Below are 64,928 nucleotides of genomic sequence, written 5' to 3'. Positions count from 1 at the left end.
CAAACCACTCTACGCTAAGCACCTCTCGTCCGGATCGGACCTCTGGCGACGTGCACCAATCAGCTGCCCTCGAGCGAGCGAGCGAGCGAGCGAGCGAGCGAGAGAGCACAGATCTTCAGTAATTAGACAATCATTTCCACATGTGGATCAAACCGCCTTTCAGCCCTCCCTCCCACCCCCCCCACCGCTTCCTCCCCTTGTTTTTCTCGATCCTTTTCTTTTCTTTTTCAGCCTCTGCTAAACTCCTTCTGTCTTCACTCGGACTTTCTCTCTCATACACACACACTCTCTCTCTCTCCCCAACTCTTTCTCCCCTTTGCTGAGATCGTTTGGAAATTTGGGGGTTTTATGAAGTCTGTCTTAATCAGAACAACCTGGCACATTTTGGCAGCGTGCTGCACTTATGGTAATTCAATCAGAGTAAGGGAGATGGGGATGGAGAGAGGAAATAATGGGTGCTGTTGGTGGTGGGGCTACGGGAGGGAAATTTTGAAATTACGAAGGAGGCAAAGAAGACCAAGCGTGCGTTCATGCTGGGAAAAAAACCCCATACACACACACGGATAGGTTGTCAGAGAGTGGAAAGTAGGAAGGACATATAGCAAGGAGGAGGCTGCGGTGAGGGAACGAGAGGAGAGCAGAGTAACGGGAACCAGAGGAACAGCGAGTGCTGAGCAGACTGGGAATAAGACAGTAATGGTAGTTGACAGAGGTGGGTTCAGTGGAGGTTCATGGTGACATCATGGCTGATTTGAGGAAAGTTTATATAGGAAAGCCATTCGCCCTTTCATTGAACACACATGTAGCAGAGCACGCACACACACACACACACACACACACACACACACACACATGCAAGTACTCAAATATATGCACATACAAGACGTAAACGGAGCCATGTACTGGCCGTGAACTTTCCTTATTCTGCGCATTTGTGTGTGTGTGAGTGTGGTGCTGTGGCTTCTGCATAAATGTGTAAATTGCTCCATATTGAGCTGCAGGGGAATGAATGAGGCCCTTCATCAGTAAGGATGTGTGTTTAACTTTGTAACCCAAAGGTGACAACCGCTTCTCCTCCATCGCTCTCTCACTCTGTGTGTCTCTGAAGTTTGTCACTAAACTACATTACATTTCTTTTTGCCCTTTGCTAAAGTTCTTTCTTTCTTTCTTTCTTTTGTGTCTTGTGGTTTTGTTACATCACTAGTTTTATGGTTAAATGTCTATACGTTTAGTGTTTTTGGTCAAGTGTGTTTACATATTCTTCACATCCTGTGTGATTGTGTCGCATCAAGTGTGGCACATGCACATGGTTACACACACTCAAACTCACACACACAACACTCTCGCACACACACACACATGCACAGAGCTTCACATGACATCAATCGGAGTGGAGTGGAATAGTGATCTCATTACAGACAGCTTGCTCTTGATTAAAACCTGCCGTGTGCGCCCACCCCACTCTCTTTTCTTTTCAATTCTCCCTCCTTCCCTCTCTCCCTGCCTGCCTGCCTGCCTGCCTGCCTCTCCTTCTCCCCCTCCCTCCCTCTCTCTCAGCCCCAGGCTCACACTATTCTGCGGTTTCTCCTCTGCTCGGTTCCAAATGGGGCCCCATTTTATGTTCTCCAAAAATGCATTCACCCGTTCCCTTGGTTTCAGGTCCGCTCCCGTTCCCTCATTTTCTGTCCCTCTCGTTTAGCCGATGTTTCCCTTCTCGCTCGCTCCTTTAACCCCAGTGTAGATTTGAAAAGATAATTAACCTTCAATTAGCCTTCCTCCTGATGATGCCTGTCCCTCTGGTCTTTTTATTTAGTAGCTACACATCTACCAGACACAAGTGATTTCAGACTCATGCTACACAGCCTTTGTGGCTCATCGTGTTATATGCTTGACAAGTTGACACACAACTTGAATGCTGCAAAATTCCAAAAATGACACACCAAAACACACCTTAAACAAGCTTTCTGCAGCTGGTCAACTTAATGGCACCCTGTGCTTTTACGAAAGATATGAGAAAAATGTGGATTTTATGAACAGTATTAAGGAAATCAGGGCCAAAACGGTGATGGAGGGGTGTTTAAGACAACACTGAGAGCAAGCCTGACAAACTTGTATAAAAAAATGGACTGAAGCTGCAGCAATCATGTGAAATCTGTGAGTAGATAAAAAATGCAGTCGGGTTAGTTTTGAGACTGGTTTGAATGAATATGTCTCCTCCTGGAATAATTCTGAGCCACGTATGCTGTTTGCTACATTGTTGAAGGGGTTGGACTGTCAGTGGACGGGTGAAGGGAGGGACTTTGGTTCATAGAGGAACACATCATTGATGATGATGGAATTTTAGGGTCAATAGGAGTTGAGTTCTGCACGTACAATGAACCAAGACCACTGACATCACTGGTTCCTCTAGAAATCGAGGAGAATGCGTTTACTGTGTTTTTCCATTTTGTTGGCATTTAGGAGCAATAAAGAAAACGGGGCCCTATTTTGGTGATGTAGTGGAAAGCGAAAATAGGGTTGTGCTAATTTTCTCAATTATACAGAAGTTTGTTTTGGGTGTGACATAAAAGAAAAGCACGCCACCTCACCTTTAAAAAATGAATTGCACATCATGCCCAAGAGCACCACTGTAACACCTGAATATTTATTTAACAATGCAAATTACTTTTTGTGCAACATAATGTCTTTGCATTAAAATTGCAACACTCCAACGATACCCAGTCACACCTCATTTTAAAAAACGTATTTTGAAGATAAAGGTTATAGAAAATGAACAACTTGCCTACAGAGCAAAACCAGAGAAGGTGCATTAGATTGAAGTTCCTCTTTAATTGTGTGTATAAACCCAGCAGAAATTTCATTGTGACCCGTGAAGTGGTTAGTGTTAAAAACCATTCTTGCAAATCCTGTGGCCTTAGTAAGGGGCTTTACTGTGATTAGTCGGATAAGAGTGTCGGAATAAATCTAAATGTAAAAAATCTATGGTGGTGCCTGATTGTGAGGGCTGTAAAGAGGGTTGTTGAGGATTATGATGTCACTCAGTTGCACAGATTTAAGCCCTTTATATATCTACTGAATCTTCCTTTGCACACTTCACTGACACTAAAACATAAACACTTCTAACCTCTGACCTTTCTGATGCTACTGACACACACTCCCCAGACCTCTCACACACAGGGAGAAGCACAATAAGTACACACTCTTCGCCTTTATCGTCCGGGCACACAGACACACACTGACTTTCTAATCATCCATGACAAACTGTCAGGGAGGTGGTGCCCCATTTTAACCCCACTCAGCAGTGCAATGTGCAGGTTAACTGTAGTTTAAAGCATAGCTCCCCCAAAACAGCAGTATTTTGTAAAGCATTTTATGGCCCGTGACTTAGGTGAGTGTATCTCTGTTTGCAACAAAAATGCATGTGTGAGGGTGTGTGTATGTTATCTGTCAGTAAATCTGATTTCTTTTGTACAGCATTTCCGTCCCATAAACCGTACCCATGATGCTGATTTGCATATGCAAAATTACTTTAGGCCCGAAAGAATTAATTGGAGGTAAATATTTACAGAAGTCACTTTATTGCTTTAATCTATAGCAGCATTTGTATGTCTGTATGTACTGTCTGGTACAAACTTCTGAACATACTGTAAGTAAAAGTTTTGGGCATTAAAAAATGTTCACGAAAAAAGTTTCATTTCAGGACTTAAGACTTCCAAGTATCAACAGAATGACAGCATCTATAACATTCTCTCTCAAGCATCATGCTGGGAGAACATTATGTACCTTAAAAGGCGTGTCATTAATGTCATTTACGTGTGGGTCTTTAATGCAAATCATTTTTTGTGGTCCTTTATTTAAAGTCCAGAATACTATAGAACAAAGGAAGCATCCATCTTATTCCAGGGAATTGCTCACTGGAAGACATTTGCATTTATCTGTTTATGTTTTTGCTTCAGCACAATCTGAAGCTGTGGGGGGGTTGGATTCCACTTAACTTTTCCCCCGCCCCCCATTTTTCATTTGAAACTGGATCTCGGCGGTGGTAACAGCCCTCTGCCGCTCTGCAGTCGCTCATGCTCATGGCCTGAAGGCAGGCCTAATTAATCAAGAACCACTTTTTCTCCCCTGCATCTGTAACGGGCTGCCCATATCCATCATGCTCTGCTTCTCGGCTGAGGAAACCGCTCAGGAGCAGCGCCAGGCATTTCCGTTTCGGACCCCTGCCAAGCGCGCTTACCTGAGCTGGTGGGTTTGAGGGCAGAGTGTGGGTTTTCGGGGGGTGAAAGCCACCCTTGTGCAGGTTGGGTCTGAGGATACACATTCTCATTACACCACCATTAGCAGAGCTGTGATTTCACCCAGAAAAGTGCTTCTTGTATTAAGATAAATGGAGAAATGGAGGGGGGGGGGGCGTTTTCACTTCCTCAAAGAAAGAGAATTAAACTGCCGAATTCTACCTTTTGCTTAATTTTTACAAATTAGATTTTTGAAATTGGACTTCACAAGTTAAGTATAATACTTTCATTGAATAAGGAAATGTGTTCATGAACACAAACGAAAGTTTTAAATGTTGTTGAATGAAGCGTTTTGTGTTTCTCAGCGTGTGTGCTAGGGTGTGCGACTGTGCGGGGATTCCTGGGCAGGGTTCAGGCACAGGGTTCACCCACTGCAAACATTCAGCAGAGGCCACGGATTGACACCGATATCCCCACAGGTGCCCAGCCTTCTACAGCATGTGTGTTTGTTTATGTCTGCCAGCTAAAGACTGTTTCAGTGCGCCCTCTGTGTGTGTGTGTGTGTGTGTGTGTGTGTGTGTATGTGTGTCTTACAATGTGTGATTTGATATTGCCAAACCACACTAGCAGACATATAAAATGTAGCAAAGGCATGCTCATAAATAGACACACACACACGTTAATTTTTACGCCTTCTTGAGGGCATCGGGTAATAACTCTGGAACATATGTATTATAAATGTGTAGCTACCTCTACATCTCGCTCCTACCCTTAAATTTAACCCCTGGAAAGTCTCTTATATTATCAATTTTAAATGAAAACATGTCATTTTAGGCGTAAGAATATTCCTTTAACGTAAATCGGAACACACACGTACAGGGTGTAAATGGATGTTTGTACAAGGAAGAGGAAAGGATCTAGGGAAGCTTTGTCGAACGTTAGACAAATAAAACATCAGGAAGGTGTGATGAGGAGAGGACAGTTGGGGTGAGAGAGTTGAAGAAACTCTCTGTACGTGAGGAGAGCGGCGGAAAATGCAGGAGAATAAAGAAAATGGGGAGGAAGAAGAGGGGCTCGGAGAACATTACAGAAAGAGTGAAAGAAAGGAACGTAAGCCTTCTGGACCACATTTTCCAGCCCTTCGGGCATTCTGTGGCTTCTAAAAAAAGCGGCGTATATTTGAAGTGTTGGGTCATGTGACTCGGTTGGGGGTTTATGAATCAAAGAGTGTAATGATTTCAGAAAAAGAGTGAGAGAGGGAGCAAACCAAAGAGGGAGAAAAGCGCACAGAGAACGAAAATAAATACAGGGGGAGGCCAAGCTGCTCTGAGTAAGAACAGTGGAACAAGTGAGCGAGGGAGAGAAAAATAAAAAGGAGGAGGGGGGAGCGAAAAGCACGAGCGAGCAACAGAGGGAGAGATAGAGAGAGAGAGAGAGAGAGAGAGAGAGAGAAAGAGGCAGAGGGTGGGAAAGCAATACTAGTTAGTCAGAAAGAGAGAGAGCGTGAGAGAGAGAGAGAGAGAGAGACGGAAAGAGAGGAAGAACAGGGAGAGCAAGTGAGACACAGAGGGAAAGAGAAAGAGAGAGAGACGGCAAAAAAGGCAACAGGCTTCTCTTTATCTCCGCTTCAGCGAGAGGAACTCTCAAGTCAGCTCCCACCACACTCCTCCACTTTTCATTCCGCCCGCTCCCGTCATCCCCCCATCTGTCTGCCAGTCCGGCGCTTAGGCGGTGAGTCTGAGTTCTGTTCATTTTTTTAAATAATAGAAACGTACGGAGAAGGAGAGAAGAAGCTTAGGCTGGACGTGTCACAGCAAGAGTTTGTGTATGGAAGGAGAGGACTGGAGAGAGAAAGACGATGTGTGTGTGTGTGTGTGTGTGTGTGTGTGTACATGGGGGATATGTAAAAATCTGTACACACCGAAATGTATGTTTTTGCATGTGTGTGTGTGTGTGTGTGTATGTATGTTGCTTCCTGTCTCTCTTTATGATTTAACTCAAAGGAGTTTGGCTGCAACTATACAGCGCAGCATGTTGTAGTTCAGCAAGTATGTGAGCATGTGTGTTTGTATGGATGGCTTTCTGAGAACAGACTTTAATTGAAGACAGAGACATAGCGACTACAACAGAATGAGAGACAGACCAACAGACCAAGAGAGAGGGGGGGGGGGGGGGTAATGTTTTTCATAAATAGATATTTCTGTTTCTGGTTATATAAATAAAAGACACAATGGGAAGTTTGTCTGCTTCTATTAGTAGTGTATTTAGAGTGTTCTTCAAAGGAATGCAGTTCTAGTTGTTTTCTTCGAGTCCTTAACGTACAGGGGCTAAAAGAATCCAGACGACTGTGGGTGTTAAATGCAGTGTGTTCTGGTAGCTCAGTGCTGCAGTGCGCGCTGTAGTGCGGGGAGGTGCTGATTAAACTGTATGAGCTCCAGGCCTGGAGCGAGAGCCAGTAACAGTGTCCATATACAATCACAACACCATTATTCAAAACTAGCAGTGTGAGGGTGGAAATCTGCGCACACATGCAAACTCTCTCTCTCTGTCTCATACGTACACACACACATACATACATACAATTAAAGATAGTATTGCTGTTATTGATTATCATGGGGAATTACTCAGGCAGTGAGAGGGGGTGTTTCTAAGACAATAGAGCCTGTTGTTTTGGACCTGAAGCATGTCAGTTGTAAATTATTATGCCTGATGGATGTGCGCATTAAATCATGCAAATTCCTATATCCAGTGGTGTTTGTTTCTATTGCAGCATCTCCACAAAGGTTATGTAAACAGGTTCGACCAGTGCAATTACCCAAAGCTGATGGAAACATTAAAACGACGCCATTTGAATATCGGGAGATGAAGCGAAAGCTCTGCCCTGGTCTGCCGCCACCGTGCATTTGCTTCCTCACATTGTGTAAATGTGTTACTTTACTTGTGGGGACACGATCTTCACACACAAGTCTAGCAAGGTCAGTCTACACCTGATTCGCCAGGACATTTCACAGGTACCTATAAAGACTGGAAGGCAAGGTAGCACTTGTAACAAAAAAGTGCTTTATTTTGCAACCAAGAAAATGTTCCCTTAAAATCATAATAATTCCTTATAGAATCACATTTGTGATTACCTATATGAAGCAGCTTCACGTGGATCCGTATTTTGGTTATGTGTAGCATTCTTATTACATCTAGATAATTATAGAACATGTTTGTTATTAAATAGGGTCCCCATAAAGTATATAAGTCTGTCTTGACAAAAATCCTTAATTGTTAAATCTTTAATGATTAAGATACCCATTCTGTGTAGGGTTTTCCTGGTTCTACCCTCTTTCCAGTATCCCAACATTTGTGTTGTGTACATTAGTTCAGCATGCTGTCCTGCTCCTTTTTGGCATATTTCATTTACATAATGTCTTGAAATCTCTGTCAGCATCCAGTAACTAGCTTTGCATGGAACGTGCACACACACACACACACACACACACACACACACACAGACACATGCAGAGAGATGGATAGTGTTGTTTATGAACTGTTGTAATATAGTAGTAGTGAAGGGGACTCTCCATGTGTGTATATTTAGGTGCACTCGAGTTCAGTAGCCGTAACCTACCATTACGCAGACCAGCGTGACCTAATGTGACTTGAGCTTTCTCATCCATAGCACCCGGTTCCTCGGTGTATGGGCCGTGTGTGCACCGCTGCATGCTTCAGTCTGCGTGATCTATGTGCATGCGCATGTGGTTTACGCTGGAACGTGAATGTACCTTTAACCACGTTGTATGTGTGTTTAGTGGAGCGGGTTTTAAATTTTCATCACGCTGCCATTTTCCAGGTTTGCGCAACGTAAAAAAGTTATACAGCAACCACCATTTCTATATGCATAGTGGATGGAATACACTCATTTTTACACAGATGAATAACTTAGTACTGACATTTCTATATTGCATTATTTATTTATGCTATTTAATTTGATATTAATTAAGAAGTAGTAAAAGGACTTGCATATATATATATATATATATATACATATATATGTGTGTGTGTGTGTGTGTGTGTGTGTGTGTCTGTGTTGGTGTGGGGGAGGGGGAGGGGGACCCAACAGAGCTTAACTACTTTAAGAAAAATGCTCTTCTTCCTCCAGCTTTGTTTTCTCGCTTTTTGAGAATGACAGACAGTCAGACAGAGAATGCTGTCTGTCTCCTCTCTCTCTTTTCTCTCTTTCACTGTCTCCACTTGTCTGTCAACACAAAGCCATTTTCATCACCTCCCTCTCTCTCTCTATCTCTCTCTCTCTGTCTCTCTGTGTGACACACACACCCACACACCCAAGTACTCTCCCTGTGTATGCCTTTGTTGCTTTGCACTAACCATACAATACAGACCTGAGCACTTCCACAACTCATACACACACACAGACCAGCGCAGAGAGATACTAGGTAGGTTGTTCCAGTTATAACGAAATTATCCATATTTAGCCTGATTGCATTCTTACGCTACTGATGATAAGGGATATCTGTGAGCGCAATCTGCAAACGATAAGAGGTTTCTGTTCTCAACCTGACAGTCTGGCTGTAAACATGTGATTGCTTTGTTCACGGTTCTTTTCTAGCACATTTGGAATAGGGTGTGTTGATGTGAAATTTGTGTAACAGTAGAGCACTGAGACAGAGCCTTGCCTTCGTCCGTTTGTTCATTAAGCTGCCAGACCTCTTCAGAATAACTCAAATTCTTTAAATAACAGTTACGTACCAATTTTGTTTTTTTCTGACCACAATGTTATTACCAAGATTTGGGTTTGTCACCCCATCACCCCCTTAACATAAAGAACCTACTGCAGCTACTATGCTTCTGGAAGGGTGTAAAGCTAACTGGATGGTGCTAACCTTGTGCTTTATCGAGGCAGATCCACTTCGAAGCTAAAAATGGCTTAATCTGCTTCACTCATATCAACATGGAATCACCTTGCTCTTAGTCTTGGCCTCCTCTCAGCAACAGACGATGAGAGAAGAGCAGAAGGACAACTTTTGACAATTTCATCCTTGTTCAATCTATCAATCACGCTGAATTTGCTAAATAGCCCAGGAATGTTCCCTAGGAGGTGCATTCTCAATTTGAACCCAGGTGTTTTCTGTCTGGGTGGCTATCAGAGGTTTGGTGTCAGGGATGACAATAGAAAAGGATCAGGTATTTATAGAGGTATCTGTGATATTGTTGTTTCTGCTGTGTGTTCAGGATCTGTGGCACTTCTGCATGTCTCTCACTCCCTCCAGGCCTGTCAACAATCCTACACGCACACACTCACCCACTCTGGCACTGCTAATCTCCTTTGTAGCTTGTAACTTAACCCCTAGCTTCACAATGCTCAGGCCGAGTTGGGGAGGGGGTGAGCGAAACAGAGACAAAGAAGTGAGACAGAAGCATTTACATTTTCATCCTTTTTTATTTACACCCCAACACATACACATCAGTCGGAATGCCATTGTCAAGCCTTTAATGACATATACCTTTCCTTCGCAATTTGTCTTTCTTTGCTGACTTGGCTTTGTGCGGCCATACATCACACTTATCCTCTCCTGTCAGGACTGAAAAACATCTGCCATGTGCTCACGTGCAGCATCAAAATTAGAGAAGACAGACAGAAGAACAAAGAGGAAAGGGTAGCCAGTGCGAAGGCCACGAATTAAAGGAACATGGAGACAGAGAATGAGCGGGAGAGCAAACGCACATTCAGACGAATGAAAGAGATGATGCAGGAAGACGGATGGAAAAGACCAAGAATCTGCCTTCCTGTAAACTAACAGGCTGAGAGGTAATGAAGCACAGAGGGAGAAGGCACTGCAAAAAGTCTCAATTAGGCAGGACCCCTGACCTCTACCCATTGCCCCCAGCGATCATAGTTGACCCCAGTTGTGACCCTCAAGCCTCAACGTCAGCCACAGGGCTTGGCCGTGAATAACAGCACCATTGTGTCTGTCACACATAACATTATTGCCTCTATTATGTTCATTATTCCTATCAATATTAGTACAAGTTTTCACAGCAGCAGGATTTATTGCAATCTCAGTTCTGTGCAGTGAAAGTGGCCTAAACAGTTAAAGTAAAAGAATTCATGATGGCTGTCAGTCATACTTCTGGAGGGACAGGTCAAGGTAATTTATTCTGTAATTTTATGTTTATTATTGTGAAATTATGAGATGCTTGAAAGGTGTCACTAGCGAAGGGTTATTAGCCTAATATTAGCCTAATGTTACTGCTAACCATTTCAGAATGGAAAGTCAGCAGATGGAAAGTGATTGAATCTTCAAAAATGAAATTACTGTGAGTTTAATAAATCTAACCATGTTATAATTAATTTTTTTCCTAATTCGATTGCAGATTAGAATATAATAGTAGAAAATGGCATGATATTTAATTATTGTTAATCACTGTGCTATTTTCTTTTAGGAATACAGGACCAATTTTTTTTTATGAACCAGCAGCTGTAATGCTTGCATGAGAGAGTACTGTAGCAGGAATAATAGCACTGGAATCAATTAGTTGTAGTTTAGTTTCAATTGCATTTTAAACCAAAGCGATTATAAAATCTAAAAAATAATGTTAAAAAAATTGTGATACATCTTCAAAATATTAACAGCAAGTCAAAAGGCTAATAATTTCAGAATTATATGCGACTTGCTGCTCCGGTTATGATTGCTCTGACCTCTTTTGAAAAATCTGACGAGAACGAGCCGTTTGTAGGAATGGAAAGAGGTGGAATTTGTTGAGGAACGCGGTAAGAGCAACGCTGCAGCCAGACTAGTAGTCTTTAGTTAAGAAACACCTGGATGAGGGCCAGCGTATTCATCATGGTTTTCATTGCTTTATAAATCCACAGTGTCTGATGTCCAGTGAACAGAGAAATGGGGTCGCTTATGAACCCCTCAGAGGGCCTTTCATAAACTCACTCAGCATGTTTGTGTTGAGCTCTTTGTGGCAAACGCGGTAAAAAAAAAACCTGAAACGTTCCCCTGGACCAGTTCATCAAAGCTCTTTCTCTCAACCACTGTCGGTCATAAAAGGTCATTGTTATATTTTAGACTCGTTCATAAATTAAAGTTCTCGGGCTGAAATGGTGACCACACTCATAAAAATATTTGGAGGGTGCAGCATGTGTTTTGCTCACAAAAGAGAAGGATTAATTTCTTCCAAATTGACTGTGTACTTGACGCTCATGCTGTTTATTGTGAGCTCAGAAATAGAAATAGTTGGTTTTGTGTGTTTTTCCAATGCAGCCTTTGTGTTCTGGCCGTGAGTGGTGTGTAAGCGAGGACATTTTTTTTTGTGTGTGAACTGTGCACATTTGGCTGGAGAAAACTTTGTGTGTCTGTTTCTGAGGTGCGTGTTTATGTGTTCTGAGGTTGCATGTGTCAAACGTACACCTTTGTGTAGCTCTCTTTGAATCTGTTTCAGAGGGAAAGGGTGTGTGTATTATGTCTGATTGCATTCGCGAAGTGTGTGCGTGTGTGTGCACCACATCCTTTGGTTTGTGGTTTATAGTTTCCCCAGGCACATTGATTTATGGTTCATATTTCAACAGGATAATTATGCCTTTCTGAGGTAATGTTTTCCCAGACGTGTTTGCGTGTGTTAATGTTCACCAGTTCAGACCCAGTCCCCCCAGTCATTCTGGACCAGAAGGTGCCATATATAAGTCAACAGGGAGCTTCAAAAGCCCTTTCCCTTCCCTCCACCTGGTCTAAAGAAAAGCTTGTGTCAAGTGGAACGTCTGACCAGGAGGTGAGGTAGTTCTACACCCAGCTGTGACGCTTTATGTCGCGTGAATGCTGCGCTAATGAAGATCTGTGCAGCAATGGTGCCAGAGCACCACTCTCCAAGCATCTTGGTTTGGTTTGGGTCGGGGTCACACTGTCCATAAAGTTTCTGAAACATGTTTGTTCAACTTCTCTAAATATTTGATGAATTTTAATGGCGTTTAATGGGGAGGGATTTTTTTTTTTTTGCCATTTTCTCATACATGCCAATCTTTTGGAAATGACTGCTGGGTAGGTAATTGTAGCGTTTGTGTTCCCTCCTCAGGAGGGCAAGCCATTGCATATATTCTTTCTCAAAAACCAGAAGACATACTTGATTTGAAGTGCTTATCAAAATGAAAATCAGAAAGAATAATTTAAAAAAATTCAGGAAGACTTCAGCAGTACCGGAAACCAGTGTGGTGCGAAACTCTTTTCATTATGACAGGTGTTGTGCTGCCCTTGGCAACAAACAGGAACCCTGCACAATTTTCTGGTTGCGCACCCCCAGATCAAAAGAAGTAAGAACTCTCCAAATTTTACAACCTCTTTTTTCTTTGCTCTTTTTTAATTGAACGGCCACAGCTAGTAATAAAACTAGAGCCGAAGTGTCAGTGCTTCTGAGTAATTAGGCGCCTGTAAAAACAATCTTGGCCTCAGTCTGGACAACAACCGTCGCATTCTTATAAGAAACAGACGGTTCATTACACAAATAATTACACGTGTCAGACCTCATCCATGGAGCGAGAGAGGTTTTACAGTCGCTGGTTGCTGTCTGTGTAGAGCAGCATGGAAAATGCATTAGGCCTGTGGTTACTTTTTCATATATGCTTTTATATGGATTTCATCTATACACTGTGTCGATTGAACGACGAGCCATATTGTACGTTACAATTTGGGAGACGAGTGTGGGTCGACATTGTCGTCTGCTCCGAAAACCACTGAAACGTCCCCGAACAATAAAACCCTTTTTCTTTTTCTTTTTTTTTTGACCTGATATCAGCCCATAGAAACTCCAGGAAGGAACAAGTATAGCTCATTCCTGTTGCTGCACGCCCATCCTATAGCCCATTTTTATACAAATGGTTACATGTCACACAGCACAGACCGCTAATACTGAAAGAGGATTCAGTTTCAGACTTGCAAGGAATGTCCCTAATTTGAGAAAAGCCGAGATGAAAATATAATATGTATTTAGATCTCTGACTGGTTATCCATGCCATAAATGAGTTTAGGCATGGGCGCAGCAGGAGCAGGCGTTGGGGGCGGGTTGAAAGGTAACGCTGGGTGTAGCTGCTGTGGCTGCGTTAGAGGAAAAGCCGCTTTTGAAGACCTGCCTGGAAAAGTGGTGCAGGAATGGAAAGCCCCGCGATTTTTAATGCAAACCAAAGCAGCAACCAGTTTCCCACACAGGCCGGCGCTTAGTTGCCTCAGTGTGTGTGTCTACATGTGTGTATATGTGCCTTGGGGGGGGTTGTGTGTGCATGTGTGCTTCCCGGCTTCCGAGCCTGTATATTTATACGCGTTTAAGCATTTGCAGGCATGTGCGGCTGGTTTTGTATACATTCATGTGGGTATGTGTCACAGCACATTAATGTGTGTGAGGGGAGACTGTGTGTGTGTGTGTGTGTGTGTATGAAACCCAGCCCTATGTCTCCATCCTCTCTGGTGGTAAATGAGACTTGCCCCAGGCCAGGAGCCCAGCCCCACCGGTGAGATGCGGCTCAGCCCAGGCAACACAGCTCCATAAAGGCTTCATTGAGGCCTGGAGGCCTGGGGAAAGAACACATTGCAACTTTTGTTGGCAGCGCAGATGTGTGTGGGTGTGTGTGTCTGTCTCTTGGTGTGTGTGTGTGTGTGTGTGTGTGTGTGTGTGCACGTTCCCTGCAGAGGGGCAAAGGGTACAGACCCAGCTCTGGAGAGGGAGAGCGGGATTTGGGGTGAGGGGGGTTTGGGGTACTGCTAGGTAGAGGTTGGGTGAAGTAGGCAAAGGTGGGGGTGGAATGTGTGTGTAATTCTGAGTGTGTGCCTAGGCATATGTGTGCCTTGGCAGTGGTAAAATAGAGAATTTTAATGTATGTGACCAACTGTGTGTGTGTGCTTTGGCAAATGCAATAGTTTATAAAAAAAAAAAACCCAAATTAAACTCGTATGTCAGTGTGTGTGTGTGTGTGTGTGTGTGTGTGTGTGCATATGTGTGTGTGCATATATGTGTGTGTGTAGCAGTCTGTAGGGGCCCACTGGTGTGACTCATTAAAAGTTGCCATGCCGTGGTCACTCATTATTTCTGATTTTATGGCTGGGAATAAAACTGGCTCATTTTATAAGTTTTTCTGGTCACCTCCATGCCACCTCTCTGCCCCTGCCCAAATCACACACACACACACACACACACACACACACACACACACACACACACACACACGCGCACACACAACTCTCTTTCAAATTCCACTCCCAATGTGTTACTAATTAATTTTATTCCATTTGAACTGAAAGGTATTCTAGGACATTAAACAAAGGCCATTTTGTAGTGATAAAAAGACAGATGGAAAGAAGGAGCGATGGAAAGAAAGAAAGCGCAGTAAGTTGAAGGCGTTTTAGTGCAGAGTGAGACGTGACATGGGGCTGCTTCAGTCTGGGGGGAAACTGAAGAACAGGCAACAGAAAATGACAAATGAAAAACAGATCACGGCATTGGAATGAAAATGTATTGGAAGAAAGCTCATCAGAGAGCGAAGCCAGTTGGTTGGGGTGTAATTGTGGGCAGAACTCTGTGTGTGTGTGTGTGTGTGTGTTTTGGCGTTTGGGTGTCATGAAGGCTTGTACGGTCACAACAAGTGTGTGTGGTGGAGTGCAAATGGATTTTCGTGTGAATGCATGTGTGACTGTGGTTGAGGATGTGAATTTGTATGTGTAGGTGTCTGATGGCGTGTGTGTTTGTGTGTATGGATGTGTGTAATGGTGGGTAGGATTAGGTGTCTGTGGCTCCTTCCTGTAACGTGGCCACCATGGCCTGGCTGCCCTCACATGTGGAACAGTTTACTGCGGCAGCTACAGGCTGCAATTAACCAGAGGGCGAGCAAGAGAGAGAGAGAGAGAGAGAGAGATGGAGGTTTTTCTTCAGCAGCGCCCTCCGATGTCGGAAATAATTAACTACATCGCTGTGTGTGTGTGTGTATGAGGGTGTGTGAGGAGGCTGTGTTCTGTGCTCCCTCTGGATAGATGAATCTGCCAGACTTATATTATTGGTGATGAAGGGTACTGGGAGTTCTCGCTGTTCTGGCTCGGTTGGTGCATAAACTGCCGCACTGCCCTGAACCCCCAAAATACACACACACTACATTCTTTAGCCACCTTGTTTACTTCATTTAAAAGAATAGGAGAACATGACACCACTCCAGGAGATGAATAAGTAGAAGAGGGGAATTAACTGTGGACAAAGTTTTGGCAAAGCGGCTTTTGAGGACCATGCCAGTAGAAAATTCTTCAGTTACATTGGTTGGAATTAAAACAGAAAGTGACATGCTTTCTGGCAAGAAAAGCAAAAGACTTTGAGAACAAGACATCAGTTGAAACACCTTGGGAAAAAAAACAATTCCATCCTCACTCCGGCTGTCCATCTGCTGTGAAGACTTTTACTTGGATTGCCAGCAGATATCTGTATTAGAATCTAAAACTGTTGCAAAATATCCCTGTATGTTCGTGGTTTGTGGAGTGTGGTGATTGGTGGGTTCCCATGACAATACATTACATTTAGCTGGTGCTGTTACCCTATCTTTCCTGAATCTACAGATGACCAGTGAAAAAAAATAAAAGTTTACTTTATTACCCTATATATTAGCTATAAGCATTGCGCCCGGTTGCGTTTGGTGGCCCGGTGGCAGTATGGGGACTGTGGCTGTAAGGGGTTAAGTGAGCGGAGCCGGCGGTCTGTGCGCAGGCGGGCGGCGGCGGCAGCGGCGGCGGCAGCGTCAGCATCAGGCTGGCAGAGGGAACAGAGGCGTCTTTATTGAGCTGCTCCTCTGATTTAAATCATATGGCAGAGCCTAGGAACACCACACTCCTCTGGAAGGCGTTCAAGTAACCACCCAAACGACAAGAAGTGTTTTCTCTCCCTCTTTCACCCTGTCGCCCTATTTTTCTTTCTGCTGCTCCCACAACTTGAATCTCCGCCCATTTGCTGGATTAAGGCTGGATTAGACCTCCTGTCTTTAGTTCTTTTTTCCATCTTGTTCCTCACTGGATGTCCTGACCGACAGCAATGTAGTCCTTTTTCTCAGCTTATAGAATAAATCTTGCCTTTTCGGCAGGGTGGTAATAGATCTAAAAATGGCAGGGGGCAGCATTATGGCACACACTTGTAGGTGTTGTTGTTTTCTTTGCTTTTGGGTCTCGGGTCTGTCAGGCATTCCTCCACCGGTGTTTTTTTTGTGTGGAACAACATGAAAATAATTTTTCTGTGGATGTTAGGTAATGGTTTGGTGGATGTTAGGTAATGGTTTGCCCTTAGCTGCTATTGTTTTCCTCTGTTTGTGAACATTTTTGCCTCTGGTTGTGGAAAGCAGTCCTCTAAACATCTGATTGCCAACTCAAACTTTTCTGCTTTCAATGTCTCCATCATCCAGGTATCCCCTGATTCCTGAAGCCAGCGTCCCGCGGCTGGGTTCATCGTCTGAGTGTCACTACTCCGAGAGGCTCCCCCTTTCCCTCCAGGCTACAGAAGTCCAGGCTCCAGTGAGTAATGGGATCCAGACAGCAGCACTGACCAAAACATCAGACCTGAGCTAAACCAGACCACAGAGCACACCTGCGACGGCAGAGAATACCAGAAAAAGGAAAAAGAAGAGGAAGAAAAGGAGGAGTTGACGCCATCTTCCACCATATGTGTCCTTCGTAGATCTCCATCCTTTCGGAGTAGCTGCGTAATCCAAAAACCTCAACCGTTACCTACGCCATGGCAACCAACAGGGAACGGCCAGTGGGTCCCATGGCGGGCTTCTACCCTTTTGCTTTCAGCTCTATGCGAAACCACACGCCCTTTGACCTCCTGGCCAACAGCAGCCTTTTTGGACGGTTTGGGGCAGACCTTCCCAAAGAGATGGCAGCATTATGTAAGTAGAACCATGCCAATTGTATGAACGTTTTCCATCTACACCTTTCTGTCTCTTTCTTTCATCTGTCTCTCCTTCTCCTGCCCTTCCCTATTGACTGGCACAACATTACAAGGTTTAAATAAATAGGTGATGCAAGGTGTGTCTAGAATACAAGTGGGTATTTGTACATGAATGTGACTGTGTGTGGGGAAGAGTGTTGTGTTCCAGAAGTTGGTGGTGAAACAGATTGTGGAAGCCTGGCAGCAGCTGAGCGTTTGCTGGCCTTTGGCTCGTTGAGGCACCAGAGCCGACAAGGAGGCCTTTATGAGGCTGGCAAACACACCACTGCATCAGTCACACCATTACACACCACACAGAGAGAGAGAGAGAGAGAGAGATAATAAATTAGAACAGTATATTGAACCAAGGATCAGGTCATAGATGTTCATAGGGGGCGCCATTGCATGTACTTTAATTAACAGAGGGAGGACATTTGAAGAAATTTGTTAAGATCACAGCCATTCAGGATCAGAGGACATGTGTTAGATCTTGTCTCCCACCTGTCCTTTCAGTTTCAGTAAAACATGAACATAACAAAGAAAAAATAAAAATGAAAGAATGAGTACGGGTTAGTCTTGCAGACATACAACAGCCCCCCAACCCACACACACACACACACACAACCGAACACACACATTCATACACTCACTCAGTCATCGTCATTCTTTTAATTCAGTAGCTTGCTGGCACATACACACAGACACACACTCATCAACGCTGTAATATGCAGTAATGTTAGACATGTTGAGGCTTAAAGAGCCTTGTCTGGGCGCACTAGAGAAATATTTCCAAGACAGGGAGGGAGGAAGCCAGAGGGAATGTCTCCATGATCACATGGAGGAGACGTGGTAACACAGCTTTGTTTTTATAAAATTGGATTTTAAATGACAAATTTCAGGGATTGGCATAATAAATGAATGCTGGACAGCATTCTGCAAAACACATTACAATACATATTAGTAATAAAATCAATATAGTTTCAGTCATAGTGTCTCAATTGCTCACAAATTAACAATAAAACAATGCACCATTACCTCTGACCTCTGGTCAATAAATATTGACCACTTATTCCTGACAAAAAAAGGAACTTCTCATAATAATGTTATCTAACATTTCCTCCAGCTAATTTTACTGTCATTTGCAATTTTCTCTAATTATTTTAAGCTTTTGTAACCTCTGGCATTGTTTACAATGCATGCAGTACCAAAACACCTTAAATGAAAGCAATAAAGGAAAGCAATTAAAGGCATTACAACATATCCAGCCAACTCTGTTTGGCACAGCAAGAGCAGATTGAAGAGCTGCTGAATTTGTAAATCAGGTCAGTCTGCCCCAACCTCTTTTATCCCTTTTTCCCCCCACTTTGGTCCAAATAGATTAGAAAACAAAAGCCAGTTTGCCATTTGCGGACCACCTTTGAAGCAGGCTCTGAATTTGGATAGTGGTTTTGTGCTACTTGTGACCTTCCCCAAATTGACAAATACCCATGAACTCTCGTTTGCCTGGCACCATGTACACATGCGTCATTAGACAAATACAATTTGGAATTTATTTCTAATCTAATTAAATTATGTTTAAACTCTTTTAGGAGACTTTCCTCTGTAGGTTTTTGAAGGGACGTAGGACCACACAGCCTAGGCCAGTTGCCACAGAGTAGTTCATTAGGCCACAGTGTTTTGGCCTGGCATGACTGGTAATAGGTTCAAATGAATCAGTGATAAATGGGCTGCTGTAGTGCAATCTGAACTCTTAAATCACTTTAAGTCCTGATAGCCATGACAACCTGACATTAGTCACATCTCGAGTTAGTGTTAGAACTGATTGATTATGTTGTCTTTGGTTATGATTGGTTATACAAGGGGACATCCACAGAAAGGGACCATGGGGCAGTGGAAGCAGGTGGCCTTGTTTGTTAGATCATGTGGACAGCACAGCATTAGTAGCCCCTGAAGGCAGTGGTCTCTTTCACCAGTACGCCTTCTTACATTCTTACACAAGAATTTTTCAGGAACACTTTGATATCAAAGAATTGAAGGATTTGGTCTTGGCCTCCAAATTCCCCAGATCTCAGTCTGATAGAGCATCTGTGAGACATGCTGGAAGAAAGGTTCAATACATTGAGACCCCACCTCAGAAAACAGCACAGGACACCTTCAGAGGTCTCGTAGAGTTCATGTCAGAGGGGGTCAGGGTTGTTTTGACGGCATGCAAGGGACCTACATAATGTAAGACAGGTGGTTATAATGTTCTGGCTGATGTGTGTACACTGGGGTCAGGCCGAGGCCCGTGTGAGACAGAGCCTGTCCTCTTCTTTTATTAGAGCTGTCTACAGCCAGCAAGCTTCGGCCTGCTCAGACCTTCACTTGTCAGTCAGCACACAGTCAGACACCCCTCCCCTGCTAATCCTGGAGACAGGATGGAGAGCGCTCACAGATACACACACATACCTACACACACACACAGTATCCACAGCACATTTGTGCACAGTGGTGGTTTCAGAGACGGGCGACACAATACATTGGTGTTCTTATATACCATTTTATTGATTTATTTGTTTGGTTTTTTTGTATTAAATACACAAATGATTTTGGTCAAATGAAGTGGTCATGAAACAAGGATCCAGTTTTTTATTTTACTTCAATTTTTGGAGATCAGTTCCTAATTGCTTATATATTTGGTATATATTTATCCATTTATGTTTACATTTTTCAAGTATTTTGTTTTTTTTTTTTTCTATTCCAAATGCTTTTCGTTTGCAATTTGCTGTGTGTGTGTGTCTGTGTGTCTGTGTGTGTAAACAGAAGCTCTTTTCTTCCGAACTCCATCATTATGTGGTGCCTTCAGCCCATCAGTCCATTAGCAGCACTTAATAAGAGATAAGATCTAGCCCATCCTTTCTTCTGCCTGCCTGAAGGAGCGCGCAAGAAGCAGCGAGGGAGGGAGAGGGGGGCCAGAAGAATGGGCCGAGATAAAGTGATTCGGGCGGTGGGCTTCAGACACAATCACTCCGGTCACACCTGACCGCTCTGCTGCCTGCACCCCCGTTCTGCACACACACCGGTGTTGGGTATCACTCCACCTGGACCCGTCTGCACAACTCAGTGAACAGGCCGTCTTCGGGGGCTTAATGTGTTTTACATGATCACCCTGGACACAGGAGTTCCGCATCAGGAACCCAGGGAGATTTCAAATGAAGCATTTTTCCATTTTACATGGCATCCTGATTCACATGACACAAATGCTCCTCATCTGCTTCTCTGCCTGAGAATATAAAATCCTTCAAGACAGTGGCATCACCATTCTTCATCTATATATTTACGTCACTAATCTTTGCATTATTGCATGTTGAGCCATTCTGAATCAGCTCATATAATTTGTTTGACATTTACTGTTGTGCTGACCTCTCCACGCAACTTACGATAAGTTGTAGGGCTTTGCTTTTTGCATGTTTTGACACCTAACTTGTCTCAGTGAGGGCTCGTGCACAATTCCCCAAAATCTTTCGGAATGCGTTTATTATTCTATCCTAAAAATCTATTCTGACATTGTAGTCACACAGTTAGATATACACAGATACTCATAGATCTTGTCAAAACCAAAAAAACATTTTAATGACTTTAATGTGGGTCGCACGGGAGCATATGCATCTGTAAGCTATATATCAAAAATTATCATTCTATTATTTGAGGTGTGCAATTATTTTTATAAGTGATCCGAGTGGACGTGACCAAGGTAATAACGCTCAAACAGGGTCAAATCCCTTTAGGAATGCATTAAATGCTAATTTTAGCATTTTAAAAACACTCCCTGCTCACAGACACTTTCACGGAAATGCACAAAAATTTGGAACTTGCTTCCAGAGGACACCCTTGACACATTCAACACATTCGTTTTGAACCCTCCATCTTTTCTTCTTATTTTTTTGTCACCCCACCTTTTTCCATTTAATCCCATTCATTTGCCTCTGATTATTGTCCTTTGTCCTGCTTGCTCACGGTTAAACCAAAACCCCCCAAATTTGACATGGTGGGTCAGAATGAGAATGGGGTAGATTTAAACCCACACTCATTTTTTTTTATATACTTGTCATCCAATCCCTTTTTTCAGCATTTGCTCCATTGAACTTGCACGAACCCTCCGCATAATCATTACCAACACTGTCCTACAACACAATCACAAACCAGCCACTTTGTTACGGTGTCTGCTCCTATGGCCATTTTATTAGGAACACCTGGTCCTAGGACCACTTTACTAGGACTGCCTGGTCCTGTGGCCTCTTTATTAGCAATGCCTGGTCTTTTGGCCACTTGGTCCTGTGGCCACTTTATTAGGAATGCCCGCTCCGGTGGCAAATGCCCGGACAGGCCCATAAAAATTTCCTCTTTTTTTAATTATTATTATTTCAGAGAAGAAAACAATATTCTGAGCAAAGTGTATTTGCATCATTTTATAGCTTTGTGAGAACCTAGAGTAGTAAATATGTAACATATGTGATATAAATGTGTTACTACTGCTATTGTAAACTAAACCCAGCCTAATTGTAAATTGTTAATTGTACGCAAATATTTTTTTGACAAATGTTTTTCTTCATCTTAATTAGACCTTTACAAATATGCATTCAACATATGCAACCAGCAAAATGTATTCCATTTAGAAAAAGGACATTTGATCCACTAATAGATAAATGCAAAACAGGCACACAGTCTCATCAGACTGAGTATCTCTTGGGATTCCATCACATTAAAGGCAAGGATCATGAGTGCGGGAATTGGAGGGGGGGTCTGGGAGCGTTTCAAATGAATGCCACATTTTTTTCCTTGAGAAGAAACAGAAGATGGTCCCATAATCAGAGTTTAGCAGAGGGCTGGGTGCCGTGCACACAAACTCCACATTGTGCCCTAATTATTTATTTATATAAAACTGGAGAGGAATGTCTTTGGCTCCGTGCTCCTGTGTATATGTGTGTGTGTTTGTGTGTGTGAGAGAGATGAAAGGATCTGACTGTGTTGGAATGAATGATGTACTCATATTTATTTCATTTGTTAAAGTGGATCAGTTAATTAAATGTAAGTTTACTTGTCTCTCCATCTGGTACTCTTAATATAAAAGAAGGTCAGAAGAAGAAAAAAAAGGAGTAATGAAATGTAAGGAAGAATTCTATGGCACTGAGCAGGTTTTGAACCGACCAATGGAATGTGAGCATACTGCGATTTTGGACAACCAACGTTCTGCTTTAGTTGCAACAGAGCTGTGCTTCAGCTGGATGTCTTTGGTACACACACACATACAGTATGATGCGTGCTGTGAACAATTTGTACCTGATAAATCAAAGTCTAATGTGAGCTGTGCCATAAATAAACACGGCACGGCGGTGTGAATTGAGCTGCGGCTCGCTGCGGAGTGTTTACTGCGGCGTCTCCTGCCGGGGTTTCTCTGTTTACCTTCACACTGTAAGTATAGAAAACACAGCCGTGCGAAACTCCACTCGATATCAGCTGATCCGGGACTCACGGGCATGTAGCTGTCTGCCTAAATGAATCCCAGCATGTAGGAAAATAAGTGTGTGTGTGTGTGTGTGTGTGTGTGTGTACGTGTGTGTTTAATATGGGGTTATTGAAAATGGTTGCATTCGGACACGTTTTGACATGTAGAGGTAAAAACACACACAGACACACACACACACTCTCTCTCGCCCTGAACAACTGCACCACACATTCCAGCACAGGCGATTACAACAAACATGTTGTGTGTGTGTGTGTGTGTGTGTGTGCTCAGGTTCAGTCCCTATGACAGTCATACCTCAGACACAGTGCAGGGTTTGTTTTTGTCGACGCTCGCTCGCCACTGATGACATCACACAAGTGCGAGTGGTCGAACCTGAAGTTGCAGGAAGAATGTGGAGCAGCTACTGAGAGAGAGAGAGGGGGGGGCGGGTGTCTTTCTTTTTACTGACTGTATTTCTCCTCCACGTCCAACCCACAGTGTGTGTGTGTGTGTGTGTGTGTGTGGTTGTGAAAGGGGTTCATATGGGACATGTGGGGGGACCGGGGTGGGGGTGTAATTGTCTCAAGGTGTGGATAGAACTGAGCTGGCTGAGTGTGAGCAGTGCTGCTTCCTGCTGTGTGTGTGTGTGTGTGTGTGTGTGTGTGTGAGACAGAGAGAGAGACGTGTTGAAAGACAGGTGAAAATGTTGAGACAGAACGAGTCGAGGTAAGGGGTGAAATGGAGGCGAGCGGCCGGTGAGAGAAAACGCCCGTCCTCTCCCCTCGTTTAAGAGACAACGCTTTCCTCTCCTTTACTCCGCCGACACAGAGTCCCTCGTGACGTATTCTGTTACCGCGCCAACTGCAGCGCCTCTGTTTTTTTAATACACACTCACCATGTGTGCATACGGAGCGGGATGGGGGGGGGGCTCATAATACAACGTAATAAAAAATCCAATCACATTACGTGAAGAGGGGGGGAAACGGAAAAATGGAGCCGAGCAGAAAGGGGGAGCCCGAGTCAGGAGCGGGGCGCTGGAGAAGAACGGGGACGGGAGAGGGAGGGCAGGGTTTGGGGGGGTGGGTTGACGTCCCATGGGGGGTGCTTTCTAAAGTTCATTCCTCTTGAACGAGGGAAGGAAAGGGAGGAGGGAGGGAGGAGTCTGGAGCATATAGAGCGTATTAACTGTCCAAAAAGTTTTCTTTTCCCTCTTTTTCTTCTCCGGGAGAAAAGCCGGGCTTTACCGTGTCTGGGGAGGCCTGCAATGTTTGCGCCATTGAATTGATTTGATTCGAATTACAGAGTTATTGAGTTAGGTATGGGGGGGGGACCAGGGAGCGGAGATGGAAGGAAAGGTGAAACTGTTCCAACGTTATGAGATGTGACGCAGGCTTGGGTTGATTGATAGCCCAAACCGGGTTTCTGATCATCAGTCCAGCCTGGGCCTGTCCTTAGTAGAGGCACAAATAAACACAAGTTCAGCTCCTGGAGCAGAAAGACAGAGTGAGAGTTGCGTTTGGAATGGCTGATGCCATCTTTGGCTGGACCCCTCTGCGGTTATTTGGACGTTTTAGCGCTGAGCGGCGGCCGGCTGGGGGAGATCGGCTCGTTTCAGCCGCGTCCATTTGGATGTAAAACCGCAGCGTTGGACGCCGTTCATTGGGGGTCTGCACATTGGAAGAGCTGAGCCAGAGTTGAGCATGAAAGATGAGAAGCACGAACAGGGAGAGGAGGAGAGGACAGTGTGTGCTCGCATGTGCAGCGCTAATGCGATCGCAGAGCTTTTCCAATAAAAGCAGGGCACAGCTGAAGAAAGCATGGGGAAGAAGCAGCTATGGGGGGGTGGGACAAAAGGAATAAAAAGCTTTTAAAAAGAATGATAAAACATTAGGAACTAAACATACTACCTATAAATTCCCTTGTTTTCCATGAAAAGAAAAATATCATGACATTGCGATTGAATTGGAAACATTAAAAATCATTATGAAATTGTCACTGACAAAGATTATGTTTTTGGCAGACCTTGCCTTATGTGTATGTGTGTGTGTGTGTGCTTTGCTGCTCTTGTATGTTCGTTACAGTCTTTGTTGATGAAGGTGAAAGGTCAAATCCTTATTTATAATCGGTTTGGGTCTGTTTGGAGTTCTAGAGTTGTATGTGTGGTAACCAAAGTGTGCGTGTGCGTTTTCTGAACATCAGTTCCCAGTTTCCCCTCCGGGGGGTGCTACGCCTCAGCGTTACCTTCCCCGTAAACGCTCCTACGAAGCCCGGTTCCAACCGAGGGACGTTACATAAGGGAAAGTAATCTGATTGCCATGCAGGCACTGGTGGTCCAGGTCTTGAGATCTCTTTGCGGTCCTGTATTCGTACGGCCTGGTGTGCTGAGTAGGAACAGTTGGAACTGTGCCATCTGACCCAGTGATTCCGGCAGCGGCAAGAAATAAATGATCCGTCATGAAATGCACGCACAATTATTTTTCCGTGGTTTCCGATTACGTAACGTCAAAATATCTTATTGTTGCATAGTTCAGCACAGGGGATGTGATATTCAGTAGCGTTGTCCTTACACTTGATTGTCTTCTTTGTGAAATAGTTTGACCTGCATTGAGATAACAGTGCAGACGCAGGAGGGATGAGAACGAGAAAAAGTAAAGTAAAAAAGGGTAAAGGGAACAAAGGAACCGGGGAGGGAGGGGCCTTGTTTGTTTTCATCTGTTTAAAAAAATGACACATGATGCAAACAAGGGAGGGAAAGGGGGGGGGGGGGGGGGGGGGGGGGGGGACGAGAGAAACTTTTGCTCTCCAGCCAACCAGCAGTGCTCCCGCCTCCATTCCTCCCTCCTCCCCCCACCCGCCACCGCTGTGGGCTGAGCCAGTTGCTCGGCCTCAGTATGCGCCGCGAGTGTGTACAGGCTGGAGCAACAGCTTGAATACACTGGCCACTGAGATTTCAAGTCCCCTGCGAGGCAGAAGACAAACCCAACTCAGGTCCCAGGGGTGAAGGAGGCAGAAAGACGGACGTACGGGCTGACGTTTCCACTCGGGGAAAGAAGAGAGGAGAAGAAAACGAGAGTGCAAGGGGAGCACAGAGGCAAGCGGTGTTACCAAGTGCACCTGAGTCAAGTCTGCAGGCTTTTTCCCGAGTTTTGGGGACATAGAAGAAGACGTCTGGCTGTCGCTTGTGGAGAAGAGGGTGAAGAAAAGGACTTTCCGGCCCTGTTCCGCTGCCGTTGGGGACAGCGGTCATGTTTGACTGCGTGGAGGCCCTGGGGGTGGCCCCGCGGCCCCTGTATGACATGTCGGCCCAGGGCTCCTGCATGCTGAGGCGAGCCGGTCCCTTCTTCCCCAGCCTGGAGCCCTTCTCCTGGAGCAGCAGCTCAGGCATGCAGTGTAAGTCACACTTCTGTCATCCTGTCACCCCCCCCCCCCCCCAACCCCGACACAACCACACCCCCAGCTCGCGCCTCGTCGGCAGGCAGGCAGGCTGCGTGTTTGTGCTGCACTGGGTTTCCGAGTGGGCTTCTGAGCGTCCCTGTCGGCCGCAGGAGCGAGAGCTTCCCGTTACCGGAGTGTTTTGTTATGACAGCGCTCTCTCTACAGGAAGAGCCAGATTCCATTCGGTTCTGTGTGCCATTCTCACCCTCCGCAGAGAGTGTTTGTTTATGTGTGTGTGAGGAACCGAGTAAGAATGTGTGTCCATGAGTGTCCATTGCGTGGCTGTTGTGCTCTGAGACTCTTTGATGGATAGTCTGTACATGACAGCCAGGGCTTGACCCTTGTGCACATTAGTTTCTTAGTGAAGAGTTGGGCCATTCATCCCTGTCACATTCTGAACATAGCCGCAATTCAACGGCAGAAATCACAGCCGTTCAAAAATAGCTGCATTACTTGTGTGTACGGTGCCATTTGGCTCAGAAATTAATTCATTAATTAATGTCGCCATGTGAAGTCGTACCAAACTACTGGCCTGTTCGGCTTCTTTATACTTCTCTGCACTGTAAGTCGTGCAGGCAGGTATTTACCGCATCATGGAGAAATGCATTTTAAAACTGGGTCACGAAGCACTTTCTCGTCTGTAGATGAGAGGCTGTTGTATGTGCTCGTGCTTGTTTATTCCCTGCTGCTTTTTAAATCGACTGAGGTTGGTTCTCCTTGGACTGGGCCAAGAAGCTCATATATCTTCATTAATGGAGAGGACGCAGAGGCCTGACGGCCTCACGGTGTTCCCGCTAATGAAGACAGATTTGCTGTCAACCAAGTCAACAAGGGGACCCTAGACTTGTCCAAACCCGCTACCTGTACGCGGAGCATACAGGCCACAAGAACCCAACTCTTCAATCATTCTGAGGAAAACAAAAGTAACAAATCGAGAGGAACAGAACCGGTTCTAGGTTTCTAGGCCGCTATTCAGCTTGCATTGATCATGTAGGTAGAATGGCACTATAGGGCCGGGAATTAAAGCAATAATGGGATTTGGGTCTTTGTATTTGGAGAATCCAATCTGCACGATTACAAAGGCAAAGACCGAGGAAAGTGAATACATCAGTGTTTCACATCTGAAGAGTGGATGTGGTAAGATTATGAGAGGCATATTATGGCAATATTGAATTATCAGCGCATATGAAGATGCTGAAGGAATCAAGTGAAAGAACACAGAAGGGAGAATTACAAAGATTTGCGGTAAACTGACACTTTTACTGAAGGTCAAGTTGCAGCCAGTGGGCTTTGTCAAGGTTATCAAATAGTTACGTCAGTGTTCCCACCTTTGAACTTTATTCTCACAATTTATATAACCTTAAATCACAATTTGTGATTTGTGGCCATGATTTTATTCAATAAATACACAATTTCTTTTAATTTTGTTGTACTGAAAATGCACCTATTCATTCATCTCTACAGACTATTTCAGTATAAAGGTGTCCGAATGGCAGGGCAGTTTTCGGTTACGGCCGCAAGATCAGAATAACTTGGTAAACATCGCGAGACAATATCAGCAGAACAGGCGGCTCAGCGCACTTGGGTTACGGTGCTGGTTCTGGGGGGGCTGGGGGGGCTGTCAGAATAAAGCTTACACTGGTACATGCTACCGGTGACCAGATTATTTCATATTTTCTAATAATTTTATTCTAGACTTTCCATAATCATTTCACATGGTAATCTTTTCTTACATAAGCGTTTTCTTTCAATTTCCAGAAGGCCTGTGTGCGTGCGTGCGTGTGTGTGTGCGTGCGTGTGTGTGTGTGTGTGTGTGTGGTCAGCTTTCCTGTTCACTGCTGTCGTTGAGCTCAGTGGTCAGGACCTCTGCCTCTCTTTGTCTCAATGTCAGGGGTTATGGAGAGTGCGTTAGCAACCAAAGTCACGTCGCGTGTTTGCGAGTGTGTGTGTGTGTGTGTGTGTGTGTGTGTGTTTCACAGTGAAGGATAGTTTTTCTCGAAATGTCTTCCACTGCCCATCAGAGGCTGCCTACATCGCCTGTTTGCCCTTAATGTGGCTTTTTAATTATTCAATTACAATTACAAAGAGCGCAATTAAGAGATTAGACCGCCTGCAGAGACAAGGCAGCGAGGGGAGGGTGGGATGAAAGGAAGGCGTACAGGGGGTGGGGAGGGGAGAGAAATTGAGCTGATAAAGGGATTAAGACTCTCTGGCCTGAGGGACTCTTTTCACTCCGTCATACGTCTGATACTCTCATCCTTTTATACATTTTGAATTTGAAGCTTGAATAAAATTGTAAAAGTCACACAAACATTTGTTTCCACTCTCCCTCAGTTTTTAACTGTGCATTACCGGGAGTGCTAATAAATATTCTGCCGTGTCAGTGCGTTGGCGAAACCGAGCCTCGGTTGGATTTTCCCATGTTTTGATGTGTGAAGCCAGAAAGAAAAAGAGAGAGGAGACGAGTGAGTGGAGAGACCTGCCCCAAGACAACTAGAGCAGACAGGAAAGGCACGGTCTAGTCCTGTAGTGAGAGAGACAAAATGTGTGTGTGTGTGTGTAGGTTTGCCGTGCGCCTCAGCAGATTTCACAGGGTCCCGACAGAATTTGGCCCAGTGCTGTAATGGCATTTTCTAGCCAGACTCCACTGGCCGAGAGAACACTGTAAATAACCACTGGCGCTCCCTCTCCCCATCCATGAACCCTTTTAGACTGTCCTGGGACAACTTGGCTCAGGCCACCATATGCTTCATTCCCCCTGGGCAACGTGCCTTCTGTTTATTTTAATTTTCCCAGTCACATGTTTGGTGATTCTGGCTGATAAGCGTTTCGAGAGGTGACAGCAAGGAGCCCTTAGGATGTTGCTGGTCAGATAAAGGTGTCACAATGAGATGTCCTTTCACAAGGCACAAAGGCCCGGGGGGACATTCACTCAGAAAGCACCATTCATTACATGGAAACTGAAACCACAATTATGTTACATTCACAGTGCACTAATTCATGCAAGTAGTTCAAGGCTCACAGAGAAATACGTTCATTGGTAAGACTTCACAGAACAAACCATGTTTAATACTTTTTATCGGTAAGTGACAACTACTTGCCAAAATGAGGAAATTCCCAGATTACACGAATGTCTCTCATACAGTGGTCATTTTTCAGACTGAGATGATCACATACTACTTGGTTGTTGACAGCTATGTCTTGTTCGACAGGATAGTGTTGTTCGGTGAAGGGGGTGGGCGGGTGGTGGCTGTGACAGTAGAGCGTGCTGGCCAAATGTTGACACTGCATCATCGAAAGCCAAAATGAAAAGGTTGGTTTATGAGGCGCTGTAAAGAAGAAAGGAGGCTTTGTGTGCATGCGACTGAATAAGAGGGGCAATCCTCATCTAACAGCATGTTCCTGAGAAGTTTTTCCTGTTCGGTCTCTTTGTGGAAGCGCCATATGTCAGTGTGCAGGTAGATGCCGCACTTCCTGCCACACAGTCTGTACATGTGTACATCTTTTTTCTACACATGTTTCTGTTTTTAAATTGAGATTTGTGTTTAATTTGATACACTGTCATCTATATTGTACCATAATCTGTAATTTACAAAAATGCCTAAAAATAAAAAAAAAAGTGTTAAAAAAATATTTGAGTGGGTGAGAGAGAGACAGAGAGAGCAAATAGGTGCATGGTTATTGCATTCGAGTGTAAATTCATGGGGTTGCTTCTTTATTGAACCATCTCCTAGAGGACAGGCTGTTGTATTTGCCAACCTCTGTGTGTGTGTGTGTCTGTGTGTGTGTGTTTTATTGGGTTATATCCTGGACAGTGGTCTGCTTTTATCACAGGCTTCCTTTCAAAGACAGGAAGAGCTCCTCCTCCTGATGAGGCAGGAAGGGGGTGGTGTAAGGGTTATAGGACAGGAGGGGTTTGGCTGGGTGGGTTGAGTGTCTGTAGTGCTGCAGGTAATCAGCTGCCCAGGAGTTGCTTCGTTCTTCTCCATAACCTCCAGCAATGTATCTGTCCCACTTCCTACTCATCAATCATTCAGCAGAAGAAAAAATGTAATTGGACAAAATTTTTGATTTTCATGTGTATGATAAAGGAAGAGGATCTAACAGCAACGTTCCAGCGGATATATTTCTATAAGTCCCAGTGGCTTTGCAGGCCACTAGTTTAAACAAAACAAGAGAGAACGCTACCCCCGGTGCAGGAAGTATAGGGCAGAGAGACAGGAAGTGACCCAAGATTTTCCCATGTGGCCTGTTATGTATGCTATAGTTTCTCAGAGTGACACACCAGTGGCTGACCTACTGACTAGCTTGGGAGCAGCCAGTCTTCTTCGGACCCTCAAAACTTTAATTCAAAAAAGGAGTTCAAATAGCTTTTCCATGGTCGTTCATAGATGTGACTGGTTGTTCCTGACCACAATTGCCATTTTTTAAAGAACATAATTAAATTAAACAAACTGTATAACAACATATTATATGCCTACATCAATACTAGAAAGGCAAATTGTCATAGTGTCAGTATTCTGAGATGTATTTGCTTTTCACTATGGTTAGTGTATTTAATACCACACAAGGAGATGAATTCTAGGAAAAGCCATCCTAATTTTGAGAAGCAAGCACACACACACACACACACACACACACACACACACACACACACACACACACACATACAGTTTTACTTTTCTGAGAATGTGCATCTGCTTTCAAATTTCTGAGCATTTTGTAATGTGAGCAGTTATGTAAAGGCTGCATTAGCAAAGCTAATGGGAGTACCTTGGTCTGGACAGCAGCCAGACCGAAAACCCGGACCATGAAACCAGAGTAGCGTCTCATCAGAATGCGGAGTGACAGCTTTGCCGTGAAAGAATTGCTTGTGCCGAGGCCTGGCTAGATAAACTCATCATGTGAAAATCCTCCACCACACCCACATACTGCATTGTGCTTCAAATAATTAAAAAAATAGATGAATTATTACAGTGTGGGCATGCTTGTTTAAAAAACACTCTTAACACAGTGCTCTGACTGCAATGCCAGCAAGGAAGTTTGGAAAAATAATCATTAAAGTAGAATTTAGAAATTCCAAAGGCAGCGTCGTTCATTCATTCAGCGCATAAGGCACGGGGTTCAGTGATATGGGAGCCGACCCTGGACTAAAAATCCCTGAAAGAATTCAGAACATTCCTAAATATGAACACATCCGCACACCACCGCACAGACACTGACATGCACACATGGCTCTTAACTGCAGCTCCACTGATGTGTCACAGTCTGTTTCCCTATAAATCCACCATGGCAATGAAAGAAGCCATTCATCTTAATGTCACTGTGTGTGCGTGTGTGTGTCTGCCCATGATCAGTGTGTGAAAATGAAAAAGTCCTGAGTTGTCCTCGTCTATTTGATGATGCGTAGATATGTGTGTACTCTGTGTGGATGTACACAGTTGTGTTTGTGCAGTCTGACCGTTTACTGCCGCAGGAGACACAGCGTCTTTTATTCTGGGTGGAACTAGAACTTATACTTGGGTCTATAGAATTGGTGCAATGCCCACAGTCTTTGGATTTTTTTTTGTTTGTCCTTCATATAAAATGATATAAAATGATTTTATTGTGTCACATGAATTCAATGTAAAATGTATTAATTTGGTGCAGCGATAGTAGCAGCGGTTCCAGTCGTACAGTAGGAAAAGCGTCCTGATGGTGGATGAATTGACTGGCCTTTACACCGGAATGAGTGATAGCCCAAAGACAAAGTAAAGGAAAAGCGAAAGGAGGAAATGTGGAAAGAGCGCTGCACGTTAGGGAAGATTAGCAGCCGACACTGATGAGGTGCAGAGTGCTTCTCCCGGCCCGGGCGTGGGGTGGCTCTGGTTACTCTCTGTCCGAGCAGCTGATCCATTATCAGCATGCCCTTCCCCGCTTCAGCATTATTCACCGCGAATGACCCGTCGCAGCTGGTCCTGAGTCAGTGATGTTGGATTCTGCCGTGATTAAGATTAAAGGATTAAGGTGATAGGCGTCGGGCCTTTCACAAGCTTGCGCGGAGGCTGTCGATGGCACCAATTAACCAGGGAGGAATCCGAGCCAACCCCCCAGCCCTGCAACAACAGCCAGACAGGCAGCTCTCGACACGTCGATTGTAGTGCTAATGGGGGTCCCGGGCTCCTGTGCTGATTAGGTTAGTTTGTTTTCTAAACAGGCATGTGGTGAGTGCAGGAGACAAAGCTGCCAGATAAATGGAGACAGAGAGGGTGTGAAAGGGATGGAGCAAGAGAAAGAAACGAATTCAAGCTGATGATGGGACGGATGGATGTGGTAGGAGCCCAGTGGCCAATGGACCAGAAGACCACAAAGTCACAGGTTCAAACACGAATTACCACCATTGTGTCTCTGAACAAGACACTTAACCCTTAGAGGGGCAGTGGTGGCCTAGCGGGTAAGGAAACGGACCCATAATCGGAAATTGGCCAATTCAAAACCCGGACTGTCCCTGTAACTACTGATCGTAAGGACATTGGGATAAGAACGCAATAAATAAATGTAAAATGTCTTTACAGTGGGGGATCCTGACACACTTCTTTCAAATAAATTCCACCCAACACCCAAGCTGTTACTCGCTCTCCCCCTCTCTCCCTGTCAGTCGGTACCTCTCCTTCTGGTGCCCCTTCGGAATCCCCTCTGCACAATGGAGGTTGTTTTTTTAAGCACATTTCTCAGAGGTTTTCATCATTGCTGGTGCATAAAAAAAGAGCCCACCGGGTTTAGTATTACTACTTAAACACCCCTCTCATGTTGCACGCTTGTTCTTTGTTTCCCACTTGCAGGTTTGGCTTGACAGCGTGTGCAAACACCTCACCTGTCTGGGTTTTTTGTTGGACAAGTGTTGGTGGCACAGGAGCTTCAGTGGATTTACGCAAATAGCGATGCTAATGGTGGTTTGGGGCTCAGCAGCTGAACCGATCCAGCATTTTACAGAAGCCTAGTCCTATTTCGGGAGCTCCTATAATGAAGTTATACCCAAATAGTAGTTCGGCAAAATACCCTGCACTATGCATTGATGCCTTGACAATGAATGTGTCAATGAATGTGCCTCACCATGCCAAACGGCCGTGACAGAATGATGTCTTTTGCAAATCCATTATAGCTTTCTTGTTTGTTTCCAAACCTTTATAATAATAATAATAATAATAATAATAGTAATAGTAATAGTAATAGTAAAATTAGACCAGATCACATTGCTTAGTTTTTTTCCATCTTCAGTTCCCATAGAAAATAGAAACAGGCCAGGTGATCTACTGGCAGTCGCTTACTCATCAGTGGTGGCTTAGCGGGTAAGAAAGCGGACCTGTATTCAGCTGGCTGCCATAATCAGAAGGTTGCCGGTTTGAGTCGCCAAAGGTGGCACTGAGCAAAGTACCGTTAGAGGAGCTGTGGTGGCCTACCCGGGAAGGAAATGGACCCATAATCAGAAAATTCAAAGCCGAACCGCCAAGGTGCCACTGAGCAAAGCACCGTCCCCACACACTGCTCCCCAGATGCCTGTCATGGCTGCACACTGCTCACCAAGGCTGATGGGTTAAAAGCAGAGGACACATTTCATTGTGTGCACCGTGTGCACCATTTCACAATGACAATCATTTACATTTACAGCATTTATCAGACGCCCTTATCCAGAGCAAGTGTCTCGCTCAGGGACACAATGGTAGCAAGTGGGGTTTGAACCTGGGTCTTCTGGTTCACAGGCGAGTGTGTTACCCACTAGGCTACTACCACCTACCACCTACTACCACCCTTCATTTCACTTTCACTTCACATAAATGATAAGGACAACTGAGGCAAATTACCTTTCATTTACAAACACCAATGCACAATATGATGGATCAGGCCGGGAAGCAGATATAACTGGTCCTGCACCGGCAGATAATAACGTCTTTACTAGCAGTGACATCCGTAGCCAGTGCTGAAGCGTTGAAAAACCTCACAGTCAAAGCCAAGGTCAAAGCGGAATGAACACAGCTTCATTCAACCTCTCCTTTCACTGTGGACAGTCTGCCCTTCCTCCCCACCCCTCCTCTCTCCTGCTCTTTTTTTCGAGCTTCCCTCGCTCGCTCTGTTCCTTTGTCTCACCCGTCTTTTATTGTATCATTCCTTTATACCCCTTCTCCCGGTTTTTGAAGTCTGGCAACTCTTGTTAAACTGAGACCATGGTGTGAGAGGGCTAGTGAGGGTGAGCTTGGGGGAGGGATGCTCCTCACATTTGCCTTGTGGTGACCATTGAAGGCCAAAGGTAGGAGGTTTTTGCGGGCAGTAAAAATTCGGGGTTCTGAAGCCTCTGCTTCTGGGTGTTTTTTTTACGGGTTGGGAGCTGAGGGGGCAGCTGGTGTGGTGAATAGCTGCCCAAGGTGACTGCTGCCCAATAAAGTGGTGGTCAGCCTAGCCGGGGGCCTCCTTCCCAGCCTGCAGACCGCCTTTATAGGCCAGGTTACGAGCCTGGGCCTCTAGTAAAAAACTGGCCAGCCAGGCCGAGGAATTTAGGGCCAGGAAACAAGAGAAAAGTGGGGGGTAGGAAGGGGTAGAGGGTGACCGGAGGTGAAAGTCGAACCAAGTCACAGTAGGCTCTGAGAATGTGAGTGTGTGTCTGTTGGAGTGTATACATGTGTGCCACTACATATGGCACTGAGAAGTTGACAGAATCCGCCTGGTGCAGCAAATGGCATCGTATTTACTACTGTGTGTTTATTTAGAAGTGTTTACAGGTTGCACATGTTGATGTGGCCTTTACCTGGACCTGTATCCTTCAACCAATCATCCTGTCCACTACTAATATATTTTTCAGTTTCTGTCACTCTGCCATTAATAATCACATTTTTTTTTTCAATTTATTATCAATACAAAAAAGCGGTTTTCAGATTGACGTTCAGGATTGACCCCTTTATGGAATTTTACGCTGTCCTTTGAATTCTCCAATGGCATGAACTAGAAGGTCAGACTGAATGCAAAATACGATTTGAAGTTTAATACATATTTGCCTCAAATCATATCAATTTGCTAGTGGAATATGTTCCATTGAATAAGTCCTACATTTATATTTTACGACATTCTTAATAAACATATTTTCACAATTACATTGAACTGGTTTGTTGTTTGTATCAAAATCAACATAAATCGGGGTCAGTGCCCTCAAGCATGTTCAGATTCCTGTTTTTACACAAGCAATGCATTTTATGGATTGCATAAATATGTATTTTTTCTCTTTTTCTGTGCCTCTCCAGCGGTGGAGACTCAGAGCACCAGTTCAGAGGAGATGATTCCAAGTTCTCCCTCACCACCCCCACCACCGCGTGTGTATAAGCCCTGTTTTGTGTGCCAGGACAAGTCTTCTGGCTACCACTATGGTGTTAGCTCCTGCGAAGGCTGTAAGGTAAGCTTTTGAACATGGAAGAGAGAGAGAGAGAGAGCAGACAGTACTCTGCATAACATATATAGTGCAAAATACTGAATTACAATGTACAAGTACAAATATTACATTTCATTTGTTTTTCACACTCTATATTGCCCACAGTCGTTGAGCCAGTATTGAAAGGAAAATCTGATTTGTGGTGCTGCCCCCTTGTGGTAGATTTGTGTAGTTTCCAGTTCCTCCTGATTCAGGATAACCTCGTAAAGCCCTCGGGCCTGACTCATAATACTTATGAACAAAGTGAGGAAATGACACTTGGCACATTGGGTGAGGGCATGGAGTGCAAACAAGCCCAGCACTAAGTTTTCACTCTTAATATAATGATGAGGCTTATTGACTCTGTACGGTTAATCATATAAGCATAAAGATTAATAGGCTGTATCAATCAATGTGATTGCTCTGCGCGGGAAGTGATATTTAAGCACAGGTGGGGAATGTGTCAGTTGTGCGTTTAGATCATGCAGTATGCAGCCACATAAATATAACACTGATGTGAGGAAAACGGTTGCGTTACAGATTTAGACTTTGACGCCGCAGCTTGTAAGTCTGTTGTTACACAGAAGAAGGCGCATCTCAGATTTACTGCCTCATCTCCCCCTTCCACTCCTCTCTCCAAATTTCCTCTCCCTTCCACTCATCCCCAGGGCTTCTTCCGCCGCAGTATCCAGAAGAACATGGTGTACACCTGCCACAGGGACAAGAACTGCCAGATAAATAAGGTGACACGCAACCGCTGTCAATACTGCCGGCTGCAGAAATGTTTCGAGGTCGGCATGTCCAAAGAAGGTGAGCCATGCACCACGTCCCATGATCTCTAACATTAAAATGCACAAAACAGTAAGGTAAGCCAGGTTGCAAATAACACTGCATCAACTGAAAAACGATGTATCCTTTAGGGAAGAATTTCGTTTAGTTTTTTGGATAATATATACTGCTAGTCCTGTGTGTGTGTGTGTGTGTGTGTGTGTGTTTGTGTGAGAAGTGAATGTGTGAAATCACGCTGTGCCTCTGCTATAACTGGATATCCTGCGAGGAAGGAAAGAGTGGGACGGGGTGGGATTAGTCATGCAGAGTCAGTGAAGAACAGAGGAGAGCTCTGGCCTGATGCACAGCTTTGGTGCTTGGAATATACACACATTCACACTCTTTCTGGCCAATAAACACACTCACACAATCACACACTCAAACACATGGCTCAGCCCTCTTTTCTTCATGTTCATCTCTCGTACATGAATTGTTCAGGACATGTTCCCAAGTTCGCACAGACATATATGCAATATTTATTTTACTGTATTGTATTTATAGATTAATATTACATAGTTATTTGTATTGACCTGGACCCTTTCATGCGTCCTTTCTCTCTCAGCGGTGAGGAATGACAGAAATAAGAAGAAGAAGGACATAAAGGAAGAGGTGGTGCTGTCAGAGAGCTACGAGCTGAGCGGAGAACTGGAGGAACTGGTCAATAAAGTCAGCAAAGCTCACCAAGAAACCTTTCCATCTCTCTGCCAGCTAGGCAAATACACCACTGTGAGTCTCTAGCCCTCTCTCAGACACGCGCATAAATACACACACAAATAAGCGGTTGTAAATCAGATAAAGAGCTCAACTTTTTTTTTTGAGCAGAACTCCAGTGCTGACCACAGGGTGCAGCTGGATCTGGGCTTGTGGGACAAGTTCAGCGAGCTCTCCACGAAGTGCATCATAAAGATTGTGGAGTTTGCGAAACGCCTGCCAGGCTTCACCTCTCTCACCATTGCTGACCAGATCACATTGCTTAAGTCAGCATGCCTCGATATCTTGGTACATCACCTTCTCTCTCTTTCTCTCTCTCTCTCTCTCTCTCTCACACACACACACACACACACACACACAAACACATACTCACATTTGCAGCTTTGGAATAGTTGAAGGATCGCAGGAACACTAGGTCATGTCAATTATAGGCTTGTGTTTTTTTTAGATTCTTCACGAAACTACATGTCATGTCACTACCAAGTCACTACCAAGTCACTAGTGGGCAGTGGGTAACACACTTGCCTATGAACCAGAAGACTACAGAGTCACAGGTTCAAACCCCACTTAATACCATTGTTTCCCTGAGCAAGACACTTTACACTAAGGTGCTCCAGGGGGGGGACTGTCCCTGTAACTACTGATTGTAAGTCGCTCTGGATTAGGGTGTCTGATAAATGCCGTAAAGGTAAATGCCGTAAATTTAATGTAATGTCAACTATTAAACATCGTAGTAATAACAGTCTTTAACAGTCACAACTGGATGAAATAGGAGGGGTAACCTTTCATTGTTTGATGAGATGTGGTTGATCTGATAATCAAATTAGCAACTCATCATGTTGAAGAAGGTGCTGAAATTCAGCGAATAACAGACAGGGAATTGTTGTATATCTCCATTATTGCTAATACCACAACATGGCAGTACATTCACCAAAAGGTTCAACAATCTGCATGAAAAAGGCATATTGTTAAAAGATTTTTATTCACAATGCGTCTAATTGAAAAAATGTCGTACGCATATTCACTTCCTTGTCATGTGTAAGGTCAAGGCAGGCGTTTCATTGAAATCTCACATTCATCTTTCTCCTCATCCTCCTGTCACCCCCCCTTGTCAGATGTTGCGGATCTGCACCCGCTACACTCCTGAGCAGGACACCATGACCTTCTCAGATGGTCTGACACTTAACCGCACTCAGATGCACAACGCCGGCTTCGGCCCACTCACCGACTTGGTGTTTGCCTTTGCTGGACAACTGTTGCCCCTAGAGATGGATGATACTGAAACAGGACTCCTCAGTGCCATCTGTCTCATCTGCGGAGGTATTTACTGTGAGATGTGTGTGTGTGTGTGTGTGAGTGTGTGTGTGTGTGCACCTCCCTGTCAGCTGACAGATTACTGTTCCTGCATTACAGCCCACAGACATTCACATCCTTCATCTGATTGATTGCTCAATCTTCGTTCCTCTTTGATTGGCTGATATATTTTGCAGCCTCTGTGTGATTGATGCCCCCGCTTCCTGGCTGCAAGAATCTTTTGTGACTGTGCCTCACTCGTGATTGGTTACTCAATGTCCTTGTGTGCGTGTGATTGGCTGAGCAGACCGCATGGACCTGGAGGAGCCGGAGCGCGTGGATCGTCTGCAGGAGCCTCTGCTGGAGGCACTGAAGCTGTACGCCCGCCGCCGCCGCCCCAACAAGCCGCACATGTTCCCACGCATGCTCATGAAGGTCACAGACCTACGAGGCATTAGTACCAAAGGTAGACCATCGATAACGATTCCCTCTCATTTACAAACTTCGCCCAGTTAGTGGGACGTTCTGTTACAGATGCTAGTTAAATGTTTGAAAATTTGAATGAATTGCAGTAAACAAAAAACAGGAAAACAGACAAGATTAACATTATATACAATAGATATATGGGGAAATAATATAATTGAAAGTGAAGTGATTGTCATTGTGAAACACTACAACACAGCACACGGTGACACAACGACACAATGTGTCCTCTGCCTTTAACCATCACCCTGTGGGTGATCAGCAGTGGGCAGCCATGACAGGCGCCCGGGGAGCAGTGTGTGGGGACGGTGCCTTTGCTCAGTGGCACCTCAGGGTCATCTTGGCGAATCAGGATTTGAACCAGCCAACTTCTGATTACGGGGCCACTCCCTTAACAGCTAGGCCACCACTGCCCCACTGTTATTATAATTCTTATAATAACAACAAAACACCAGTAATCATTATAATTACTTTTAATGTAATTATTATTAAAATTAGTAGAAGAACAACTTTTTTGTTGTCTTTTCTGGGTTTTGTGTTTTCATGTGTGTGTTTTGTGTTTGTGTGTGTTTATAGGTGCAGAGCGTGCAATCACCCTGAAGATGGAGATCCCAGGGCCCATGCCACCTCTGATCAGAGAGATGCTTGAGAACCCCGAAGTCTTTGAGGACACCCCCGACAGCAAAGATAGTGCCAGTGGACCCCCAGAGGCTCCCCCTGCGATACAAACCATCAAACGGGAGCGTGAAGAGGAGGAGTCATCGGCCGTGGAAGAGGAGGAGGATGATGAAGATGATGGGGAGGAAGAGCGGGAGAGGGCCGGGGACAGTGATGATGACACCTGGGGTCTCATGCCACCCGAGCTTTCCAGGAAGAACACTACAGGCCGAGCACAGTGAGAGAGTGGAGGGGAGAGAGAGAGGGATAAATAAAGTTTGCCCACACTCCTCATTCGAGCAACTTAGACCCTTCTTGCACACACACACACACACACACACACACACACACACACACACACAAACATTCTTCTATGCACTCTACACAACATGGAACAGGTCCATCTCTACTGACAGACCTATTCAGTGGGCTAGGCTGTCCCTGGAACTTTCCAGACAAAAAAGACACTAAGATAAGCTAGTGTGCTGGAAAGTGAATAAGCACTATATCCCTCAGCCTCAGGACCTGACTGCTGAGATTGAGAGTGCAGGAGAGACACTTCCCATATCCATTACCTTGCACGGTTATAGTGAATGATGATCGATAATGAACTTGATTGACCCATTGGGGGAAAGAAAAGTGCCAATGAATCACAACATATGCAAAGCAGGTACTTTGAGCAATGCACTCTGGGAGAAAAACACCATCCATCAGAATTTTTAAAATCCAAAAAGGAATATCCAAAAAAAATGATTCAGTTAGCCACCATTTGTCATCTTGCCTTTAGATTATTGTTATAAACAGTTATTATACATATTTCTAAGCATTTATTGAATTGCCTTTGCATATCTTATTATATTTGTTTGTTTTCTGTTTGTGTTTATCTGTATATTCTTGCTACAGGACTCTATTTGTTTTCAAAGTTATCCCATTCAGATGTGCCAACTGGCATGAGCGGCCTAATTATTATTCATACTGTAGCGAAAAACAAAAAGGAGGGGCAGTTATCTTCAAGTGTTCATTGATTATTCATTCAATTCATGTATTATTCATTATCTGAATCCAGAAGGGTATTTATCGCACAAAGATACCTACATACACAAACAAAGACACACACACACACACACACACACACACACACATACACACACTTACAAACACAGTGTTGACATTTCTGCTTGTGCATGTCATCACAGTCAGCTGGCCAAACTCAGGGCATCTTCTAAAGGACCAAATTTCACCTGACTGTTGGCCATGTATTTAAGATTCAGAATGGTTAGCATAGTGTCTCAAGCACAGGGCATGTTCTACAGACATCCCATAATTCATCAGCAAGCCATGTTTATTTTCTTCTTAGTTTTAAAGTGCATATTTATAGATTTAAAGCACTCGGTTGGGTGCTGAGAACAAGCCATTGTTGCCATGGTTGCAGGAGAGGGATGAGACTTAAAAATCATACTGCAATACGTTCATAGCTAAGGGCCTTAGGCACTGCCTCTGTGTGAATGTGTTCTGTTTGCTTCTGGGTGTTAGTATGCAAGTCTGTTTTCATATGTGCATTTTTATGTGAGTGTTAGTAGATTATAAAAATGCAATTCAGCACCGTAATTCCCAGTTATTGTCTCATTGCTTAAACATCTCAGTTTGTCCTCAGAGGGCAGCCCTCTGCTTTAAGCCCAAGTGTGAACCACATTGGGATGCAAACACATAGGACAAGGAAAACGTGTTTACAAGCTCAGTGTATTTATTTTCTTATTTATTCTCTCCAACCTGTACCTGCCAGATATATTGTGGAGGTGCACTACGTTCTGACATGTACGGACGCCTAGTCATATAGATTTCTTCAGCCCAGTACTGTACATTTACTATGGCCAGCTATATAGGCACTATACATATTGCAAGCTTTTCTAAGCATGTTCTTTTTCTTTTTTTAAACAATAATATTACTACTCCCCATGTGGTTAAGGAATTTAGGGATTTAAGGATCTTGCTGTAGTGTTAGTGTTTGGTTGACTCATGGACTTCCTATTTTGTGGAGCTCAGGATGAGTCTTTTTCATCTAATAAAGACAATGACAGTTTGGTGCAGGTCAAGTCTATAGAACACATTTTTTATTATTCGCCTGACGCTTTTATGCACTGATGTTGGGTGATGTGACAGGGTAACACTGGCCTGCAGTTTCCTTGTGTGCAGGCAGCGTTCATATTTAAGTTGAGTTTATATGTAAATTGATCATCACCAGCGACTGACATAAGAAACATAGAGATCTTGGTTAACCTAACGGCCCTCAGCATGAGTCACCAAATTGCACAACTTGGAAGCCATTTCTATAATGTGTGTGTATGTTTGTGTGTGTGTGTGTGTGTGTGTGTGTGTGTGTGTGTGTGTTTCTTACTTACACAAATGCTCATGTTCACAATATATGCCACACCATATATTGGGAATCACAGACATCATACCTCTCAGTGGAATAAAAATCAGGTGCTGGGATGAAGAGACATAGCAATGTAATCGCAATACTTTTTTACAGCACACTTTTGTTGTTGTTGTTGTTGTTGTTGTTGTTGTTGTTGCTTTATGTTAGCATAAGGTGTAGCAAAGAGCCTGTATCACTGGAGTGGTAAAGAAGGCCCAATACCGACCACAGAAAAGAAAAGCATATACTGTTTATGTATAATTATCTACCCAAACCCTATGCTTTATTCTGAGACCAAAAACATTTATTAAACAGTACATATCAGTTGTAGATTTAGATGCTTTTAGTTTGCTAATGCTTACACATGCATTTGGACTCATACCATCATAGTCCCACTTACCATTTATGAAGAATTTCAAATGGTGACTTGGAATATTTGTGCATATTCTACATGTGTTGTTCTTCTTCTCATATCATTTATATTGTTTTATAGGTTGGTGTGTGTTTTTTTTTTATGTCATTGTTTTTATTTTAAGACTGATGAATATCTTGGGTCTTCATAAAGGATAGAACTGCTTTATGGAATATATCATGCTATTGTTTTATGCCTTTACCTTCTTTGTATTGGGTTTGCTCTAGTCATTGAATTCTTACTGTAGCTCTGTTTTTGTTTGTGAGTAAAACGTAAAAAAAAAAAAATGAAATTGGACATTGGATTGATAAATTCAGGGATTTCAAAAACCGCCTTCAAACCTTTTTTTGTAAATCCCTTTTTTATTAAGAAAGATTTGAATTTGTGTGATTTCTCTTTGCCGCTCTATGTCACTGAATTCATGTGTTTAACCATTCTTCTCTTTCTATGGTTTTGTATTGTTATTTTGTGTGCCTTTTGGAGATTTAAGTGCACAGAATTTGCACAAAATTTGTGAAGAACTGTTACAACAGTCATGTTTAGCTGCAAAGAACTCTGGATAGCTTACGACCAACAACTTGCAACAAGCCAAAATATTGCTAATTTTCTATTCCATTTATTTCATTGTCATTATTTTATAAAGAAATATCTTCTTGATATAAGTGTTGTGTGGTGTTTATTGTGATCCATTGATTAAGACTTTTTTATTATTTTTTTATATTCCACCCTGGACCTGTTCACCATATGCTAGATGGCAGCATTTCACCAGAATTACTGTAGTGCAGGGCCTTGTGTCCCTGGTAGTCTTCCAGTGGAGGCAAAAAAAAAAAGATTTTTAAATTGTTTAGTGAGTGTCCATACATCTTTTTGCTTTATTTCAGAACACACTGCTCCCCGGGCACCTGTCATGGCTGCCCACTGCTCACCAAGGGTGATGGTTAAAAGCAGAGGACACATTTCGTTGGGTCACCGTGTGCTGTGCTGTAGTGTTTCACAATCACCTCACTTTCGCTCTTTACGTGAGCTTTTAATTATATTGTCCTTCATCAAGACTGAATTTTATATTAATTATTATATTAATAGAATTATATAAATTTTATACTAATATACTTTGATTTAAAGTAAGCAGAAACTTTCAGTAAGCAGAAATTAATCATAATGTTCATTTACATATTTTTTCATAAAAAAAAAAAATTACAGGCCCCCCTACCATGCATCAAGTGTCCCAAGATAGGTTGATTTAAAGAATGAGTGTTTGTACACTTGACAAACCAACAGTGACTCAAAGGAGGAATACATGGCATAAATGCTTATTGGGTGATACTTCCAAACAGCTCAGCTCTAACATTCAGTAAACAACCTGACCAATTACATTTTGGTGTAGCTGTAAAACTGGTAAACATATGATGTCAATAATGTCTTTTTCGTCAAACTGAGCTCACTGAAAGGGGATGTATTATTTAAAGAAATCTTTAACTGACCAAATTGTTCTTTTATAGGTATTTGTGGTCTGGTTTAACACAGACCAGTTGTTCAGATACCTGGTTTTAAAGATGGCAGGCTAAACGTTCCAAATTCAGCAGTTTCACTGCCACATGCCCCCAAAGATGAGATCTGCTTCCTTGTGTCTGAACCAGAAACATTCCTCACAGGAAGAGGACACTTGTCCTTTATCACTGTATAGCTCACCCAAAAAATCAATAAGAATATATAAGATATACCGAGATATCTTTATTACAGTCTTCAGGGTATAATGTCTGCAACCTCTAGTCTTTATTTATTTTTAGTGTAAATATTCTGTGCCCCCAAAATGAACACCAAATATGTAAAGTAGTTGTCTTGCCAGACCATTTAATTTAACTCGTGTCTCAAAAATGGTTTACAGCCAAACATGCAATATCTGAGAGAAACATTAACCACAGCTATAGTGTTCCATACTTGCATTCATATTTCCCATTCCTTTCAGAATGATGAATGCATTTTGTGAGCATGGTCATTTTTAGTAATAGGCCAAGAGAAAGAGTGCAGTAAAGCCGGATGGGACTCTGCTAATTAAACGATTGCCATAATTAACATTCATTAAACACAGATCAATAAAGCGGCGCAAGGATTAAAACAAGGTCCATACATTATACACTGTTTTACAAGGGAGCTTTTAACGACCCCATATATCCAAACTGCAGCAAAGCGCGTTACCATGGCAGCATGGGCGGGGCAGCGAGGACTTTAAAGAGGTAGTCCCATATATTTTATTCCCCCATTTTATGTGTTTCTGTCTTCATTTATATCAGATCTGCCTTTGGCTGCCTGGAATCAGATAAAATACCAGGGGTAAAAAGAACGTGATCAGGGCTTGAGGGAAACGGAGCATTCAGAGAAGAAAAATCTCAATAGACGTGAATATTTTGATATTTTTCCTGTTCATATGCGTGTGTGTAGGCATGTATTGCAATATGTCTAAAACAAATGAATAAAGACCTTTTTATGTTAACACCATGAATCATACACCATCCATACATCAGTTTATTAATTTGCCGTAGCGGTACCTGTCTCTCCGGGTATTATTTACATGGTAGTCTAATGCCTAAGGTGTTCTTGGAATTTTCAAGAAATAAAGAAAAAAAAAAAAAACCGCTTGGTAATTATCTGTTTCTTGTAGAAGAGAAACCAACTGGCCTCTTTGTTGGTATTTCCGTCACCCAGATCACCCACGAGCAATAAACCACCCAGAATGTGGAAGTAGTGTCTGCGTGAGAGCTGTTAATCATCGATATGTGCTCCTCCCACTTTAAACTCTGTTTACAAAAGCCTCACTAAAGATCAGGTTCAGGTTCTGTTACTAAATCAATTGGTCCCAGTATACTCAGATATGGGGTCTACATTCATATTTTTATGTATGATACCATGGATGTTGTGATACACCGATTTTACGGCAGAGCTCTGCATGTCATGCATTGTAATTGGGCTAGTAAGAGATGCATAATTACAATAAAATGATGTAAAGACTGATGGAACATGACACTGTAGTTCACGTTCTCTGTCTTCATTAGCTCACTGTTCCCTGTAAAGTGCATTTCTCTGGCATCTTTGAATGAAAATCAATTTGAAGTAGCTCACATAATCAAAGGCTGCGTGTGTTTGAGCGAGTGTGTCTGCGTGTATGATGCTATCTTGGCCAGGCATCAGAATGACTGAGCGCATGAAAGAGATTATAATATCCATTAGTGTTCAAGATGGGAGGCAGATGAACAGGAAAGGTCAAGTTGCAGAGGAGAGGAAGACGGGGATAAAGATGGAAGGATAAAAGAGGCAGCGAGTGGAGAGTGGCAGACCCCGGGGTCTTCCGACGTCTTCTCCATTTCTAATTAAAAGTGCCTGGGGAGCAGGAGACATCAATCCAACCCTGATTCCTCAGTTAAGGGTTTAGAGCCGGCTGTAAAAACAGCCCTACGCCTCCATCAATTTCATAATGAGACACGGGGAGAGGGAGGAGAGACGGATGGAGAGGCACAGCAGCAGGCGAACAGAGGCAGGCCGGAGTTACGTGGCGCACTTGTTATTTTTCCGACCACAACCGACGGCGGCGGTTGGCGCGAGAGGGGAAGAGTGTGTCACGCGTGTTTCCATGAGGAGCTGTCAAATAAAGACTTCCAGGCCCGTTTCTCCGCAGCGTTTGTGTTTGCCCATAAATCTAAAATGAACCCGACGGGAAAGGCCAGGGCTGTTTCACGCAAAAAAGCCCGCGCTGCGCGTCAGGAAGAGGGATGTGGAGAGCCGGGGCGAATGAAGCGCTCGTCGATCTCCCTGATCTACGGTTCCTCACACAGTTGCGGCGATACAGAATGTGGATGTGTTTTCCATTTAACAGCGGCTATAAAAGTAGCAGGAGAGATGTGCACCAGTTGGTAAACAGACAATGTTTTATTGCCAAGACTTAAAGTGTGTGAAAATACACGTCGCCAATATAGATGGATATATATACCGCGCGCTATAGTTCGTGGATTAAACTAATATCAAAACCAGTTGCCCACTGGGCAAAATTCAAATGCAAACATACGGCAGTATTTCTTTGGCCTCGTCAGCCAGTATAAAGTTAAGCTTGAATTCAGCACATTTTCAATAGCAGAAGAGTTCACTCCATCAGCAAACAAAACAGTGAAACTACAAATCTGATCAGAATGATCAGTCTTTATAATTTGCATGTAAACGGTGTCATTCCATTTTATCCTGTTGATCGCTGGTGGCTCTCGATTCTAAAATTTCTATACAGGCAAATAACTTTCATTGGCTAAGTTATTTAATATGCAATTTCCCACTTGTGGGACTAATAAAGGTTTATCTTATCTTATCTTAATAAAATCTTAAAATTTCCCAAAAGTTTAGGATAAAATGCTAAATGCAGCCGAAATGACCCTATATCCTTCATTAAACATTTTCTTGTGCTACTGATTTTAAAATGACATCACACCAAGGACCCAAGCTCGCCCCACTAACTGTCCCATCATTCACCCTATTTTGTGTTGATATAATGTAAACATCAAGTGCAGCATTTATTACAAAAAAAACACCTCAAAACACTAAACAGCACAAAAAAATCTATTAGTCAAATCATGAAATAAGGCACCCTCAGAGTCTGGTATGAATGTCTGATTAATTTGCAAAGTTATTTCAGACAGAAACTCCTCAAAGCACGCCGCTTCGTGTGCGTTTTTGTGGTTCACCACAAGGGGGTGTCGGCGAGATCACTGCGGAAAACAGAATAGTAGTTAGTCCACATGCCTTTTGTGTGTGTGTGTGTGTGTGTGTGTGTGTGTGTTTGTGTGTATTAGAGAGAGAGAGATGGGGGGTGGTAAGTGGGTGAGATAGGTGTTTTTAAAGGGAGGAGAGGTTGTGTAATGCACTGCAGAGCTGGCCTGGGCCGTATGACCAGTTGTACATCATCTCCACACCTCCTCCCACACTGACGTCTTACCCACTCAACCTTCTCTAAGTGTCCCTTCCCCAAACAAGTGACTCCAACGGCTGTGAAAGGATTTTAATGGGTTTATCATTGCAGCACTGTTCCTCAAGTCAAGGCAGAGAGCTGCAGCACTTTAAATGAGAATCACATGAAAATGAAAATGGGAGGAGAGTGGGAAACGGAAGGATGGAGTGGAAAAGTGTGGCACGAATAGCTGGTGTTTACAGAGTAGAATGGTTTGGGGTTGCCGTGATTTAATTTTAAAATAACGTCTTCACCTCAGAATGGGGTCTCCAAGGATAAGTGCTTTATCTTCATTGGGTGTGGCTGTTGACTGGATTTTTTGCTTCTCTGGCTCCTATCAGATGGAAATAAAATGTCAAACCATGCAATTACACTTCATCTGATAAATCCATTTAAGTCTATGTGAGCTCACATGGTTCTCCTGATCTGAATTTTCATAGCTTTTACCAATTTCGACCTTCTCGTCTGGCTCAACCGGCACATGGTGTTGAGTTTGGGCCCAAACTTCATTAACATCTGCCTGAAGTGATGAAGGAGCCCCAGGTGTCTTGTCCTCAAATGAAATGCTGTCAGTTTGGGCTGTGGAATGAATGGACAGCGTTCTGCATGAATATTCAGATGAGAACTACACGGTCTACCTAAACCTGGCAGTAGGAATTAGACTGACCCATGTAGGAGGATGCTGCCTCATACCACCTCCCATCGGCTTCCATCTCCTGTCTCTTCTCAAGTTCACGTATGCGTTCCAGAAGGATCTATGGATGGGAAAACAAATGACAAGAACATATATTATTTAACATTCTGTAACATCATTCTAGTTCATCTTCAGATAATATTTTATGTCTGCCATTAATCCAAATATAACCAAATGTAATAAGCTGGTAGTGCTTTCTCATTTTTATGACAATGTCAGATTAGAGGCACTATCAGATAAATATGCATCTACTAATACTAATAAATTTGATATGTCAAAATCAGTTTTGTGTGTTAAAAACAAAGACATGTATATAGTGGTGCAAACAGGCTTCCACATGCAACCCTATGTTCAGAACAGAGAAGCTGTGCCTGTTTTTCCAGCTGCGTCTGCTCCCTCTCCCTCTGAGCTCCTCTCAGGCTGGCCTTCAGCTCCTGCACCTCCTTGCGGCACTCGCTCAGCTGAGCCTGCAGAGGGCAGCGATCAGTCACTTTCGTGAGGACTCTTCACACGGCCTACTGTGCCATGGTGCAATGCAGATCATATCACATCAAATAAATAAATAAAAATATTCGCTGAATTTTTTTTTTTCAGAAGCAAAGCCCAGATTTAGCAGAGTGCCACAGTGAACGGAAACCGTCCATTCTGAAGTGCAATGAGTTGATGTGAAAGGAATGTGGAGTATTTCTCTATTTACTCTAAGAGTAAAACATTTGAATAGCAATGATCTGTTCAAAGGTCTGAGCTGCGACTGACGCTCAGTGTATAGTCTAAATTTAGGGCTGTGCAGGACCTGCCAAGGCCATTAGCACAGGCAATTGCTGCTGTATTATGTGTTACTGATTGTCCTCTGGACAGTTTCTGTGCACTCATCAGACTTTTGAGGACATTAGAGTACTTAAGTAAGAACACGCTGGACAGGGGGAAAAATATTACCCTGTTGCAGTCATTTTCCTTCCCAAGCTCTGTCTCCAGTTTCTCTCGCTCTGCCCTCTCTTCCTGAAGCCACTCGTCTTTGCGCTGTATCTCGCGACACAGTTTCTGGACGCGCTCCTTATCCCCCTGTCAGGCCAAACGCATGTTGTGCACTGGTGCTTTTTAAAGTTGGATGCATTGCCTTTCACGTATTTCGAACTAAACCTTTAAGGGCTGCACATCACTCTTTCCTTTAATGCCGATCCCTGATTCAATCCATGGCCACATAAAACCCACTTCTATAACATAAATGTGGAGAAAATTTACAATACACTCAGTATTCTGTCATTTATTTAATGATCGATGGCTTGAATACAGTGCATTTTTTACATTAAAATACATGCACCATCATTTGTGATTATACATTCACAGCTGCAGGTGGGGTCAAACATCCCTTCCTGACTGGAGCGGGTCTGTGAAATCTACAGCACACTACGATATAAGGGATGCAGTCAGAAATGTTCTGTTACGTTGGCTCTATGGTCTCGACACCACACCGCTGTGACCCTACAAAGTGGTATTTTCAGTACTGGTTTCTGTAATGAATATACAATGAATCTAAATTTAGAAATTGATTTATTGATTATGAGCTATTGTCTTGTATTTGCATGAGTATCTCGTGAGTTTGTGTATGCAGGGGAGTGATGGTATTGGCAGTCTTTTGTCCACACTCGCCTCTCTGCCCATTCCTGACTCATGAGCCATTTTCGTACACTGACTTCATGCTCCTGTTTCCTGCCACTATAACAAATCCCATGCCGCACACGGCACACTTTGAATATCAAACCCGTGCTCACCTCTGCGATCTGCCTCAGCTGCTCCTTCTCCTGGGACCAGGCGGCTTGGCCCTCGCGCAGTGCCAGGTTGGCCTGGGAGAGCTGAAGGTTCACCTGGGCCAGCTGGAGCCTGGTCTGGTGTAGCTCAGCGTGACTGTGGCCCTGCAGGTTGCCCAGCTCGCTGAGGTCCCTGCGCAGGGCGTCGGCAGTGAGCTCGCTAGCCTCCATGCGCTCCTGCATCACCCTCAGCTCATTCTGGGCAGCCTCCAACTCCTCCTGAACCAGGAGATAAGATAGCAGTCTTAATGTAGTGTGAATTAACTACTTAAGGTGCTGACAGGAAGTCTAAACAAGTATATTACCTTATAATACCATTACATAATTATAGTCATTTAATACACAGTATTGTGAAACACATGATACTAATTGGTTTGCATAATGATTACAGATCTCTAATGTGACTGTTGTTATGGAAAATTTGCTATGATGCAATAGAAGGCTGATGGATTAGAAGAGAAAGCAATCGTGTCATCTATTTGAATAAATGTCTAATAATAATATAATTTAAATACTAATTTGCCAAAGTAACTGGCAATGAAGTGCAGTATTCTATAATTCTGTTCCATTAACATGTCAGTCTGGATTGCAAAATAAAAAATAAATTTTACTTTACTTTATTATATTACAATAAATCATAATTTCAGTAACTCAGCACTCATCATTCGAAACCCTCGTTGCATTATTTTATCTTGTTTCCACCCAATTCCGAGCATTAAATATGCTGTAATAATCTCTTTGCTGGGCCACATGTTCATATTTAGACTTTACCTGCAAGTTCTTCCTTTCCTTCTCCTCTTCCTTCCTTTGTAAGGCCATCTTTTTCACTCGCTCTTTCATCCTGCATAGGGGTCATCAGTTATCACAAAGACCAAACAGCGCATGCTGTGACAGTCAGAACCCCTGTCAAAAGCAACCCTGATGTTATACTTGTGGTTATGTGAACAATTTATTTGAAAGAGTTGTTGCTGTTTATGAGGTAATGAACTGATATTTTTTTTATTTAAAATGTCTTTATGTGCATATTTATAGACCTTCAAACGGCTTTTATGTTACTTGTACCGCTGCCACGGCAGCTCGTAACATTCATGAAACTTGCATCGTCCTTCCTGTCCAGATTCTCTGAACTGGCTGTGCTATTTCCCCCTGCGACTACAGGACCAGTCCGGGCGCGAGTGCCAACATTCACCTCTCCACCTCCGCCTCGGCCTGCTTCCAGTGCTGCGTCAGGAGGCTGTTGTCGTCTGCGAGCTCTCTGATCTGCTGCTGGACTTCATCCCTCTCGGTGAGCAGGTCCACCAGCTCAGCTGACATGCTCTGATGGGAGCTCTGCGTTTCCTGCACGCAGGACCAACTGGTATCAGGGCAGCCGTAGTAAAACCCCGTATGCCCGTGCACAGGGATGAGAAGAGTGGAAACCAGCAGTAAAGCCTTTTTTGGGTGAAGTAAATTCAGTGTAAATGCGTCATTTGAGGTGTGTAAATACTGTAGGATAAGGAGAAGGGGCTCATTGTTCAGGAACTATGGTGGATTGCAACATTTTAAACTGAAACTTGCTAAATGATTGTGATCTGTTTGGGGGAAATGTGGGAATTCAGTTTCTTGAGAGAATGTAAATAATTGCCATGCTGCTCTAATCTCTGGGTACATTTCAGGACTATGGTCATCGAGTGCTTCTCAGCAACAAAATCAAATTTGAACATTAAGAAATATTTTATTGACTTTGGATTTGTGCCTTTTTGGCACGTTTCAGTGTTTGAGAGTTAGTAGCGAGCCCGAAGGCGATTTCTCTGCTACCTTTCTTGGCCGTACCTTGTGTTTAAGCTCCATCTTCTCCAGCTCTTCTCGGTTGTGCCTCAGGCCGTCCATGAGCTGAATGATCTCTTCCTTCATTTCATCTCTCTCTTTCACAAAGACTTTCATGTCTCCCTCGTTCCTCGCCCTCTCTTGCTCCTTTTCTCTCTCGTTGGCTTCCATGAGCATTTTCAGGTCCTTCAACTCATTCTGGCACTCTTCAAGGTGACTCTGTCAGCAGATTACAAATCAACAACGTTTCATTCGCCGTCCAAAGTGAATGAAAGACTCGTGTCTTCACGAACCTGAGGGACAGAAGGACTGTCCTTACCTGTAGTATCTGAGCCTTGGGGACAACCACCAGCAGGTCCTCCCCTGCCCCTTCCTCTCCGCCTTTTTCGTTCTCCAGGGTCACCACCTCATCCAGAGGTCGGGGAGCAGAGAAGACAAACTGGGAGCTGACGCCACAAACCTCACCACTTGCGTTCACATACACAAACTGATAAGCTTTTGCACCAGGCCGTGGCAAGTAGGAGGCTGTGAAAATGCGGGGAAAGGGATAAGATGGACATTAGCAGAGAGCAGTGAAGAGGTTTTCTGATCCATATTCACCCAGCGTCTGTCCCACAGTTAGAGGGCAACCACCAATTTTTGGCTTTTCTTAAACCCAGTCGGAAAATGGCCTTCAAAAATGGATCAACGGCAAAAAGTGAACTCACGCTGGAAGGTAGCACAGCAGTCCACCTCCTGTCCAGCAGAATAGCCCTCAGGAACAAGTGCCCACACGTAGGTGTAGTACTCCCTCACTGTGGACCATCCTACCTGTCACACCAAGCAACGAGCTTTCATTTTTTTGCAGTTAATCCTCAAGCAAAATTATGAGCAAAACAAGCATCTGCTTTTATGCACACAGGACGCACCTTGAAAAGGCCAATCCAGTCTCTGTTGGCCCAGCTATGATCCCCGGTCACGTTGTAGTGGCATTCCACTCGCGTCTGAGGGAAGTAGCTCCTTCCCACGTTACGGAATATCACTTTCTGAATGTTATCCATGTGCATGAAGATCTGTCTGAAACAAGATGAGAAACAGTGGACAGGCAAGTAAAGGCCTTTCGTTCGTATACCCCTTGTTTGGCCCACAGGAACATTCTTGGGCATTTTCTAAGAATATCTACACGGTCATGTGTTTATGATTTATCGCTGGCTGTTTGTTGCTTAATATTTCTGCAGGGGTGCTGGATTTAGATCGGGGCTTGTTGTACTCCAATCGGCTATAATTAGCCCTGTTCTAATGAACCCAGAGCCAGAGGGGGCTGAGGTGGTGGATGGGGACGTAGAGCTGATTGGGTTTCAGCCTGTTGTGAAATTTCTAATGCACTTGTGGCTATGGGGATGTTTTCAGGCGATCGGGCCGCTTGGGGAAAAGTTGCAAAATAAAAAAAAGTTCAAGAAAGTGAAACCAAACACCCGCCGTGCTCCTTCAAACACGCAGCCCATGCCGCAGAGGGCCGAAGAAATAAAAAGAAAAAAACCCCACGGGCATCCCACAACATCCACATGCCACCGAATGCCTGGTAAACAGCACTGCGCAGGGAGGTGTCACTTTATACCGGCCGGGGTCACGGGAAATTCTCAGTTATTCCTGAAGGCAGCTGCCCTCCGGGGTGGGGGGCACGAAAAACATTTATCGCTGAATTGATCTAAATCTGAGTTCTGCCATTTATTCTACAATTCTTTCTAGAGGACATGGGTGACAAATGATAAGGATATTTATATAATACAGGACTCAATTATTTACTTAATAAGGATGAATGATAAAGACAGTTCCTGCGCGACAGCCTCTGATAAAAATATATTTATGTTCTTATTATCAATGTAGAAATTTCAATGTCTTACATAAACATATTTATATATTGTAATATATATATATATATATATCAGTAACCTTTAACGTGGAGTACTTTTACAGGATCAATGTTACAGGATAAGTCATTTTAAATAAATACAGTGAACAAAACAATAGCCGGTGTCAAACTCACCCGTCTGTGGAAACAAGACGTCGTCGTCCCAAGTGCGGTCAAGAGCACTGATGCCCGCGCAGCTCCGCAGCTGTTACTCCTCCAACAACAACAAACGCACATGTGTGCGGTCACGTGGCGCTGCGGAACCCTGGGTAATGAAGTCCAAGCGCGAACGCCCACAGACGGGCCTCGGTTGTGTTCGTCCAGAGATGCAATTTTGCTCGCTCATTTTCGTTCATTTTAACACGAGGAACAATTCCCTGACACGTCTTCTCTCCGCCCATTAATAATAGGATCATATCTCTGCTGACAGGCTGAAATGCGAGGTCCGCACCGGCTTTGGAAGAGTCACAAGTTGTCTTGTCTGTGGCTTATTATTCACGTCAATCACAACGCTGACTGTCGCTGTGATGTGTTCCGGGCCTGAAGAACCCTGGTAGATCATGGCTGACAGCGCGGGGCTTTTTGTTCCATTTATTTTTCCAAACCACCAAACTTCCAAACGCTAGATGGCGCTGTACCTTCAGGCAAGCCTGAAATGAACTGAATCAAGTACACATTTAACCCATGTTAAGATGATCAACGGTCCAACTCTAGTTAATAATATTAACAACATAAAAAATACAAATAACAACATAACAGGGCACATATTGCGACTGCACAATATTAAAATTAGAAGCACTGCTCCTATTGGTGCAAAAGACGATGTGGTAAAAAAAGAATGAAAAATCCATTTAAAACAAACACTTAATTTACGCTACATTTCAGAGCATGGATCAATGACGGAAATGTGGAAATGAATTAGATATGTGCACCACAATAATGTTACCATGAATTTGACACAAGATGCTTTATGGATAATCAATGCAGACCTCGATGCACACGCTCTTCAGTGTATTATCTTGTGAAGCAAAATGAGGTGCAATCCAGCGTGTTTAGTTTACATGCAAGTAGAATCAGTGCTAGTATCAGGTGTGACGTTTTATTTTACATTTTTGTTCTCAACTGCAATGTTTTACTGAGACTTTGTGACTTGTGGATTGGAATCCTCAACTTCCAGATGTCCGGCCATCTACATGTTGGCAAGGAGGTTTTTTTTTTCTGCTGTTTAACCAAATGGCTGAGTTCCTTTGGCCATTATAGGAGCTGGCTACCATGGCCTGGTAGTTTTATGCGGGCTGTGGGTAAAGCAGCCCAATAAAGGGCTTCTGATGTGGTTTTAACAGGGCGAACATGGTGTGAAAGGAGAGCGGTGGGAAAGAAGGTAGTGTTTTGGGTGAAAACTAAGCATTAAGGGGAAAAAATAAATGTAGGTTTTTAAAAAAAAATGAACCCAATATTGACACAGGGATTGGACTTAAAACAAACAGATTTTATTTGTAAAATGTGTGTTTATATCTATAACACCAAAATGGCCATTTTATACCATGTGTTGCGTGAATGTGTTTAAATGGACATGTTTGGACTCCCATTCTGTTGGACCTTGCTAAAACACACACAAGGAAACAGAAGTGTGCAGATGTGTTCATGTTTCAACCCTTTACTGGACGCTGATATAATGGATGGAACAGCTTTCTCTCCCCTTTGTAGATGAAGTATCCAGTCATTGGCCACTAGTCACTGCTCATCATTTTCTGTGACGTTATTACTCCCCTTAGTGGGAAGGAGAACGTACGCTGATGTTCCACACTCTTACTAGTACCAGGTAGGTAATAGTAGGAGGGGTTTTGCCAACTTGGCTCCTGGTGGTCCTGATAATTAATTGCTATACTGTACCAATGCACTGATGAACTTTAGTTCCGTACTTTTGGGAGGGGCTGGAGCGATGGCCGCGGTCATGATGACTCTCCGGGTGGACGTATCCTCGTGGATTACGAGTGAGAATTGTAAGAGGGGGTTGAGCTGTCCCTACCACGAAAGTCAAGGTTATTTAGGGTAGTGAAGGCCGGAAGTCACACTGGGTGCGTGAATATATAAAAGGAATAGAAAATAAATCAACGCAAAGCTAGGAGGGGAGATGGAAAGATGGAGAAGAGAAATGTGGAATGGAAATGGGGTGGTGATTGACAGTGGAGGCAATAAAGGGGGATGACGGAGGAGCGAAGCAAAGTGATGGAAGCATGCTAAAGAGAAAATAATTGATGGAGACAGAGAGAGAGAGAGAGAGAGAGAGAGAGAGAAAGGTATTTTGGTATGTACATTAGACTGTGGAAGAAAGGGGAAAACGGGTCAAAAAAAAAGCGCAGGGAGATGGTATGATGCGTTTTGGAGTGGAAGGGGCAAACCCAGGATATGAGGGTAGTTAGTATGCAAAGCCAAGCTGCCCCATCTGCTTAGCGCAGCAGTCCTTGTCGTATAACTGTCGCCGGGCCGCGGGCCACATAAAGAATGTTCCAGATTTGATGTAATTCCACAAAATTAATGACAGCTTTATGCTTGGCGGGCCGAGAGGGAATGATTAGTGTTTGATCGCCCATCTGATCCGCTCCTGCAGCCCGACTGCACTGCCCAGCTCCCCCCCCCCCCAACTCACTTTTTGGGGGGTGGGCGGTTCTTCGAGTCTCAAGGGCACCTACATACACACACTCAGAGGCACGCAGACACACACACTTGTTTAGCCGGCGTCACAGTCCAGCCTTCGCAGCCCCCCCCCCCCCTTTCCCTCACCAGCTGTGCACACACACTTCCTGCTTGCCAAAAAAAAAACACCCCGAAATACCAAGTCTGCTTTATTGGCGCTTCTATTTCCCTCCGACGCATTTGCGTCTCAAAAACACCACAACAAACTATAAAAATGGTTGCGTTTGGTAATTAACAAAATACATAAATCCCTGCTAGACTCGGATTCAATAGCGACACCAACTGTTGCCACTAATCTTTGGCAGTTGATTGGTCTTTGGCTGCGGAAACCGCTGGTCTCCCGGCATTTCACATTTCACACACAGGAGCCCTTCCATGTGGATCGATCCCGGCGTTCATCTCCTGAAAGCAAGAATTCCTCGCTGGCTTTTAAAAGTGGCACGGCATCACAACATCCCTGCCATGCCCGCCCTTCCCCCACCAGCCACACACACACACACACACACACATATACACACACACACACGCACAGCAGTTTTTACGAGTGAACTGAGCATTCCTCTTGACTGCCTGATCCAGTGTGTTCCTCGCATTAACAATCCTCTCTCAGTGTGCAGCCTTGTCCTTCTCCGGTCCCAGCATTACTCACACCACACCATTATCCCTCCAGCCGCAATAACGAGCCGGGATTTCATTAAGATGTCTGTAGTCACAGTGACAAGACCGGCGCATGGACACCACACACCACGCTGCGTACCATCCAAATCGCCCGTTTACCTCTAATGAACACTAAGCAATTTTTTTTTTTTTTTTGCTGTGTGTTCATCTTGGAAGCCATTTGGTTGAATGTGAAGACATAAAAAGGCAAGTCACGCTGCATCGCTATGGAATACTCCCCTGTTGGTCTTAAGATTTGAGCTTTGATTGTTCTGCCCTGACTGAGGCTTTGCCGCACCCGGCAAGCAAACAGCAGTAAACTTAAGTCATAGTCTTTTCCTAAAGGTTAAAGGTCATTTCTGTGGTGGGGGTTGACTAAGCTCGCCTGGCTGGGCTCTCGAGTCCTGCCATGGCCTTATGTACTCATGTTAGGACCCTGTTCCATCGTTGAGGTGCCGAAAGCCACGCCAAAGCTTACTACATTCAGAAAGCGGGTCTGTGCCAGTATTGTGACCAAATAATTACTCATGATACAGTTGTCTGTGTGTGTGGTGCGTGTCTGGCATAAACAATTCACGGAGCCGCATACCGAAGCTGCAGGCAGCTCTGTGACAAAAGCCCTTTGTTAAATCTTGATTAAATATTGATTTACCTAAGCAGTTTTTTTTTTTTTTTTTTTGAAGAATGCCCTCGGTTTTATTGGTATTACACATTGAGAAAAAGATCATTGTTCTCTGAGCTCCAGTCCTACAGTGTTTCCATATGTTTACAGGGGAGTGAGAACCCAACCCTCAGATCACCAGATGTCAGCTGTGTTTCTGAAATCAAATTGCCTCGTTTAATTATGATTTTTTTTTTTGTGTTTTGCACTTTTACAGTCCTTTTCTTGGTGCACTTTCTTTTAGCATTAAAATACAATACACCATGACATACCTTACTGTATAATCCTCCTTCCTTTGGCTGTTCCCGTTAGGCGTCGCCACACTGGACCAGCCAGTCTGGATGTCGGCACAATTCATTTGGCAAAAGCTTTACATCGGATGGCCTTCCTGATGCAACCATTTATCCTACGCTAAATACACTGTCACATGCATTCCCAGTGGCTGGGTTACACCTCACTACATAATATTATGGATCATTTACAATACAGAATAGATAAATAAACTAATTATTGGTCCAAATCATTTGTCATTATGATTCAACCTTTATCAGTTTTAATAATGACCATAGTACTGGAGAGTTTTATTTCGTTTTTGTAGCATGTGTGGCTTTTTTGAACACGCAATTGAATTCCACCAGTTTTACACGACATTATGGTGGCGTGAACATTCATCTATCCGCCTCAGTCGAATCAGTTTGAATCAGTTGTTTGTGCTTCTGGTTCTATCACAGAATGAGATCAGGCACTGGAGTCAGTGTTAAAGTGACACCGCAGCCTGAGACCCGATCTCCGGTTGAAATACACCTTCTCTGATGCCATAAGGACCGCGTCGCTGCTGTCAGCTTCCCTCGGCCTGTCCCCTGCGATTGTGGCATAATGGTGTTTGTATTGACATTTTTAGCAGCCGGCAGAAGCACCACCACCGGGAGGATGAGGCGAGATTTATGGCTCAGTGGTAGTCGGTGGGGGAGCAGGAAGAGTGTCAGATGGAGCCATTTTGTCTTCCCCTCTTGCTGTAAAAGGAGAGAGGAGTATGGAGTAGTACGGAGCGATGGAGGCGGAGTTATAAATAGACAGCGAAGGATGCCAATTGGATCTTCTCGGCTGCCACCAGAATGTGTGATGAACTTCACTGCTGGTTTTTAGATATTTTCCCCGTTTTCTACATGGCGACCAGGCTGATGATGGTGTTACTGAGACCTTCTGAAACCTTCACTCGTCTGTTTTACTCTTTTTCCAACACATATTGTCAGTGCTTGTGGCATACAACAGAAATTAGTATAGGTTGTGAGTACCTCCACCAGGGTGGAAACCAGAACAGTTTGAGGCTAGGTGATGAAATGCTCTACATGTCCACTGCTAGTTTTGCCATCTGCCAGTGTGCATTCTGTTAGGTGCAGCCTCACAGCAGCTCCCATCTGCACCGCTCAGACGTGGCTGTCTGCACCTGCAGACCTCAACCAATGGATTAATGCATTTTACCCCCACGCCAAAGATCCCAGGCTGTGAACTGCGGCACCTCGTTACACTCATCTACATTTCTGTTTCTACGATGCAAAGTAAAATGTCCAGAAATGGCACCTGGCACTTATTCAAGACCACCAGCATTAAGAGTTTTTTTATGGAATGGATGAGCAGGAACCACATCAGTGTCTGATTTTCTGCATTACCGGAAACAAATGCAGGTTTATATATCATAAACACATATGTCACAAAGGATTATATATTTAATGTATTATGTTATGTATTTATATGTCACAAAATTCAATCTGAAGATTCAGACATGTGAAAATAATATCTATACACATATACAGAATATAAATGGAATTTTGCGTGCATTTTGCAATATGAGCGCAGACATGGGCAGTAATGAAGGATGACGTAGGAATGTACCGTTTATTTGCGCAGTTCCCTCTTCCCACCCTTCCAGGCTTTAGCTCACCAGATTTTTTTTCACCATGTGAAACACCATCACCAAACAGCACAAGGCCACGATGGTCTGATCTGGGCACAGATGAGACTGTTTCTGTTTTTTCCCACTCCGTAATCCTATTCGGGCCCATTCCAGAGTGATGAGGTGATCCCTCTCTCTAGTGCGCAGTTGTGCTTTTCATTGAAATGAGAAAAAGAAAAATGTTGATCTTACTCTGTCACTTTGTCAACAATGAGCCAAAGCAGTCATGGAAAATGAAATAAATAATTTTGCCTGTTATTTCTTGTACAGAAGAATAGAATAAATATTCTGAGAAGACACAGCTTCAGTGGCAACTCAGGATCAGAGCAGGGTTTGGCTGCAGGATCTGGACTGAACCCCATTAACCCTCCGCTGACCGGGATGCATCTTGGCTCTGTTTGCGTGCAGAAGTCTCATCTCCTGCCCTCCGTCCCCTCAGCTTTTTACTGCTCCCTCTCACTACCTTCCCTCTTATAATCTGACCCTTGCTGTTGACCTGTCCCAGTGTCACGACCTCGCAGGGCCTAAATAAAATCCGAATGTGCCCTGGCCTCTCCTCATACATCTCCAGTAACGAGTCTTCAGGGGTGCTTTGAAAATGAAAAGCGAAATGGGAGAGAGCAAAAAAAGCGAAAGCTCTCATTACTCGTGCCACCGCTTTCCCGTCTCAGACAAGAGGCGTTGATTCATGTGACCGCAGACGGAGGACTAGAAACAAAAGTCTGCGTTGGCACACGGCGGAAAAAAAGAAAAGCACGGAGTGAAGGAGGTAATTTAACCTCTAATGAAGAGAGGCGTGGGGAGAGGTCTGGAGAACGTGGCGGGAGCCGGGCCCATTTGACTTGGATATGAGAGCGCCTGTGCTACCCACAGTGCCAGTGATTTATAGCAGGGAGCAGGTAGCACGGAATCGCTGTTTGATTGCACATTTTCCCCTGATAGTGATTCCTCTCTGATTGAAAATCCAGGCTCCCCCTCTTTTTTTTTCCCCTCTCCTTCTTTTCCTCTGTTCGTCCAACTTTCCCTGCTGCCCCCGTTTTCTCTGTCGCCCCGCCGCGAGCTGAGAAGTGGGACTTATTGCCTCTTATAATTACGGATTACTGAGCGCTGCAACTGCACAGTGTGACACAAGGAGACGATATGAAAAGCTCAGCAGGGCTGGTACACTTGCAGAGCAAAATGGATTTTTTTTTTCTTTTCAAGAATTAACATGCTCTTTTGTTTATATTTAGTGAAATAATAAATTCAAATTTGTTATATAGTACTGCAGTGGACACCTAGAAAGCCAAAACAGATTACATTAAAATTACTCGGGACAAAGTAATGAAACTATCCTGACGTCTGATGTACAATGAACTTTGAGACAACAATTAATTAAATGTTAATATGTCAAGTATCCTCCTTTTCAACATGTAATCCGAATGATTGTTGTAAATTGTTGATTTAAAGAAGAATTCTAACTTTCTGACTATAATGTTAAATCAAACTGATTGCTGCTGTCTTGCTTGCGAACAGGAAATAAATCAGAGTGGCTGAGTATTGTGATACTTTCTCTGCTTCAAAATTTGAAAAAAAAAAAATCTTTGAGGGTTTTTGTTTTTCTTCCTCTACACATTATTGTCTGCATAATGGTGTTGTAAGCATAATTTACACCAGACCTCAGTACAACAACTGCTTGTGAAAGGAAGAGCTATGTGCACCAAAATAGATATTTTTCTCTCGTTATGGTAAAAGTTACATGTGTGTGTCCGTCTTCTGCAGTCAGTTTTGGTGCTGCCTGTACATCTGAAATGTCTTGATTCCCACTGGCTCATTGCTTTGTCCCTAAACTGTGAACAGCTCTGCAAAGATCTGACTGGTTTTGTGAATCTTTTTAAAAGGCGGCTCCACACATATGTTCTGTCATCTGCATTTATGTGTTGTCTTATGTATTCTAGTTTTGTTGTCAGTTCAATTTGGCTAGTTTTACAGTAATATTCTAATGCACTCATAATGCACTAATGCACTCTTCAACTACAGACCCATTCTACGTTGCTTTGGAGAATTTCACAGAATTTAATGCATGAAAATATACTTTCTTAAATAAATATACTTTCTAAATATTTAAACCGGTCTTTCACATTTGCATCTCACACACACACACACAAACACACATTGGCCTCCATAAAGGGTAACATGACAATATGTGAGCAGGGGTGCTATGCTCTTTGCCTTTATCCGTCTGTCAATAGTAAAGTCCTCTCTTCTCCTCTCTCTGGAAGACATTAACACTCCGTTTTACTGCCAGGGCAGACTGTAAGGTTCATAATGGACAAGGACCACACATTCTTTCTCTTTTCCAAGGGGTGCCCCATAAAATTCGTATCCTTGCACAGACGGTCCTATCCAAAGCTGGGGGCTTAAGGAAGTTTTTCCACTGTTGTGATGGAATCAGGAGAAACTGCTGTTTGTTATGTGGAGGGAACTGATGTAAAAAATCTTGAGGAAAAGAGGTGAAATTGCAAAGAAACCTGCAGCCCAGCCCCTCTGCACACACTCAGATGCGCACTATTTCTCTCTTGGCTCGCCTCTCGAGTTCCTTTTCTCTCCTTAGCTCTCTCTCTCCCCCTATCCTCTCCCTTAACCCTTATCTGAGAAATAAGCATTTTTAGCGAGCACCAGCCATAAAGGGGCTCCGCGGCAGATAGGCGGTAAATCTGGCAGTAAAAATGCCTGGCTGTCAGAGTGGTCGTCAGCCATCAATCTCACTGCGCCGCTCTGATGAAGGGGAAATAGGTGATAAAAAAACAGCATTTTAGGGAAATTATGCCCAGCCCTCCATTTGCAAAGTACTGCAGTCACATGGCACCAGAATCCTAATGATGGACTGGCGCAGAGAGGAGGGAGGGAGGGAGCGAAGGAGCGAGAGGGAGAAACCAGAGAAGCAGTGATGCCAGAGTGAGAGGGCATGAGAGGGAACACAAAGCAACAAAAAAAATGGATGAATGCAGAGGAAAAGGAGGACATTTGGGAAAAGGTGAATGGAAGAATGAACTGCACATGGCCTGTTGGAACATGTTATGAACATCTGTAAATGGCTGCTCTGCAGCGGCATACGTTTTGCACACCGTAAAGAAGTTGTCTGATCATAACTCACACCTTAATCACAGGTAATGGCGTGTAAACCTCCACTGCGCTTGCAGTTATGTGATGTGATGGTCGCAGTTCTTCCCCATCATCCGTCACCCAAATAATTCCACTGATATCATCCCTCTGTGATGTCATTCCGCGCTCGCGCTGCAAGTGTTTTCCTTTGTTCCCGTCCCCAATAAAAGGATAATGGAAAAGTTGCTGAAACTGTGGAGTTCTGGGTAAAGTGCTGCTGTAAAGACCCTGGACGAGTGGAGAGAGTGAGAAGCAGGGCAGGGGGGAGATCGTTAAAATGGAGAGTGCGGCGGTCTCTGTGCCTCAAGATCTGTGCCGGGGTGATGGATGCGGTCATTGTCTGACCTGCGACTTCCCATCTTAATTGTACAATGCTGCTTAATTAATTTTAAATGCCGTCCAACCTCTGGCTAAATGCCAGGCATCATTTGAACAAAGTGATATAAACCCTTTCAGTTTCTGTGTATCTTTGTGCATGATAGATAGATAGATAGATAGATAGATAGATAGATAGATAGATAGATAGATAGATAGATAGATAGATAGATAGATAGATAGATAGATAGATAGATAGATAGATAGATAGATAGATAGATAGATAGATAGATAGATAGATAGATATGTTGCATGTTGTCATGAGGTCGGAAGGAACCACATCAAATGAGCACATGTTCATAATTCCCAGAGCTAACATCTGTGTGTGGCTTTTAATCAGACGCAGTGTCATCTGCAGAGCCCTGCGTCCCCATGTCTCTTGTCTCTGTCAGTCCTGGGTCCTCTGCTGTCACCTACAGGCCGTTGATGGTACTTTTCATTGTTTGGTTATTCGGGCCTTTTCCGTGTTGTATTAGTGCTCTTTTGAGAACCCGAACCTTTGGCATTTTCTTTTTTCACAGAGTAGCTACACAGCCTACACTATACAGAAATATAGATATATGCATATATACAAAGCATGTCAGCTCTGTCCTGTGATGTGGAATTCCTTCATTTTCTTCAGCACCCCTGGAAAACATTTATGACAAAAGATTTTATTTTGGTGTGTGACCTTTCTCGACACAGCAGCAACACAGATTACATGGATGCAGGATGTGGGTGTTGGGAGCATCAGGCATGGCAGTATTTTCTTTATCAACACTGAAGGTGGTTCACCAAGCAGAATTATTCAGCTGGAATTAGTAAGATGTTTAACACTGCAGGGTTTCTAATAAACTGTCTGAGTTTACGTATTATTTCTGGTCTGGACCCTCTTAGGAAATACACAATCAAATACAAATTAACTTTTTATTTCAAGTGATTTTTGACACTTATAATATTAATAATACATGTAATATTAATGAAGTACAAACATATTATGTTATATTATATACCATCAACTGTCTGGCAGAAAACAAGCAGAGATTTGACTCACAGACCCCTGCACACCAGTTTGTTTTTGAGCACCCAAGAGGAAATGCTGAAGCAGCCTGGAAAATTCTACAGACAGTGGCACTAATGTTTCCAACTGGAATAGGGTCTGATCCTTTATTCATTCATTTAAGTATCTGATATCTTCCTGTTCTATCTGATGGAGTCAGAAAAGAAAGTGTTTATAGTAGAATACAAATACAGTGGTCTGTTTTGCTATGAATAACCATGCCTTTGTTCTCCCAAATACAAGCAGTATGTGTTTGTGTGTGTACGCATATATTAGTCTAATTTTACCAACAAAAAAAAACACAGGACACATTTTAGCCCTAGTGATATTTATCACTAAATATCATTGAAACATTGATGATATAAATATATTAAGCATCATTCTAAAGTATTTGCACATTCATTATAGTCCATTGTGCGTAATAAAATAAACCGTAAATAATTATCCTGCATGATTTACATTACATTGGATATACACGTTAAATTTAAATCATATGTATTATCTCATAAAATCATTTATTTCTTTTGATGGCAGTTAACAAGCGTTCTGTATTGTCATTCGGTTTTATTTCATAAAAGGAGGTAAAAAGAAATGTGATGGTAAAAGTTTAACTGCAGTGTTCTGTTTTCATTTAATTGCACGACAGCGAGGCTCATGCGCCCACCACAGCCTTCACTTTCCCCTCTGGTTGCGGATGCACATAAAGTCTGTGTGAAGGGACGGGCTGTGTGGAGGTTAGGAAGGACCCAGCCGTTTCTGAAGGCCTGGAGGCTTAGGAAAGCCACAGGCTCACAGTCAGACAGCTACATCATAAAATGGTTGCTTTGTGCCACAGGCTGTTGCTCAGGCATTTTACGTAGGCAGCTGAGTGGCGAGGCG

The 64,928-nt window shown here is 43.7% G+C and overlaps 2 protein-coding genes across 9 annotated transcripts; one reads left to right on the top strand and one right to left on the bottom strand.

Annotated features, from left to right (window-relative positions):
- The first annotated feature begins 5,730 nt into the window (after positions 1–5,730).
- Positions 5,731–42,996, top strand: LOC114800337 (retinoic acid receptor gamma-A-like). 6 transcript variants are annotated; one of them, XM_028997547.1, is made up of 10 exons: positions 5,731–5,966; positions 16,660–16,768; positions 16,932–17,145; positions 35,376–35,524; positions 36,208–36,349; positions 36,930–37,093; positions 37,190–37,366; positions 38,194–38,398; positions 38,679–38,837; positions 39,431–42,996. In XM_028997547.1, exons 3-10 carry the CDS (start codon positions 16,989–16,991, stop codon positions 39,751–39,753), a joined length of 1,476 nt encoding a protein of 491 aa, XP_028853380.1. In that variant the 5' UTR covers positions 5,731–5,966; positions 16,660–16,768; positions 16,932–16,988; the 3' UTR covers positions 39,754–42,996. The 6 variants fall into 6 exon arrangements, with proteins under 6 accessions (XP_028853380.1, XP_028853377.1, XP_028853378.1 ...); XM_028997544.1 differs by adding an exon at positions 7,006–7,210 and having other exon boundaries at positions 16,660–17,145; XM_028997545.1 differs by lacking the exon at positions 5,731–5,966 and adding an exon at positions 8,637–8,677 and having other exon boundaries at positions 16,660–17,145.
- Positions 42,997–46,237: 3,241 nt separating this feature from the next.
- calcoco1b (calcium binding and coiled-coil domain 1b) lies at positions 46,238–53,767 on the bottom strand. 3 transcript variants are annotated; one of them, XM_028997541.1, is made up of 14 exons: positions 53,658–53,767; positions 52,540–52,687; positions 52,339–52,441; positions 51,951–52,156; positions 51,638–51,850; positions 51,015–51,163; positions 50,597–50,666; positions 49,790–50,044; positions 48,954–49,079; positions 48,389–48,484; positions 47,991–48,078; positions 47,736–47,902; positions 47,578–47,657; positions 46,238–47,084 (listed from the first exon to the last, which is right to left on the bottom strand). In XM_028997541.1, exons 2-14 carry the CDS (start codon positions 52,675–52,677, stop codon positions 47,057–47,059), a joined length of 1,719 nt encoding a protein of 572 aa, XP_028853374.1. In that variant the 5' UTR covers positions 52,678–52,687; positions 53,658–53,767; the 3' UTR covers positions 46,238–47,056. The 3 variants fall into 3 exon arrangements, with proteins under 3 accessions (XP_028853374.1, XP_028853376.1, XP_028853375.1); XM_028997543.1 differs by having other exon boundaries at positions 47,771–47,902; XM_028997542.1 differs by having other exon boundaries at positions 52,540–52,683; positions 53,658–53,747.
- Positions 53,768–64,928: the final 11,161 nt, after the last annotated feature.

Source organism: Denticeps clupeoides, chromosome 12 (assembly GCF_900700375.1).
Source record: "Denticeps clupeoides chromosome 12, fDenClu1.1, whole genome shotgun sequence".
Lineage (NCBI taxonomy): Eukaryota > Metazoa > Chordata > Actinopteri > Clupeiformes > Denticipitidae > Denticeps > Denticeps clupeoides.
Note: the sequence above shows the minus strand (reverse complement) of the source record. Positions and strands in the feature narration are given on the sequence as shown.

Excerpts from the sequence above, each read along its gene's own strand:
- LOC114800337 (XM_028997547.1), top strand. The coding sequence starts at position 16,989 with ATGGCAACCAACAGGGAACGGCCAGTGGGTCCCATGGCGGGCTTCTAC. Across the intron at positions 17,146-35,375 it reads CAAAGAGATGGCAGCATTAT|CGGTGGAGACTCAGAGCACC; the intron begins GTAAGTAGAACC and ends GTGCCTCTCCAG. Across the intron at positions 35,525-36,207 it reads GCTCCTGCGAAGGCTGTAAG|GGCTTCTTCCGCCGCAGTAT; the intron begins GTAAGCTTTTGA and ends ACTCATCCCCAG.
- calcoco1b (XM_028997541.1), bottom strand. The coding sequence starts at position 52,677 with ATGCACATGGATAACATTCAGAAAGTGATATTCCGTAACGTGGGAAGG. Across the intron at positions 49,080-49,789 it reads AGCTGAGGCAGATCGCAGAG|GGGGATAAGGAGCGCGTCCA; the intron begins GTGAGCACGGGT and ends TTGGCCTGACAG. Across the intron at positions 48,079-48,388 it reads AGACGCAGCTGGAAAAACAG|ATCCTTCTGGAACGCATACG; the intron begins GCACAGCTTCTC and ends TCCCATCCATAG.